This window comes from Coffea eugenioides, chromosome 5, assembly GCF_003713205.1.
Source record: "Coffea eugenioides isolate CCC68of chromosome 5, Ceug_1.0, whole genome shotgun sequence".
Taxonomy (NCBI): Eukaryota; Viridiplantae; Streptophyta; class Magnoliopsida; order Gentianales; family Rubiaceae; genus Coffea; species Coffea eugenioides.
In genome coordinates, this window is record NC_040039.1 from 42,891,830 (window position 1) to 42,962,864 (window position 71,035).

A 71,035-nucleotide genomic window follows, 5' to 3' on the forward strand; every position below is an offset into this window, starting at 1 on the left:
CTTTTGGGAAACCTCCTGCGACCTACTTGAATATTATCAATTACTCGTGAGGTCTAACCCATGTGGACAAAAAACACGTTTTATCATCTGAATAATTTATACATTTGAGCACGTTTCTAATTCCAAGTCTTTGTGGCTATCTACTGATATATATACTGATTACTGACATTTGCACAAGCTCACTTCACTTCCCTCATTAAAAGCAGATCAATAGTTTCTGAGAGTGGCTGAGAAAGATACAAGGCAGTAGAGAAGCAAAATGGTGAGAGCCCCATCAGTTGACAAAAATGGAATGAAGAAAGGGGCATGGAGTGAAGAAGAAGACAACAAGCTGAGAGCCTATGTTCTGAGATATGGCCATTGGAACTGGCGGCAGCTGCCTAAATTTGCCGGTAAGCAGCTCAGGATATTTTGTTCCTCAAAATTAATATGTATTTTATCAGTCTAACAAAGACAACAGATAACAGCTAGCTACTGTTCTTGTTTGCAAATTTTCTGGTCTGATTCTGGATTATATGCTTCTCTTACGAAATTAAGGTGTCTTTCAGGTCTATCTAGGTGTGGCAAAAGTTGCAGACTGAGATGGATGAATTACCTGAAGCCTGGTGTTAGAAGAGGCAAGTATACCATCGAAGAGGAGGGTCTAATAATCAAATTACATGAACAATATGGGAACAGGTATGAAGTTAAAGTCGTTTTTCTAGCAAGTCTTGCCATGATTTTAGGGCTAAAATTCGTCTCAACATCCAATGTATGGCTGTTGAGACTGAAATGATGTATAGGTAATCGAATTTAGTACTAACTCCATTGTATTTTCCCTATCACAGATGGTCAACCATTGCAGCAAAATTACCGGCAAGAACGGATAATGATATAAAAAATCACTGGCACACTCACCTCAAAAAGCGCTACAAAGAAAGTCCAATTTGTGAAGGATCCCAGCATATAGATGATGCAGATCAAAATGAGCAATCTTCTGCAATGTTTACATCTGGTTCCAGTACTGATCAAAAGACAGAAGTGGATCCAACAACTTCTGCTGCTGATTCTCTTGATGCTTATACGGATATCTCTTCCCTAAGCTGTGATTCCACACTTTTTGATGGTGCAGACTGGGCTGCAGATGATAGCAACAGTTCAGTGGAATCATTGACTGAACCCCTTGAGAGTTTTTGGACTGAACCCTTTGCCTTGGATACATCGTTTAACAACTGGTTACCATCTATGGAGGAGGAATTCATGCACCCTTTCTCCTCTTTTCTTGATGATAGTTTTGATTGGTTCCACGAATTCAATCAATAAAAGCGGGATAATTAGATATCTGAAGGATTACCAATGTGTAACTACTCCATAGATAGATCACAGTGGCCTTAAGATCAAGGACATTGAAGAAAAATAGCTTACTGTACATTACTATAAAGATTAGATCCTTATCTTTGGCAAAATTGCAAAAAGCCCCCTGAGATATAACTTATTTGTGATTTACCCTTTAAACTGTCATTCCTAGCAATTTACTGCCTTGGACTTCTGTTGTGCCACATTAATCAATTAATTGGGAGAAGTCATGGTGACAATAAAACTTGTACAAACATGTTATAAAGGTTCCCGAGCACCATTCCCCTCTCTTATCACTTTTTTTTGAATTTACTTGCAGAAAATCACCAATTATTTCTAATTTGTGTTGACCAATCTGCGTATGAGTTTGTAGAATAAAAACTCTTTTCCCCATATTTTGCACTTTAGTTATTGTTGTTCAATCAAGAAGGCTTTAATTTAGTAGTTAAGATTAACCCTTCATGATTTAGAGATTTTGGATTCTAATCCCTTTTCCCCTCCTCATTCATTAAATCCCATCTCTTTCCTACTAGATACAATTAAATAAAAAAAAAAAGTCATTGTTGTTGACAACGAGACATAGCTGTTTCATAAATATGGCATGAATTCAAAATTTATTGACACGAATTTAGGTAGATAAATATATTAACTATCGTGAGTTTAGAGTTGGAATTAAAATCTGATAGTTACATAAGGGTATATAGTTTAGGAGTACATGGTAATTTTAAGTAACTGGTAATGATAAAAGAGTTTGTCATTTATATATCACGAGTGAAAAACAGTTCTTTGCAGTTTGCATGAAAGTTAAAACAGATTCTATTGCACAAGAAAAGTTATGTCAAATTTTCCTAATTAAGCTATTTCTCCCAAATTGCTACTTATGTTTATAATTAATCATCACTAGAAGAGCAAAATATATCTACTTAATTGAGCACTGGCTTATATTTCCTTTCTCTTTCGGTGACTTATCCGGTTAACTTCAACCTGTTACATCCAAGCATCCTGGGAAGGACAATTGTCATAAGCAAAAGGAAACTTTGACGTCCAAGCTAGCTAAATAATGGTCAAATATTTTGGGGTCAGTCGTTCGCCTTTGTAGACCGGGTATATGATGTTTTGGATGAATAGCATGTATATGGGTTGCAATTTACGGGGTTATCTTTAGAATGGCCATCTGTGGCTATAATTTTGATATATTACCATCTATCGCTTTTCGTTGTTCAATTCATTTTGTTCGTTCTTATGACAGGGGCAAATGATAACTCATATAATATCTCATTTTCCTGTTGTTATACATCCATCACTCGTTTACAATAATGACTCATATAATAGCTAAATGATTGTCCGTTTTAAGTTAGGAGTACCAAGACTTGCATATATTGGCTGTGTAAACAGAGGAAGAAGTATTTATTTTGCCTAAATAAGTTTTGAGTAGAAACCTAGGTCTTTCTTTTCATGTACGATTTCATCCAACAATTTCCTCTTTTTTTTTTGGGTTTTTTCATACAAGAATCTTGAATGTATCACTATGAGATTTTAGGAACATTATGGGTGCTACAATAATCTCAACAGGTTAAAAAGCATCTTAAAGAACTTTTCTTTGAGGAGAAAAACTTATTGGAATTGAATCAGTAAGTTCTCCTTTTGCATAGGTTTTATCATCAGCTAGCACACCTTTTGTAACTATTCATCATGTTTCTTGAATTAGATCATTGATCAAGATTCCATTAGGAAACATGTAAACAATTTTAAAATTTCAATAATTAGTTGTATGAACTTGAATAATGCTCACATTCTTAAGAAATAATTTGCTACCGCAATTAGCGGACCACTGCAACAGATTCCTTGCATTGGACCATCTCAGATGTGTGGGAATCCAAAAAATTTATTGTCGGGAGCCATGAATTTTATAATTATCGATCTCCTCCTCTTTTGTTAGCCCTCTGCAACCTAATGAATGGTGTTCAGATTCACTGACTATTCAGACTCTTTGGCAATATGCTGATCTAAAATTGTTTAATACAGCCTCATATTCATTCATGCACTAGTTCATGTTGTACTTTCCTTCAGCCCAAAACCAACCATTTATATATACATTGACAGGGGGAAAATATGACAAAATAAAAAAAAATTCCAAAAGAAAAAATGAAAAATATTTTTCAAGTGAACATCTTCTGATGTGTGTCATTTTTAAAGATGTAAATGACTATTAAGACGAAGTGAAATGAGGGAGAGTTTTAAAGAAGTGATCTAGAAAACTCAGAGACCTTGATTCCTCAATTCTAATTTTACACTTGTTCAAATCAATAAATAAACTTGTAACGAGTTTAAATAGACTCACAAACTTAAAATCGTTTCTACCTATAGGCGTTTAAATATGGAGGTTCTGATGTCAAGTCTTCTTGGTGATCAGATCCCTATTTCGTACAACTCCAAGAGCTCGATCCTTCCCATTCTCATTTCCTCCTGGTGGAACTTAATTTTCAAGACGTTAAGATGGGTTTTTTCACATGAAGACTTTTAGCTAAATTATGCCCTTTTTAGTTTAAGGTAGAAGATGTTTTGAGATTGGCTTGATAGACTTTGGCTCTTTCTTTTAATTATTTTGAGCTGAAAAAACTTCCTGTGAGAAACAACCAGCAATATGCTTTTGAATATTGCTTTTACCATGTCAAAACATACTAAATCAAACTTTAAAAAAAATTCTAAAGGTATATGTATTAATCTCTCCTACATAGTGTAATAAACTTTTTACATTAATTGCAACTATGGATGTATGATATATAACTTCAATTAAGTTTGAATTTTACTTTTTACACATATACCATACATCTATAATGGTTACTATAAAAAAAACAAAAGAAAATATTTATGTAACTACAATGTAGGACATGTTAATCCAATACAAATATGATTTTCTTTTTTTCAATAGATTCTCAGTAATTAGCTCGTTCATAATCAACTTAACTAAAGTAAAACTTATTGTAAATAAGCAATTATCTCCCATTGCACGTGCAATTAAGGTAGGGTATATTTCACTTTTAACCCTTAAAATGTAAACATATACTCACTCTAGTTCTTAAATTTTAATTTTGGACACTTTATCCTCTAGAATATAAAATTCATCCAACTCTTTAAACTTCACTTTTAGATACTTTATCTCTTAAAATATAAAATCCATCTTACTTTAGTACTTAAATTTTAAACTTCACTTGCTCACTATTCGGTAGAATAGATTTCATTTTCATGCTTTAGAGAGTAAAGTATTGAAAATTAAAGTTCAAAAACCAAAGTAGGATGAATTTTATACTTCAACGAATAAAGCATCCAAAATTTAAATTTAAATACTAAAGTGAAAGTGTGGCTATAATTAAGGGTTCAAAGTGAAGTTTAGCCAATTAGGGTAAGAAATATCCTTCCACCTGAAGGGATCGCAACTTGTATTAAGGAATACACCATCGTGGACAAAAAAACACGTTTTATGGCCTTAACAAATTTTTTTAATTAACTTTGAACACGTTTTATTTCCCCATAGCTTCTGGTACAATATATATAGTGATATTTTGCACTAGTAATTTCTTTAAGAGTGGATGATGAGAAAGCCAGAGACTAAGACAGAATCAGCAACATGGTAAGATCCTCAAGAATTGACAAAAACGGATTAAAGGAAGGTGCATGGAATGAAGAAGAAGACAATAAGCTAAGGGCCTACGTTCTGAGATATGGCCATTGGAATTGGCGCCAGCTGCCTAAGTTCGCTGGTCAGGATTACTCAAGAACTGAGACTATAACTTCTTTCTAGTCCTCCCCCTCCTCCTCCTCCTCCTTTTCTGCCTGGCCGCTATCACCAACATCTCTTTCTCTTCCTAATTTTTTCAAGTGATATTTCTCCTTCTAACACTCCTAATTTTTTCAAGTGACTTGAAAAGCACACAAAAGAGAAACGTAGTAGTCAAATTTTTCTGGTACTTAAAAAAAATAGACTAATCCCAAAAAAGGAGTGATATACTACAAGTAATAGTCTATTTACGAGAGTAGATCACGTTGTGTCGACCCACGTTAAATCTTATAGAGGTGAATCACATTAAATTTTATGTGTCATTTATCTTTCATGCTTGTGACTTATTTGTCATTAAATTGTTGTGTTCTTTAATGTCTCAATAGTAATTTATTCCGCGCTTGGATCCAACAAACTGATATTAGAGCGGGGTTAGTAGTTAGATCCTGGTTAACTATTGAGATCAAGTGGATTGGTAACTATTACTAATTGAACAATTTAATGAGTAGTATCTTTATTTCAAGGGTTTGACAAGAAGCATTGAAAGTAAAGGATGAGAAGTTAGAAAGTATGGAGATACTTAACGGTAAATCTAGGTAAGTGATTCAAAAGTCAAAAAAAAAGTGAAATCCATTATCCATTTTGGACATGAACCGATGGAGACATTCTCACAACTTCAACGGTTGATATTTCATGTCGGATGGTTCTTAGATTCGAATTATATTTTTTAGGTGGCGTGGCATGTGTTCTAAAGAAATAAAGGGATCTAATTTCCAAACGAGAAGACTTTGATAGTTATGAGTTTTATATTATAGGTGGAGTCTTAGAAACCATACATGGCAAAACAGTCTTGAGAATGGGAAGAAGTATGGTAATTTTACCACTTGATTGATTCAATGATTAGAGTTAAAGCTCACAAAAAGGGATCTCGAGTTACAATTAGTAGTGAGAAGAAATCTTACGAAGGGAGATGGTGAATTAAAACACCTTCTTATGAGTCAACTGGATGTTGAATTTAGGGTAACTACACATGCTTATTTGCCGATTGAATCAATTGAATATCAGGAGGGTGTTGATTTAGATGTATAGTTTGGTAACATATTATTTGGTAGTTAAAAGCAAGTGGTTGCTAAAAGAAATATTTGTCAACGTGGAAATTTGTTGGGAAATTAATTTAATTTCTTTTATGCAAATTTCTTGTTTTATGTGCAAGTAATTGGTTTTCTAATTATTTAATTATTTGAAGTAGTTGCCAAGTTATTTTCTATTTTGTTTAGGATTTAGAAGTTATTTCTTATTCTGTAGAAATCTAGGAATTAGCATTGATTTCTTATTGTTATTTGTTTTTTGGCCAAATAATATTCTCTATAAATAGGTGAGTTGACATGCTTTAAAGTACCACACAAGGGTGACATGTAGTTTTATGTATGGGGTATGAGAAAGGATTCTTGGGAGATGAAAAATGGTATACAAGGGTTAGATTTCGATTCAAATTGTATTTTTATATAAGGTTTCCCTTTCATAATAAAAAACAGATTTTCTCTCTTTGGACGTAAGATCAATGATGGAGTCGAACCACGTTAAACCTTGTATGTCGTTTATCATTCATAGTTGTGGCTTGTTTGTCATTAAATTATTGTGTACTTGATTTCTTAATAGTAGTTTATTCCGAACTTGGATCCCAACAAGATCTAATCATCAAACTACATGAACAATTCGGGAATAGGTATGATTTTTTACTAACATTACTTTAGTAATTCTTGCCGTGCTTTAGGGCTAAAAAGATGTTTAGATCATACTAATTACTCACTGTAGTGATGTTTTTCCTACTACAGATGGTCAGCCATTGCTTGGAAGCTACCAGGAAGAACAGATAATGAAGTCAAAATTTATTGGCATGGTCGTCTTAGTAAACGCTTGAATCAAGCTCGTACATTAACTGAAATCATCATGGAAAAAACTAGTGAAAAATCACAGCATGTGGTGCAAGGTAATCATCAACTCAAGCAATCTCCGGCAATGTCTGCTTATGATTCCAACCAAAAGAGAGAAATGGGGCCTAATATTGCCGCTGCAGCTGCACCTCTTGCTTGCAGTGAATTGTGCTCCATTAGAAGCTCTGATTCCACACTTTCTGATAGCAACATTTCAGTGGACTATCCATTTACTGAACCCTTTGAGAGTTATTGGACGCAGCCCTTTGACTTGGATACTTCAAATAAAGATAATGTTCATTGGTTAATTACCGCCACTGGAGGAAGAATTTGCCTACTTTTTCTGGTCTTTTGTTCATGATGGTGTGGATTGGTTCCAAGAATAGATAATACTACATAGCAGTATCTCAAAGATTGCCACTTTTAGCTTGGTACGGCCATTCAAAAAACTTTTTTTGAGGGTAATTATTCCAAATTTTTGTAGTGTACTACAAATAAGATACAAATCTTCGAGTTTGATGAACGTTGTATTTGGAAATAAAAGGCAGTATGCATGTGTAATTTGTTGAGAGTGGGACGAGAATATATGGATTTCTAGAATCAACAAGCGTAACATTGTTAATGAGACAAAAATCCTATGATACCATGATGCTAGAAGTATTACTCTTTAGTGATAGACTACTACCTTTGTCACAGACTTATTTGATTTGATAAGAAACTTGAAGGACTAAATTTCTTTTTTGTTTTGGAAGGAATGAAGGACTAAAATTTAATGCAATGTTATAGTACTTTTTTTCGAAAACATGTGATGTTATAATACCAAGTACTGAATTCGAAAAGTCAAAGTCAACGTTCAATTGTGAAAGCAAGAGTTTGGGACTAGGCTTTTTACCATTACATTGGTGAGAACTTTTCTCTATTACACCTCAATAAAATTAATTTGGAAATTGTTCTAGAAAATTAACACTGTTCAAAATGTATTTCATCACGTGTGTTAGTTATACATAAAAATTTCATGGGAAATCAACTAAGTTTTGTTGTCTGATTAAACATATTTGTTTATTTCAGACCTATATGTACAATCCAGGATAGAATCAAGAAATGTAGCTTGAGGAGACGAAATACATATGCATATAAACTTTTGAATTAACTAAATTTTTTGAAATTTTTTGGAGGGACGGGAGGGACAAATAAATTAAAATACATAAGAATTTTTTAATTTTTAAAATTTTAAGAGGAAAAAATATGAATACCTAGAACTTAAAGGACAGTGAACGTGCTTGTGTACAATCTAGCAGGAATTCGCTACTCAAAGTCACAAAATCCCTAACTTAGGAAGCCTTTAAAAGAGACTATCTTTGGAGCTTCTAACAAAAACTTGATTATTTTTGTAGAAAGCCGTCAAAAAAATAGTGCAAAGTCATTTCCATTTTTTTATTTCCTTATCCAATGTAAACCTCACCGATGACGTTTGCCAGCTGACAACACAAACAACACGTCAATGTTCTTTTCCTTATTTCATCTTATTTTATAACAAGAATATACCTTCCTACGATACTTCTTAAATAATGTCATTAGATCATTAGATTTGGTTTAGGATTTTTTTTTCCAAGCAAAAGTTAATATTTCTGCTGAAAATGGATAAAGCCAGTTAGCCAAACCATAGTCAAAAATGAGCAGCTCATTGAATATAAAATTCTGGGCACTTATACTCTTTAATTACTTTAAGAAAGGACAATTATGTGATTATGATATTGCATCATTGCTAATCACTTTAGGCCATCAAGTTAAGTGAATGGTATTTCTCTCTGAAATATTATTAGTTGCAACACTCTTATCAGTTGATTCACAAGCAACCCTCAATTGGATGTTTTTGTGTTGTTGAAAGGTGGAGCAAAAGTTGGAGGCGTTAGCCAGTGATGATATGATCAGTGGATTTTGTTGGTGCCCTTGGGGTCGACAGGCATCTCATTTAATCTACGAGTAGGACAATTTCTTTCATTATAATCCAATTTCACCATGCAGAAAACGAAAAATAGTTTAATGGGTTAAGTGTGATTTTAGAATAGTTTGATGATCTCTAACACACTTTATCCAAGAAATTATCAAATTACAAGTCAAGATATCAGCAATCTCGTGATTGTGTTTTCTTTTTGCAGAACATTTAAGGAGAAAATTTAACTCTCAGAATTTAGAAGTGTTCTGTGTCTTTTTGAGGTACAAATTCACACAAAATTCTTGAACTGCTGGATAAAAATATACTGAAAACGTAATCAGAGGGCAGCATCAACAATTTCCTTCATCCCTCTTAAAGAAAGCAACCCCTTATGTGATCATGTGAACGGCTTAATTACTTCATCTTGTTATTTTATTTCCGGCAAAGACTTTGATCCATTCATCATTATGTTTCTTGCAGTCTTTATATTCGTGAATCACGATGGTTCCACTCATGTACATACCAAAAGGGGGGATGAATCCACTCAAAATCTCAAACAAATATGAAAAAAAAAATACAATATGATAACGATGTATACTGGAAGCACTCTCAAGAAACAATTTCCTTGTCCGGATTGCAACAAATTAAAATGTATGACGCCATACAAATTGCGCAAGCATTCAAAAGTGATAGCGTTAACAAAAAAAAATAGTCCATAATTATAGAGTATGACATTGCATAATTGTCTGTACCTGTAACTATTTTTATTTTGTCTCATCATGAGGAGTGGTCCTTTCCTTGCTCTATGAAATCAGGCTACACACTAGAATAAATACATAGGAGAGAAAAACATCATGTGCTTGTTTCCCTTTTTCTGTATAAATTATCTCTTGCTTTACGCGTATTGAACGTGTGATTATAATGTCTAATATGTTTAGTTGGATGCTTATAGTACACGCGGTGAATTAGAGAAGTTGAATCACACCATTTATTTGGCTAATTAAAAATGATTCTGAGTTCTGACAAAGTATACAGAGCATTGCACTGGGGGCTCTTTGTTCAACAAAAGTGTTATATGTAGACAACCACTCATCTTTGGCGAATGTAGGTACATGCAACAAAAAAGAACAAGGAAAGATTTAAGTTGTGCCTTTGTCAATTTTACTAGGTTTTGAATCTTCAATTGCGTTATCACATATGGTGCCAAATCATCCTAGACTCGAGCTCATAACAAAATAGGACTAACTCCACTCGCACCCTCAACCTTGTACCACTTTCTTATTTTATATCTTAAATTTCAATTTTGGATACTTTACAGCTTAAATTCTCGATTTTAAATGTTATACACTCTAAATTCTTAAGTTTGTCATAGTTAAATTTAATTAATATCAATGTTAGCTAAATTAACAAAATAGAGGATCATACAAATCAATACTAATGTGTTGGATGTGGTCAAGGGGAAAAAAGAATCACAACTAGAGAAAATTAGACAAAAGTGTGTTCTATTTAATAATTAATATTGTTAGCGAAAATTAATGAGATACAAGATCATGCAAATTAATGACGATATATATTTTATTCTACTTGCGATTTCTTTGTTCCTTTTGAACACTTTCAGTAAATTGTCATTGATTTATATGATTCTCTATTCCATTAATTTTGCTAGCATATTATTGATTAGAGTTAAAGAGATAAACTTGAGAATTTAGGTTAAAAGGTGTCCAAAATTGAGAGTTTATGGTGCAAAGTAAAAAAATGATATAAGTTCGAAGGTACAAAATGAAATTAGCCCTAACAAACTATATATAGGTTATTCATATATCGAGCACCAATGGTACTCGAAGCAGACCATGGCATCAAAGCTTGCTAGTTAGATTTTATTCCAAGTATAGTGCTGTAAGAGGTTAAAAAATTCAATCCTAATTCACACTCCAAGAGGAAATAAAATCCAACTAAAAGTAACCATTAAGTCACGGGAAATTGATAATGGTATTCCTACTACTATCTTTTTTATGATATAATTTCCATTTTTTAGATTATGCGATCAATAGATAGTGAAAGTGCCAATATAAGAAAGTCAAGTGACATTAACATTTCTCTCTCCTTTTTCTTTTTGCAAAATGAAAAGATTTTACAAAATACCATATGAACTAACATACAATTTCAAGAGGGATATAAATTTAAAATCCATTAATAGAATCGTAACTACAATAGAGTTTATCTTAATTAACAAATGTATCCATACCTTTAACATAATCGAGCAAGAATTGGAGGGGGGAAAAAACTCAAAGGTTTAAACTACACACGACAAATTTTGAAAATCTAAGCTAAAGTTGAAGGCGACTTATTAGCCACATGTTTCACTGCATGTACCATTAGAAATGTTAGGAACCTGCCTACGACCTACTGGATGCTAAACTTGTAAGGTCTAACCGATGTAGAAAAGACAAGACACGTTTTGTACTTTTCAACGATAAGTTACACTTTTGAACACGTTTGTATTTCCAAGTCTCTGCGCGTTTGTGCTTGTATATATAGTGACATTTGCACAAGTTGACTTCACTTCTCTCCTGAAGAGAAGATCAATAGTTTCTGAGAGTGGCTGAGAAAGATAGTAAGCAATAGAGAAGCAAAAAATGGTGAGAGCCCCATCAGTTGACAAAAATGGAGTGAAGAAAGGGGCATGGAGTGAAGAAGAAGACAATAAGCTAAGAGCCTATGTTCTAAGATATGGCCATTGGAACTGGCGGCAGCTGCCTAAATTTGCCGGTAAGCAGCTCAGGATATTTTGTTCCTCAAAATTGATATGCATTTCATCAGTCTAACAAAGACAACAGATTATAGCTAGCTACTGTTCGTGTTTGCAAATTTTTTTGGTCTGATTCTTGATTATATGCTTCTCTTACGAATTTAAGGTGTCTTTCAGGTCTATCTAGATGTGGCAAAAGTTGCAGACTGAGATGGATGAATTACCTGAAGCCTGGTGTTAGAAGAGGCAAGTATACCATCGAAGAGGAGGATCTAATAATCAAATTACATGAACAATATGGGAATAGGTATGAAGTTAAAGTCGTTTTTCTAGTAATTCTTGCCATGATTTTAGGGCTAAAATTCGCCTCAACATCCAATGTATGGCTGTTGAGACTGAAATGATGTTCAGGTAATAGAATTTAGTACTAACTCAGTGGTATTTTCCCTACAACAGATGGTCAGCCATTGCAGCAAAATTACCAGGAAGAACGGATAATGATATAAAAAATCATTGGCACACGCATCTCAAAAAGCGCAACAAACAAACTCAACTTAGTGAAAGACCCCAGAATATGGATGATGCAGATCAAAATGAGCAATCTTCTGCAATGTCTACATCTGGTTCCAGTACTGATCAAAAGAGAGAAATGGATCCAAACGCTTCTGCTGCTGATTCTCTCGATGCTTATACGGATATATCTTCCTTGAGCTGTGATTCCACACTTTTTGATTGTGTAGACTGGGTTGCAGATGATAGCAACAGTTCAGTAGAATCATTGACTGAACCCTTTGAGAGTTTTTGGACTGAACCCTTTGCGTTGGATACATCATTTAGCAATTACATTAGTGTCGACCCCTGGTTACCATCTACGGAGGAGGAATTCCTGTACCCTTTCTCCTCATTTCTTGATGATGGCATTGATTGTTTCCACGAATTAAACAATAGAAAGGGAGATGATTAATTGTCTAAGTGGTTACCAATGTGTAACAATGCTATAGATCCATCAAAATGGCCTTAAAACCAACGGCATTGAAGAAAAATAGCTCTACTGTTCATTATTATAAAGATTAGGTACTTATCTTCGGCTAAATTGTAAAAAGCCCCCCTGAGATATCACTTATTTGTGATTTTCCATTTAAACTATTATTCCCAGCAATCTACTGCCTTGAACTTCTGTTGTGCCACATTAATCAATCAAATGGGAGAAGCCATGATGACAATTTAACTTGTACAAACATATTAAAGACTCCCCACCTCCATTCCCCTCTCTTATCACCTTCTTTGATCTAGTCGGAAAAAATCACGACCTGGCCTTAGTGTTTGAGTATATATATGTATGCATTTGTAGAACAACAGAATTTTTTCCTAACTATTTTGCACCTTAGCGATTGTTTTTGACAGCATTAGAGGTGTTTCTTGAAGATGGGTGTGGCGGTGTGGGAACTTTAAGTGCCCTTTCAATTTTTTGAGGCAGTTGAAAATCGACTTACAGTATGCAATTTCAATACTTTATCAAGTCAAAAGTCCTCCTAGACGTCCTGGTTTCTCCTGTAATGATGGTGGTGTGGCACTTGCAGGTTTTTATTGCTCAGTACATATGAGAGAAAGAAATAAAACTTAACCACATTTTACTAGGTTAAGTGTAATACTATCTTCTTCTCTTGTACATGCTTCGATCTTGTCCTATGTATGCTGTCAAATAAAATAAATTCTTAAAAGTAACTGGTAAAGAGGAAGCGTTTATCATTTATACATGGTGCCAGAAAACAGTTCTATAAACAAAAGTTTAACTGATTTTGCACAAGAAAAGTTCTGTCAAACTTGTAAAATTAAGCTATTTCAATAGAATCATTTCGCTTTCTTAGAACCGTTACTTAAAAAAGCACAGGATGTGCACTTTTTTTTTTAAGTGATAGGATTTGAATCTAAAATGTTTACAAGATGTGCATTTAATTTGGGACAGATTTAAACTCTATAGGTCACAAGAAGTGGCCAAAAAAAAAAAGGAAAAACTTGGCATCCGGTTTGTGGTATAACAAATTTTCACTTCAATTTTCCTTTTCTCTCTTCGTCGCTAACGTGGTTCATTAATTCAATCTGTTACAACCATAAGCAATATCTTGGAAATGACAATATCCACAAGCAAAATGTATTGTTTGAAGTTGATGCTACATCAAGATCAAAGTGTTTTTGTTAAGCAGTTGGTCTCTGTAGACCAGGTAGATAGAATGATCTTTAGGATGTCTCGGACGCATGCAGGTTGAAATTTACTAGCTTATCTTTAGAGGAGCCATCTGGCTATAAGACGAAAAAGGAAGTTTCTTCCAAGTGAAGTAGATCTTTGTTGTGACTTGTGATGTAAGTTTTCATATAGGATTCTTTCAATTCAAATATGTAGAAAAACTTTTCTTTGAAATGAAATACTTAGCGGCAGTGAAGTATTATGTTCCTTTCTCATAGTTTAATCGCCAGCACAGCCATTGATATTAATCATCATGTTTCTTGAATCTTTAATTGTGATTTCCAATCATTCATCAAGACTCCACCAGGAAACATGTAAACAGATTTTAACAGCGGAGAGAATCCGGATCTCAAGTTCATTTGTTTGTACAGTGACAAGGGCAAAAAAGAGCAAAAATGATAAATGTTAAAAACAAAAGTAAAATACTTTTTAAAGTTAACGTCTTCTGATGCATGTCATCTTTGAGACATTAAAAGAGGGAGAAATCATGAAGTGGACCAGAAAACTTGCGTTGATTCACCAATTCCAGTTTTACACTTGTTTCAATCAGTTGACGAACTTACACCAATTTCAAATAGATATTAAAATTTCATTATCCATTATGCTGTCAGAGTCAGCTGACTCAAAATAATTTCCAATGGGAATCCAATTAAATAGTGTCATACCAAGTCTTCTAGGCCACATTTCTACTCCACAGCCAATGGCTCAAAAGTTCATTTCTTCCCATTAATTCTCAATTCATCGTTTTTTCCTAACAAATTATACTTGATTTGCAGTCTTAATTCCTCCAAATGGAATGTAATAGTATCTAAGTAAGAGTGAAGAATACGACAATTTAGAGTTCAAACTATTAGAAGCAAATCACCAGGACTTTAAGGTAGATTTTAAGTCCACTTAGGGTTTGTTCACATCTAGACTATGCCTTTTCTTCAAGCTAGAATATGTTTTGCCATTGGCTTGACTGACTTGGGCTCTTTCTTTTATTTATTTTAAGCTGAAAGAACTTATTGTGAGAACAACCAGCAAAATGCTTTTGAATACAGCTTTTACCTTTTCAAAACATACCAAATACACCTTTTAGAAAAAAAAATACTAAACAAAAATTTGTCTATTTTTCCTACACAATGTAATAAACTTTTTACGCTGCAAGTCTGAATGCATGACATATAATCACCATCCAGAATTAAATTTCAATTTTTTACACATATAATGTGCATGAAAAACTGTTATTGTTAAAACAATTTTTATAATCGACTACAATAGATTTTGAATAATTAGCTTGATCATAATCTACTTAACAAAAGGAGAACCTATTACAAACAAGCACGTATGTCTTTAAAGTAGGTGGTATTAGAATGATAAAGAACCTACTAACTGAAGGAATCTTGTAGTTGACTACGGACTACCCCATCTGGACAACAAACACGATTTCTGACCTGAATCTTTCATTTCCCTGGAATTTGTACCACAATAAATATGTTATGTTTGGACTGTTACTTTCTTTCAGAGGGGTTGATCAGAAAGCCAGGGAGAAAGAGAGAATCAGCAACATGGTAAGATCCCCTTATATTGACAAAAAGGGGCTGAAGAAAGGTGCATGGAGTGATGACGAAGACAAGAAGTTGAGAGCCTATGTTCTAAGATATGGCCACTGGAATTGGCGTCAGCTGCCGAAGTTCGCTGGTCAGGATTACTCAAGAACTAAGGATCTATAACTTCTTTTTAGTCCTCCTCCTTCTCAACCGCCCGGCCACTACCACCATCTTTTCCTTCTCTTCCTCCCCTTTCTACTTCTAAATTTTTTAGTTGACTTGAAAAGCATACACAAAAGAAATCTGGTAGCAATATTTTTCTGGTATCTATGATCATTAATGTTTTTTCTGTGTATTATTAGTCTATGGAAGAGAGGAGATCAAATAGAAAATTTTTTTTTTTTTCCTTAATTTGTTGTCTTAGAATTTTAGTGAAAATTATGTGAAGTAGGACCACAGATAAGAAAATTTCAATTTCTTTTCTTAACTTTTTCCCTAAAGTTTTTTTTTCTTATAATTTAGTCAGAATTAAGTGATTTAGGAGCTTAAAATGCAAGAATTTGTGTATCCTCCTCTAATAAGATGATGATCTTTGCCAGGGCTTTCCAGGTGCGGGAAAAGTTGCAGATTGAGATGGATGAATTACCTGAGACCTGGTCTGAAAAGGGGCAACTATACCGTTGAAGAGGAGGATCTAATCATCAAACTACATGAGCAATTAGGGAACAGGTATGATTTTGCCGTTATTAGTTACAGTAATTGTTGCCATGTTTTTAGGGCTCAAAAGATGTTTAGGTCATAAGTACTAACTGAAATGATGTTTTTCCTGCTACAGATGGTCGGCCATTGCTGGGAAATTACCTGGAAGATCAGACAATGAAGTAAAAAATTATTGGCACACTCGTCTGAGGAAACGCATTAATCAAGATCCTAGATCAACCAAAATTATCAAGCAAACCAGTGATCAAAAAACCGGGCATATGCATGATGCAAATCAAATCAAGCTATCTGCTGCGATCTCTGATTCTGATTCCAATGATAAGAGAGAAATGGAGCCTAACATTGCTGCTGCTGCACCTGTTGCTGATACTAAAATGTCGTCTTTAATTTGTGATTCCAGCCTTTCTGACAGCAATAGTTCAGTGGAATATTCATTTGCTGAATCCTTTGAGAGTTTCTGGACCCAGCCCTTTATATTGGATGCATCCTATAACAGTAATGTTCTTGCGTTACCACCAATGGAGGAAGAATTTACTTTTCTTTCACCTCCTATGTTCATATATGATGGTATGGATTGATTATAAGAATAGTACTATCACACTGTAGCCCAAAGATTGTCAGTTTTGGTATGGTAAAGAGTTAGAGAACTGTTTTGTTTATTCCAAAATTGTGTCATGTACTGCAAATAAGATGTAGACAACAACTGTGAAAATTGTTATTTGCAATTTTTTTTTTTATAATGATGGTGTAATTTTCGCTATAGCCTTGAAGTGATTGATTATCGATTTTGCGACTACATTATACATATATGGGTAAAAAACAAAAAAGTCTCTTATCATAAAATATACAGAAAAGCCCTCCGTGATTTTAAAACGTACAAAACAATACTTCATGTTTTGAACTAAATTATAAAGATGATGGAATCCGTTAACCCCAATTCTCTCTCTCTCTCTAGAGAATGAAACAAATGATTTTATTGAGTTGCCTTTTGTTTAGTTATATCAGAGCATTTTTGTCATTTCGTCCATCCCCGTTAATTATGCCGCGCCGAATTTTGTCACCTTTACAATCTAGTTCAAAACATGAAGTGTCGTGTTGTACGTTTTAAAACCATAAAAAGCTTTTCTATAAATTAGATTTACTACAGGGGTTTCTTGTTTTTTACCCTACACATATACATTACATTGGCATAAAACTTTTTGCAAGATGTATGATAGTTACGTTTTCATGAGTGATAGGGCTGCTATTGAGTCGAATCGATACTTGAATACAAATAATGAGTTTGAGTTCATCAAGTTCTTTAAAATTGAGTTCGAGCTCAAACTCGAGCTTAATTTACCTTATTCGAGTTAGAATTCGACCAAATTGAGCTCAATCGAGTTTTCAACCTCGATTTTTTAGTGAGTTTTCATAATTTTATAATAAATAATTAAAAACTTTATTATAAATATACTATTCGATAAGGTTCGATGAGTATGTGAATTTTGATTTTTTCTACTCTAATTTAACTCGATTACCTTATCAAGTTTCTCGAAATCGATTAACGCAGAGTTCGAGTCTAATCTTTAACCAAACTATTCACGAGTCCAAGTCAAGCAATTTGATTAATTTACACTCTAACTAGCACCAATATAAATCTAAGAGTGTCATTATGTAGCATTATCTTACTAAAACAAGAATCTCCTCTTTGCACGTATTCATGGTAAACCTACACCATGTCCCTCCTGTATGTGTTCACTGCAAGCATCTTCATCGGCGGACACAAGCGCTTGTTGAACTTTTTGTAAATACTTACCCATAAACATGTTCTCGCAATTTGTACCTGATCATTTGTTTCGGTTATTCGTTTCATGGCCTAATGGTCCACGTAACGTATAAATGAAATATGACCAAAGGCAAAAGGTGACCAATCACATCCTGTCGTATGGCTAAAGGGCAAACCACAAGGAGCATGTCGCCTCTCTTTCAAAAACTGTTACTAACTTTAAGAGTGATTCTGGAGCTATAGTCTGAATCCTCCCTTTGTTTCGTGCAGGTCCTGTTCTATCATTATGACCCGGCTAGTATTGACTTTGAACAATGTACATGACTAGCAAGTAGAAAGAAGCAATGCTGGAAAGTTTCCCAACCCGCCACCCCCAAACTTGAAAATGTTTTATAGCCTCACGAAATTATGAATGTTCAAATGGATACTTTGCAAAAATTTGTTTGGATTGCGGTTTTCCGTCGGAAAATTACGTCATTTTCCGTGATCACATTTCCCTATTATCTTTTTCCCTCACATACATCAAATCGCTACAGTAATTTTTCCATGAAAAATCATGGAAAATGCAATCCAAACACAACCTAAGATTTTTTTAACAAAAAAGTTCTTAATATGTGATCGTACAATTACAACCATCTATGTAGTTTAAGACATGCATTATTGATCAAGTAAGTATATCACTCCATCAAGCATTGAATTCGAAAAAGACAAAAAAAAAAGACAAAAAATAATTCAGAAAAAGAGGTGCAAATTATATGAACATCAATGTTAAAGTACTGGTTCCTACTTTTTTTTTTCAAAGAAAAAATACAAATTCCTACTTTTCCTATTGACTTTACATGTCTGATGGATTTTCATAGCCCCTATATGTGCTTCGATTGGGTTTAAAATAAATTTACATACTTGGACTTCTATTTCTTTTCAATAGTACATACATTGGAATTTATTCAAAAAGAAAAAATCTTTGAAAGATGCTATTTCATCAGAAGTTGGACATTGCTCGTATGTGTATTCTTTAGTTCCTGCGTTCTTTTTTTTTAACTGCACTTGATGCTTTACAATAAGTTCGTTCAATATTGTTTTGATAATACTCGATAGAGTTTTTTTATTTGAAATTTGAACAGTACAGTGAACATAGATAATTTTAGCCGATTTCTTTCTGATGCAATGGAGGTGATTGCTTTTTGTATTTGCTTACAAATACATCAATGAAAATTCACATTTACTCCAAAAAAAAATTTATTCAATGTTGTCAAGTGATAATGGTCATTTCTGTTTATTAATATTCGTATTAAATCTGATTGTACTTGTCTCAGGAAAGAATATTACAAAAGTTAATAAAACTACTTTCTAAGTCATCAGTGCTAGTAAATAAAAAGAAAAGTTTTTGAAAAGGAAACTACTCTGTAGCCTGCACCCAAACAACAACAAAAAAAAAAACCACTTTGTCAAAAGCCCCTAATAGCTTTTGATGTTTCAGATAGCGTTTCCAAATCAGTCTTTGAAATTCACGTTCAAAGTCTGAAATCTCCTGTCAGTTGTGAACGTTTTGAAACTCCTAAAATCTCAAATTTTCCTGCACTGTTTAAATTTCGGCTGATTAATTTATTCACGGTTTCACATTAAGTCTTCTTCATGGAGCCAACGTATTTATTAATTTTTCACTTGGGGTACTGATCACAGTCTAGCTCTTATGTCGCACGAAAGAATCAAAAGCGTGGCCCTGGATGTCGTATCTATAGAAGACGACTTTCAACATCACCTTTCCTTCTCAATTGACTATCCTCTTACTCGGACTTTAGACTTCCATGGGGTTGAAGTGTGATCACAACGTGATTGTGAAATATTTTGGGATAGTAATTGACTAATTGGCCTTTATTGACCTGGTAAACATGCATGAATTTCACGTAGTAGCCTGAATGAATTTAATATTTATTGACTATTGGCCTGTATTAATGGCCATTGTTTTGGGATAGTAATTGACTAATTGGCCTTTTATCGACGTGGTAACATGCATGAATTTCATATTTGTCGAAGAATTTGTAGGGACTACTGTTTCGGTTTGTCCATTGAGCTGCTCACCCTCAATTTGACTCATCGAGTCCACTTGAGGAACCTAGGGTAGAAAGTACATGCAATTGGAATACACAATAGACAAAATTCAATAAAATATATTTTTAGGTAATTAACACCCTAAAAGCATGAACAATAAGTAATATTAATTGTCAAATGCAGTACTAATTTATAGAGTTTTGCATAGCCAAATAAAAAAAAAAAAAAACTGTATGACATATGAAATACTCCCTCCGTCCCATAAAAATAGGTTCACTTGTTTTTTTGTGTCTGTCCCAAATTATAGGTCTATTTCCTTTTCTAAAGAGTAGTTAGTTTGTTATTTTACTAATATATCCATATTTAATGTATGTAGTTATTAACAAATGCACTACTCCATTAGTTAATTATCCTATTTAGAATATTAAACACAACCGTACTAATAACTAGATTTACTGTTTTTCTAAGATATAGTAACATGTGACTCCTATTTTGAATGAATGATTTGATATTAATAAGGGTATTTGAGGAAAGTAAAAACAAAAAATTAATTGTTGCAACTACATTAGCTAAATTTCTTAACCTGTGTGAAAAAAGAAATAGACCTATCTTTATGAGACGTAAGGAGTAGCTCTAATCAGTTACTTCAAAAATTTAGGGATCCATTTTCTTTCAATTGCTTAGTTTTTTCTCAAGCGCACAATATATTCCAATTGCTCTTGGAATAACTTTTTTATAAATAAGCATGCCGGGGTGAGAGACCTTTTCATTCTGCACACAATTAAAAGATTTTCCTATTCTAAAGTAAGTAGATATGAAATAATGGGGTGTTAGTTAGAAGGTTGTAATTACATATGTAATGCGAATTCTAAATGATAATGGAACCCATAAAACTCATTAGTTTCTCTTTTACTTTCTTTGATGTTAAACCTTCTTATTTTTCCTTAGCTTCTTCTCAGAAAGCGCCCATATATAGTCCAAAAACAAGAAGGTCTAATTGAGATTTTCTAACATTAATTATATGGTTGCCTAGGAAGCTGCTTCGTTTAAATGTCAAAAGGGTTCAATTCCTTTAATCTGTGCAGTTAAATTATGTTATTGAAATTGCGGCCTGTTCTTTCCCCACTTGAGCAGAGACTTGAATAATTAGACAAGACTTTTAGTCAAACGCGTTTTGGTTGAAATTTTTTCCCTTTTTCTTTCTTTTTTTCATCGTGAATTCCCTGTCTATATCCCACGCATGATGTCCTGGAGTCCCTACGCAAATGAGCAGCAAAGAATTATTTCCATTACCTATTCTATCCCTAACAACACCATGACGTTTACATGCTGACGAATGTCCAACTTTTTTGTTTTAAAAAAAAAAATATTTTGAGGTTTTTTTCCTCCCTGAAAATGTAACTTATAAATCAATTCAATTATTCTATTTGAGAATAATTTATCTCTTAGCAATTTTTTTAAGGAGATAAGAAAATGCTTCAAAAAGTAGAAGCGCTTATGCAGATTTTTTTGTTTTTTGGGAGGTGACAAATAGATATTGAAAACTTGACCTTAAAAAAACTCTGTGGAGCTAATGCGTTTGTTATTGGTAAATAAATAAATAAAAAGCCAGGGAAAGAAAAATTATTCCGCTGCCGGGGTTCGAACCCGGATTCCAACATCATTAGGAATTGCCAAATGCTACAGCGGAATTTTATTGGTAGATTACAAAAAACTATACTTAAATACTTGTTTTGCTTTGGTTTCAAAAATCGAGGCCTAGTGCTTCTTACAACATTGTGCATCACGAAATTCTGTAGAATGGTTGGTGATCCTTCAAGTATGAATTATTCTCGAATATGTGTTTGGTTAGAAGGTTATTTGAAAAAAAAAAATTTGAACAAGTACTGTGACACTTTTTGTAATATAATATATCGGAAAGATTAAAAAAAATAATTGAAAAAAGCTTTTATGATGTAATAAAAGGATCTCATAATTACCTAATCCACATTCTTATCAATTAAATTGGGTTTTGGAGAGCTATAGCAGATGTTTCATGTAAAGCAAATAGGAAGAAGAATGTAGCAGATCTTTCATGTTAAGAGAATATAACTTTTCTCCTTTGGGCTTAATTATGAGGCCTCAAGGCCCAGTGCTTCTTGGAAAGTTATGGATAAAGCATACACATTTTACTGATTTTCTCTCAGCAGTGCAATCAAAGTTGGATTGAAAATAACAATTTCAACAAAATTGATTTTACCTTTTATTCTTGCACATGAAATATATAAGTCTGACAAGAATTTCATCTTGTTATTCTTATAAAATGCATAAACAGGAACATGTTAATGGCACTCCCTTATTTATTAATCACATTCCCTTTGATCTTTTGGTCATGTGAATTAGACAAAAATACTCCTATCTTTTATTAAATTTATAATAATCCCTTTTTTATGAAGGCCTAATTAAAACGAAGAGTAGGAATAATTTGATACTTTCACGCGTGTACAAAAGTCAAGAGAAGTACCATTAAAATAGATGAGTACTATCAATATTTCCCACTTAAATATAGAGAAAATTCAATATGGCTAATCTTTAACATCAAAGATTAGAACTTTCACTTTAGTCCTTAAACTCCTATTTTGACACTTTATCCCTTAAAATGCAAAAATCATCCCACTTTAAATCTTAAAGTTCGAGTATCACTTGCCCTCTGTTTTATTGGTTTTCACAATGCCCTGGGATGGATTGCATAATTTAGTGAATAAAATGTCCAAAATTGAAATTTAAGGACTAAAGTGGATGAATTTCATACTTTAGGGGGATAAAGAGTCCAAAAATAAAATTTAAGGACTAATATGGAAATGTATCTGCAGTTTAAAAGTCCAAAGTGGAATTTAGCCTAAGATTGATGGTTCTTTTCCCTCCCCACTACTACTTATTTCTTGTTCATTTTGTTTGCAGTTAACTCTTTACTTTGAAAGCTATGGCATCTCTTCTCAATTTTCCAAAATTATCGTTTTAGAATGTCACCATAGTCCAAAAACAAGTACAAGTTGATATTTTCTAGCATTCCATGTTGCCTAGGAAAATGTTAATCCCTTTGTTTTTATGCTGTCAAATTGTGTCATAAAACTTGCGGCCTGTCCTTCACCCACACGATCAAAGATTAGAATGATTAGACAAGAGTTTTAGTCAGCACCTTGTGGTTGAATCTTTTTATATTCCTAAGCATTATGTGTTAGGGTAATGATACTATGAAAATAAACAACAACGAATTATTTCCATTATACCTAATCCATTTTCTAACAACACCATGACGTTTACAGGCTGACGACACAAAGAACAAAGTCCAACATTTTGTCAATTAAGTATTTTTAAGGTCTTTTTATGATAAAAAAAATAGAAAAAAATGCAATTTTGATACCCAAATTTTGATACACAAGCGGTTTTAATCCTCAAATTTTGGACAAAAACAAATCTAGTACCTAATTTTTTAACTATTGACCACATTTAGTACTCTTGACGAATGTTTTCCAAATTACTACCAAAAAAAGTTATGTGATAGTCATTTGTCCAGCAACTATTGTATAAAAAAATGACAAAAAAATGTAAAATTTTCTTCTGACATTAAATGTCACGTAAAATATCCTTTTGACATTAAGTAATAAGTTTAAGGACTAATAATTTTATCAAGTAAAATATCCTTCTGACACTAAGTACTAAATTTAATAACTAATAATTTTATCAAAAGGATGTTTTACATTTTTTGGCAATTTTTTATTAATAATTGCTAGATATATGACTATCACGTGACTTTTTCAAGTAACAATTTGAAGAAAAAAAAAAAACCGTCAAGTGTACTAAATGTGTTCAAAAGTTGAAAGTTTGGGTACCAAATTTATTTTCGTCCAAAATTTGGAGACTAAAACTGTTCATCTGGCAAAGTTTGGATACAAAAACTTACATTTTTCTCTAAAAAATAACTCACGAATTATAAATGCTCCAGCATGCAGACACGCTTGTGCTTCTTCATTTAATTAGTGACAAATAGACATTAAAAACGTGTCAATGGGGTCAGTAATTCTTTTACCTGCTCAAAAAGACACGCTTGTGCTTCTTCATTTAATTAGTGACAAATACACATGAAAAACGTGTCAATGGAGTCAGAAATTCTTCTAGCTGCTCAAAAAAACAGCACGACCTAGAAAAAGAATTTCCGCTGCCGGGGTTCGAGCCCGGATTCCAACATGATTCGGGAATTGCCAGCGCTACAGCGGACTTTTATTGGCAAATGAATCAGAATATTTATAATTATACTAAAATTAAGCTCGTTTGGGTTCATGAACAGATTCCAAGGCCCAGCGCTAGATTTCAAGGCCCAGCTGTTTTTTTCCGACACTGTGGGTATTGGGGCTTATACCCAACTAATTTCATTGCGTCGAGGCAGAGCAGGCTCGACCAATAATCAGGATAGTAACAATTGAGACTCGAACTAGAGGCCTTGGAGTAAAAACTTGGAGCGGAAACCAGTCGAACTACCCAGCGCAGTCTGTTAGAAAATCATGTATTACAATTTTTGTGATTACATATTTTACGGACTCTCTCTAAAAAGTCAAAAGTACCCCAGAGTTTTGACCAAAAAATACGGGCTCAATAAAGTTACCAAAATGTTATTTTAAACTTTTAGATGAAACACTAGTTGGACAAAATTCATGTGGACAAATAGTGAACAATACAGCTAATTTTGACGGAATTTATGATCACACATTTCAATGGAATTGCCATTCAAATGAAGAGGACAGGTATTTTTATACTTTCGCTTGAGTAAAAAAGTGAAAAGAACTGCCATTAATAAATAAGAGAATGCTATTAACATTTTTCTGTACAATTATGGAGAATTTTGGCGAATTTCTAGAAATAATGCTAAATTTAGAAAATATCTTATTTATGGTGTTCCATGAAATTATTTTCTCTACTTAGAGATTATTTCTCATTGAGAAATAAAAATATTTTCTCCACTTAGGTTTCTTATTTCTTAGCAATTTTTTCAAGGAGATAAGAAAATTCTTCAACAAGTAGAAGCGCTTATGGAGATTTTTATTGAAAATGTGACCTTAAAAACTCTGTGGAGCCTAGGGGTGCTGTCGAGCTCGAGTAGTGCACTACTCGAGCTCGACTCGAGGCAAAATAACTAAGCTCGAACTCGAGCTCGAACTCGTCAAACTTTTAAAATTCGAGCTCGAGCTCGAGCTCGACATCAATTTATGGAACTCGAGTTCGAGTTTAATTAAATGTAATTAATTCAAATCAAGCTCAATCGAGCTTATTCGAGCTCAATCAAGCCTAATCAAACTCAAGTAATAAAAATTAATATTTTATATATAATTTTAAATAAAGGATATTATTGACATTTCACAATAATAAAAATTAATATATATTATAAAAAGCTCGATAGAGCTCGTCGAGCTCTCGAGTATCATATTTTCAAGATCGAGCTCGACTCGATAGCTCTAACGAGCAGCTCGAGCTTGGTCAACCGAGCTCGAGCTCGAGCTCGGGCTGCTGACCAAGTAGCTCACGAGCTCAAGCCGAGTTACTTGATTCAGCTCCAACCCTAGTAGAGCCGGTGCTTGTTGATGTTAGTAGAAAAAAAGGCAGGAAATGAAAAATTATTCCGCTGCCGGGGTTCGATCCCGGATTCCAAACATGTTTAGCAATTGCCAAGAGCTACAGCGGATTTTTGTTGGTAGGTTACAAAAAACTATACTTAAATACTTGTTTTGCGTTGGTTTGACGAATCGACGCTCAGTGCTTCTAACAACATTATGCATCACATAACATTGATTCTATTTGGCAAAGTGAGTTTGTCTCCTACTAATTTTTTAACAATTTTAGTTACAATAATCACAAAAAAATTTTAAAAATTTTTAAATTACACGTTTCAAAATACCCAAAATACTGAAAATGAATTCCCTTCTTCCTTTCTTCTTCCACCTCAACCCACCACCACCTCCTCTTCCGCCAACCAGTTATATTATTTTGACAAGAATCTCATCGTCTTGTTCTTTTGGATGCATGAATATGGAGAAATTTTAATATGGATAGTTGTCATTTTATTCATAACTCGTAAGATAAATCATTTGATCCCAATAAAGTTTGATCATTTTGTCCCAAGTAAAGCTGTTGGTGGATTTTTATTTCATTTTCTCTCTTTATTTTTGATCATGTAGTTCATTTTTTGTCTGATACACATAATGCCTTAGACGATCTTTCCTCTGCAGATAACCAGCAAACGATCTTTACTCTGATACACTTACATATGTTTTTTTTTTGGTCAAAAAGTAGTTTAAGGTCTCTTCATGTAAATTAAAATGTACTTTAAGAGAAAATCATATCTTTTTAGCAATGTTTCTTAAGGAGAGAACAAAAAATTTCAGTAAGCAGACTCGTGGGTGATTTTTAATTCATTAGCAGCAAATAGATAGTGAACACGTGCCCAGAAGAAGAAATCGGGCGATGGAGCTAGCGCTTCTTACAGTTCGTTTATAAATCCAAGATTAAAAGATTTCCGCTGCCGGGGTTCGAACCCGGATTCCAAGACCATCAGGAATTACCAAATGCTACAGCGGATTGTTGATGCAAAGTGCTTAAAATTCTCTTATACAGTCATCCTCGTTTTGGGCTGACAAGTGACCTCAGCGTACAGAGTTTCTTAGAAAAATCATACCGGTTAGTAATAAAATGAAAGCCCTGCTTGCCAAGTGAATATTTTGAATGTTTTATATGAGTTTTTTTGAATATTTGTATAAAATTTTACTATTTATTATAATTAATGTAACAATTTTTTTAAATTATGTAAAAACTTTCCTTTTTTTTTCTTTTTCTTTCCTATCCTCTTCTTCCACCCCATCTCACTATTCTTCCTTCTCTCTCCCACCTCATCACCACCCGCCATCGCTAGCACCTCCAATAGCAACCGACACCAATAGTCCTCTTCTCTCTCTCTCCCTCCCCTCTATCACTTCCTTTCTCCCCTCTCTTTCCCCCTGCATGATCCCCTCTTCTCCTTCCCCCTTTCTTCGCCACCCTCTCCCTCCCCCCATGCAATCTAGTTATGCTACTAGATTGTGTGGGGGAGAGAAAAAGTAGCAGAGGAGGAGGTAATGAGGGAGAAGAGATGAGTGCAGGAGAGAGAGAGAGCGAGGGAGGGAAAAAAAAGATGAGTCGTTGGCACTGTTGGCCAACGGCAGAGGTGGTAGTGGATTGAGGTAAGGGGAGAAGGAAGAAGAATGAAAAGAAGGGAATCTTTTTTGTGTGTTTTTTGTTATTTTGAGTTGTGTATTTTAAAATTTTTGAGGAGTTTTTTTAGGTTATTGTAACTAAAATTATTTTTAAAAAACTTGACAAAAACTCAATAAGTTTTTTTAGCGGTGTTTCTTAAGGAGAGAACAAAAAGTTTCAATAAGCAGACTCGCGGGTGATTTTTAATTCATTAGCAGCAAATAGATAGTGAACACGTGCCCATAAGAAGAAATCGGGTGATGGAGCTAGCGCTGCTTACAGTTCGTTTATAAACCCAAGAGGAAAAAGATTTCCGCTGCCGGGGTTCGAACCCGGATTCCAATACCATCAGGAATTACCAAGTGCTACAGGGAATTGTCGATGCGAAGGGCATATATTTTCTTATATAGTCATCGTTGTTTTGGGCTGACAAGTGACCTAAAGGTCCAGAGTTTCTTAGAAAAATCATGCCGGTTAATAATAAAAGGATTAAAAATAAAAAAGTCCCTGTGGTATATCTAATATACAGATAAACCCCTCATGGTTTCAAAACATACAAAATGACACCTTATGTTTTAAACTAAATTATAAACTAACAGAATTCATTAAATTTAACGGAATCCGGTAAACTTAACGGAAAATTTAATAGAATCCGGTAAAGTTACTTAACGGAAAAAACTCTCCTATTGCTTCTCTTTCAATCTTTTCCTTACTTTTTCTTATGTGCTAGAAACTAGTGTGTCGAGTCTGTCCTGTGTGCCTGAATTGTGTGTGTGTTTGATGTGTGCTTTTCCATGTGAGTTTGTGAAGTGAGTGACTTTGAGAGAAGGGGCCAAATTCATACACATTGACATGTTTAGAGGCTTAAATACTACATAAAATAGATAAGGGGTTGAAAACATACAAAAATCAATAGTTTGAGAGCCGACTGGATGATTGAGTCTTCATTTTTTTTGGTATGTCATATACGCTGACTTGTTTAAGGGTCTAATTATTACATAAAATATATGAGGGGCAAAATACGTATAAAAGCAATAGTTTGATGACTGATTGGTGATTTACTCAATTTTCTTATATAGTCATTCTCATTTTGGCCTAACAAGTTAGCCCAAGGTCCAAAGTTACTTAGAAAAATCATACGGGTTAATAATAAACGAAATGTTATACATGTACCCTAATGAAAATTTTAAGTAAATTTTTTCTATTGTCAATGTAAAATTTTTTTATAGTAACAGGTTTAAATATGTCACATAACATAAATTCAAATTTAAAATTTAAATCATACAAATATGACATACATCCATAACTACTAGTGTAAAAAAAATCACTGTCAGTAAATAAAAAGTTAATCCAAAAATTTTACTCTAATGAGCTTCTTGAGTCTACACAGATAACATGTAACATACATTTTACCCTAATGAAGAATTTTAGTATCATTCCCAAGGGAGGTAGTATAATACGAGAAAATTTTATAATGTATCTTATACATTTGATGAAAAAGGTAGGAATATTTTCCACGGTATTTTCAAAATGACATACCACTGAAGTTCCCCCTTCCCATGGTCCATAGAGCCTTTCATGTACTGGCTTCCCATAGCAAAGGTATTTCCATTTGTATTCAAAAGGGTCATTGGTCCAAAGTAAACCAGATTTTCCTCCCTTGTTGAGAATATATTAAAGAAGAAGAAAGAACAGGATGGATACAATTACATGATTAAACAATAGCGCATGGAAACTGTTGATGGATTGCCAATGCTGTTATGCAATTTTACATATTGCACATCTATTTCTTATCATTGACGTGTGACCTTTAATAAACTCTACAACAGATTATGATCTATTTGAAGAGAAATGAGCAATAACAAAGCAAGGCAAAACGCTGAGAAGCTGAGGAAAATTCAAGCCCACCAGGGGTCTTCACCGGTTCTGAAATCTGTTTCAACCCATGGAACAAATACTACCTTCCCCTCGTCGATATCAGCATGAGCCAAGGCCAAGGACTGCTCAAACAAGTCAGATACAGTCAATCATTAACTGAACCATATAAACTCAAGCTGTAAAGGAGAAAGGTGGAGAACAGGGAGGGAGAGGAGAAAAGGGGTATAGGGGTCCGTAAAAGACTCAGATGGATAAAGGAATATAAGTTTGCAGTTCATCCTTGATGTAGAAGAAAAGGGATAAGACAATAGCCTTGTGAATACTAAAGCAGTATACTGGTAAACTATACTTCCAACAACAGATTGCATCCAGATATGATTAATGATTATTATCAACTTGACAAGTGTGAGGTAATTTGTCTACTGAGATTCATTTCAACTGACCAGAGGAGCAGGCCCTCTAACAACCATTCCTTGATTGTTGTATTGAGATCCATGGCATGGACAGATGAACTTGTTTTCAGCAGGATTCCATGGAACCACACAACCAAGGTGGGTACAGACAGCATTGATACCATAAGTCGCCAGTGTCCTGTCTTTCTCCACAACCAGGTAAGTAGGATCACCCTGAGTTCCAGCGAAGAATATACTATGAAAAAATGCTTTTTCACATTATCTGTTCCATCTGGTTTACTTGAGAGGAAAACAGAAAATGGATGTAATTATACAGTTACTATATAGATGGTGAGAACAATTTATACATCAAGCAGAATACTATTTACATTCATGCTTGGAAAGAAGCATCTATTCTTCCATCTTGTTTGGCATCCTTCTCCATTATGTCCTCTGAAGTGAAGGACCATGTTTTGCACACCAAATGATAAAAGAAAAACTGTGCTTAAGATTTTAATTTATCAAGTATTTTTGTCTGTTTATTAATCTGAATGGAATTTAGTTACAGATAGGTAGGTATTTGATATGAAAAACAATGACAATGGAATTAGGATCGATTCTAAGTTTATCAATTTAAACTCCATTTCTCTAACGAAAAATTGGACATCTCCGCACTTTCTCATACTGTAACCTTGTTTACGATTGAAAGGAATAGATCGGTGTAGCAATTACTTGCTCTGGACAACCCCTTGCTTTGTATTATCATATTATGGTCACTCTATAAAACTTGAAAATGACTTTGCATCAGTCCTTAAGTCTAAAAGGAATTAAAATAGTTGTACCTTCAACCCTTGTGTAAGGGTTCTGTCACCAGGCCCATGGTTTTTGAGCCAAACATCTGCGAGGACATCATTTCCTAAAGCATCTTTTGCCACAGTACCACCAGTACCCCCTCCTAACCTGTTCTCAGAGCCGAAGCAAATGATAGCATTATAAGGCATTCGATACACAATTAAAATCATGCAGATGGGAAGTTTAAGAGCAACAAAAACAAAGTTTAGAGTGTTGATTCTTCTCTGGATTTAAGTAGAATAATAAGTTGTAAAGTTAGTTTTCTACAAACAACAACCGAGTTGCACCAAACTACAATCAGTTTGACAATACAAATGCTCCTATCATTTTCCTTGTGCTGAAACACAATTGAATGAAAATTATATCAATTTGGCTCTCACCTTGCCCTTGAAAGTTTATAGGGGAGTAGGCAGGGGAGGATGGTACAAAGGAGTAAGGTTCTGATTTCAATTCATGCTGGCTATACAAGATAAACTCTGGAGCTGGCAGACGCATTGCTTTATTAGATTCGGGAAAGACCTATCCCTCCAAAATTTAGATTTTTGTTCCAGGTAAATTTCTCAAACGAAAAATATAAGCTTCCAAATTTTACAGGAACAAAAATCTTACTCGCTAGAAGAAGCAAAATACAAACATATGTAGCTTAAGATTGCAAGAACTAAAACTTAGCACATGATGTCATGTGGGGAACTCTTCAGCTTTACTCCACTGCAAATCTTTTATCTTTCATTGGACAAGACATAACAAGGTCTCATATTTCTCAAACCTTTCCTAAAGAACAGTTTCCTGGTCTGATGATTGATTGCTGTTCCTTCTACATGTTTCAAGAAGCCAACCCCTAGTGTTCTACATTTCATGACAGGTAAGATCTGCATACCCAATTTTGCTCTATATTCAAGATAGATCTGTGATCTAGATGACCATATTCTTAACGAATGCGGTGAAAGGTCACGACAAAGCATTGGAAATTCAGAATATCTAGCTATTTCATCTATTCTGATAGTCATCACCAAACAAATAAAAACTCACTTAACTTATTTGACAACGTTGAAATGTGCATACACAATAGCATACTTGCCTAAAACAGAATGGATTAACTATTAATTCACTGTTCATATACTCCGGCCAACCACCACATGTTACTTTGAAAACAAACCTTGTAGCATTGACAAGCACAGGGCTTACAGAGAAACAAACAGAGAGCACAACCTGCAAAATGGTGCTATGGCAAAACTAGGACAGGGTACTAATATCCAGCCATCAATTTATCAAAGGTAGTTCCTATAAATTGGGCATTCTATTGAGGGAACTGAGAATTGGTCCAGTAATGTAAAGGTGAAGAAAGTGGTATAATAGTTTTCAGGAGAAAAGTGAAGCTTTCCTACTTAACAGACCTAGCTCTTAAGGCTTTACACACTGAACTAGCAAGCAGCTTATCAGTAACAAGAAAAGTAACAGTCAGACCAGTTTGCAATCAACTCCAGTTAAGAAGGATATACACCATTCAATCACAACAAGAAGAGGCTTGTTGCCCTCAATTACTCACGTAAAATTCACTGACCAAAAGGATGTTCCAAAAACTAAAAATTTTCTTTTCGCAATCTCAAAGTCTCAATCAAGAAGTTGAACTCTATCTTTGAGCTGCACAACTAGTAAATGAATCATTCCTACTGTCTCAAGGATTCAATCTCATTTACTTTTTGTAAGTAGAAAAAAATTTAAATCAACACCGCACACGAATTCTTCAAGTCACGGTTTTGTACAAGGTACCATCATTAATCTAAACAACTCCAAAAAGAACAAAGTTGAGGCAGCCAATCAGGTCATGATTTAAGAGCTCAATTTTAGATTGTCATTCAATTGGACACATCACATTCCAAAAATATCTACACCAGAGTGATAAGAGTAAAAGATGGAATCAAATTTCTCTTAACAATACTCAATAACTAATTATTTCATTAATCCAAAAAATGCAATAAATCGAGTCCATAACAGTTACAAAACCAGGACAAGGATCAAACTAGATAGGGATCAAGAAAACAAAAAAAATTACCCGGGTGGAACAAAGAAAGCTGCGTAAGGTACAACCATGATAGCAGTGGGAAGTGAAACTGCACCCAAAAGAAGCAAGTTCATGAGCTCCCTCTTTCCCATATCGGGCACTCTATCATCAGCAGGCACACTTGTGGCCATGCAAGAAACTTTCATCCTCTGATCCTTCCCCCATCCTAACTTGCCACTTCTCATCATCATTGGCTTCAGAAACAATGATTGTGATGGACAGTACATGCCACTCTTGCTTGAACATAGCTACAAATAGAAGAAAATCAGACACGTTATCCAATCACCTTTTTATTATCCAAACAAACGTGTTACAGAAAACTCTTTTCTGGAGCGACAATTGTGAAGTATAGAATAAAGGGTTGATGAGGGAATTACCTGAGAAGGTGTGACGGGTGAGAGAGTGGAGGAAGCCATTGCAGAGATTAGGCTTCTAGGAAGAAAGGTGTACGGAGATGTAGACGTTGAGGACTCTGGTGGGATTTTGATTTCTTTGTAAGGTGACTAAAAAATATGACAACAAAAGGATAAAGGAAGAGCGCGTGACAGCCACAATTTTTGCTAGGAATAGGAAGATAAGGCAGTGGTTTGGATAGCCACATACCAAGAATTGGGATATCATGGACCGAAATCATGGGCTGTTCTTTTTTAGTTATGATTTATTTTCTTTTGCCCTTTTTTGCTTTTTTGACCTTTAAAATCAAGCAACAATTGAATCTTCTTTTAAGTAATTAGATTTTTTTTTTATTTTTTAGGCATCATCATTTGGTGCTTTAACTCTTAAAAGCGCCACAAAAGAAACCCTGTTTGGATTGTTAATGTTTTTGGAAAAATATTTCAGCTTGTCTTAATATTTCTTTTACACAATTTTCGATCATATTTTTTACTTTAAGCACATCACATCTTCAAAAAAGCGTTAAAGTAATTTTTTCAAAAAACCTTCAATAGTCCTAAAAATTTTCTTCTGCATAAGTGTTGAAATAATAGGGTGGATGGTAATTTTAAAGCCTTAGTAATGAGTTAACATTTTCTTTCTTGTATGATTAATTCATGAAGTGGATGGTAATTATAAAGTTTCTTGTATGCTTAATTCATGAAGTGGATGGTAATTATAAAGTTTTAATAATGAGACCCCATTTTCTTTCTTGTATACTTATTGAGTGTCCTAAGTCCATCAAATAGGGAGAAAAAATTTGTTTTGCAATGAAAAAGGGGGAGATGAGCCTGGTGCCTGGTGGAACAATTCTTGCAAATAATATCTCCGTGTGGTGAAATTAGACATTTTGAAAGACTAAAGATTCTAGTATCACCGTTACTAACTAGGGATTTGGTAATCTAATGTAGAATTAAGGGAAAATTGTGATAATGATATCCTGGTTTTAGCCCAAATACATGGGGCAGTTTGGAATCAATTAACCCTAATTGCAAGTTTAAACTGGTTTTAAACAAAAATGGCTCACTATATAACCACAATCATGATTTATAGCTTTTCAGGCTAAGAACTTTCATTCATGTTGGTTCATGGCTTCATTCAATAAGGCATCATTTGGATTGAATGAAAGGAAGGGAAATGAAAGAAAAGGACATTGAAAAAAAAAAGGTAAGTAGAGAACAGCAAGACAATTTCCATCCATCTTGTTGGATTAGATATACAAGGAGCAAAAAAGAAAAAACTGAAGTTTTATTTGAATTGAAGAAGGAAAAGAGCAAGTGTTAGTTAACTGAAAGAATTTATAAAAAATAATCTTTTAAAAAAAACTTAATTATAGCATTAAATTTAGTTCATTTTTCCTCCATTTCTACCCACTTTTAGAAAGAAACATAACTAGGCAAACCTATTAGATCCTATCCCTTCCGTTCCCTCCCTATCCTTTCCTTTGATCCAAAAAAAAAAAAAAAAGAACAAAAATCCCTCCAACGTCTCTCCTTTTCTCCCCCTTGCAGCACCGCAATCCAAACGGTGCCTAAAATCTTTACGTCATGTTTTTTAATGGTTTAGGCCCACAGACAGCGTCCGGCCCGTGCGTTTAAAGCGATGTGTTTGGCGTTCTTGTAGTCACCAATTTATGGGCTCCGACGCTGGATTCGAACGAGACAAACCGTAGATGGGTCTTTTCCTAGTACCAATTAGTAGCCCATCTTGATTTATTTCTGATTTTTTAAATTTACACTGCAGAAATATAAACTTCTATATAACTACTGAAAACCTGATTTACTGTCGATGTATCGTTTTTCTCAAAACAAGCGTTCATACTTTTCAATTTCAAAAGATTGTATGAAAGTTTGACTAATTAATCATGTGATACAGTTGCCGTACTTAGATATTTTTCCTGACTAACTTAGTCAAAATATTAGTATTCAGTTTAATATGTATAACTATTTAGGCAATCAATCATTTCATTTTCATGCCAGTCCAGTTGATGAAACTTCTTAAATTATGTCTTTAGTACATTGCCATTGACATCATCGACATTGTAAGTCAAACATAAAATAGTTTGTAATGATTTTTCTGTACTTGACAAAGTAGGAAAAAACATTATTAAAATATTTCTATGACAATAATATACTATTATGTAATGATTTTAGGATTTTGAGTCTGACATGACAGTTGAGGATGAAAAGAGTGAGAGGGTAAAAAAAATATATAATGATTTTAGGATTCATGAAAACGAAAATGTTCGCCTGATATAGTGAAAATGTTCAATCAAGATGTGAAGTTATGACTTGATATTAGGTTTATAAGTTGGCTTTGGGGAAGAAAGAATGTGTAATGTCTAGATAAGGAGTTTAGGCCTTGTTTGGATTGCGATTTTCCGTCGAAAATTACGTCGTTTTTCGTGATCATTTTTTCTATACCTTTTTCTCTCACATACAAAATCGCTACAGTAATTTTTTCATGAAAAATCATGAAAAATGCAATCCAAACATTCAGGCCATGAGTTGGATTCTGGTTTATTTGGAAAAAATGAAAAATAAAAATACAATTTAAAGCCCTTATAGTTTCTTTTAATGATAAATTTAGAATTTTTCCCAAACAAAGGAAGGATGGAACTTTTTTTTTTTTTCCTGTCAGTGAGAAGTTTTGAATTCAGTAACTTCTATTTACAATCCCTTCCACTTTACCATTCAATCCAACCCTCGTCAAGATAGAACCTTAATGATATAACATTCGAAAAGTATACTTTAACTAATATTGTAAAATCCACACATTTATCGGAGTTAAAAATGGGGAATTGACCTTGAAAATTAAGATGTTCAATGTGTCCTCCTGCAAATGCACTGGCAATGTATTCCAAAAGTACATAAATAATGGAATGTAGGTTTATGATTTTGTCCCAAGCAGAAGATGAAGGCCCACTCCAGTTGTAGTATATGTAACTCTTGACTCTACTGGATATATAGCTATCAAATTTAACAGAAATACAATGATTATGTTTTCTGCATGGGGGAATGGCGTGATATTTCCACTCATCATGTGATTGCATGTGTCTATCTCTCCCTCTGTGTGTGCCACTCCATTCACTTCCCGCTCATTTTTCCTGCTTGCTGCCCTTCACACAATCACATAGTTCACAGCCTGCAATTTTGTATATGCACCTTTTAGCAATATCTGACCAAATTCAGCAGCACATTAATTAGGATATTTCGAAGTATACAATAGTTTCAAAATCTGTTGTACAAAAATTATGCAACAAACGGCCTTAAGGGTCTATTCTAAGCATTGTCTTTTGAGTTCACCGTTTGGATTGAAGGAAAGGGAGGGAAAGGAAGTGAAAGGAGTTCCGAAGAAAATAAAGGAAATGCGAGTACACAAAAACAAATTTCATCCATTTTATTGGATTAGAAATGAAAGGAGAAGGGGAAAAAAAAGACTCAGTTTATCATTTGGCTTGGAAAAGGAAAAGAAAGGAACGGAAAAGTTCATGTTAGTGAGTTTAAGTGGAGAGGGGAGATAAAGGATGTTCTTCCATGCCAAATCTCAATACTTTTAGTTTTTCTTTTAGTTTTCTTCTTCCACATTAAAAGATGCACTTTGTCAAAGTGTAAATTGTAAGATAGTAGTGTGACTTGAATTATATGTACATTATGTAAACTAATATGCACAATTGTCTAGAATGGCTTTAAACCTTCTATCTTCCCAAATGAAATGACTTTGAAAAGTTGTAAAGTTGTTTTAGTACATAAATTTTAACCTCTAAAATTGTTGCCTATGTGGAGAGTTTTGGAGCGAGGTCTCCTAGGAATGGACGTGGATTAGCTCCAAGTACATTAAGAAAAGCTAAATGTACATTCCTCTATTTTAAATTTACTTACACCTTTCTTGCATTATTATCTTGTTTTTGAAATATTAAAACTTTCTAATAACCTTCACATCCAAATAACAAATAACCAAGATTGACCTTATTCTAAAATGGGGTAGGGATTTTTTTTTGTATTTTATAAATAAAAGGGTTCAAATTCGAGATTTCTCATTTACACTTCTTTTTCCAAATCATCCGTCCCATTCCTCTCCCAAGACGAGATATGTAAAATGACGAGATGATTTCTCTCTTTGAATAGGCTTTCTCTAGTACCAATGCATGGAGTGAGAATCTACTTGCAATGTTAGGGAAAAGAAAGTAAGACACTACCACCAAGTAAAGATTCTAAAGAAAGTAAGAGTAGTAAAAGATGGAAACCAATTAAAGCTTCCAGAAATGAATAGATAAAGGCAAAACGTACGAGATGGGCAATCTCAGAACAAATGTAAAAAGAAACGCAAGGGAACGTTCTTCAAAGGCATTTCGAAGTTATGAAACACTTTTAAAAGCTGTTTGCCTTCTTCTCATTTCCCCATTCTTTTTTGTGTCTCTCGTCATGTCTCCAACCATATTTTACTCTTATTGGAGTAAAACTTGATTTCTACTGTTTAATTATTTATTTGTTTTTGCTAGTACAATTTGTGCCCAGAAAGTGATCTTATACTTAGTAATTATATACACTTAGAATCCCATAACATTATTGGAATCCGAAGAAAGACATTGACCTTAACTTGTCTGACCGCAGAATGTGAATTGCGTCAGATAATCATACAGAAATAATCGAAATAGTCATTTTCAATATGGTTGTTCCACTATAATGGTGGTTTATTCTGTCTGACACATTTTGCATCACTATTTAAGTCTTACTTTTCCAGCTGAGACTACAACTATCTATGTTACCTTTGTCTTTCCTAGCGACGGTCACCTAATAGCTTGAAATTCAATGGGAAAGGAAAATAATACTTGTATAGGTATCGAGTAAGTTTTTTTTTTTATACATTATCAGTGTATAATATTTTACAATTTTATAAAAAAAAAATGATATGCATCAGAATGAATTGTCACAATTTTGTGGGAAACAAATCATAATAACTCAACGTCTTATTGTTAATTGTAAGATCGCCTTTTCTTTGTTTGACAAATGATTTTCAAGGTATTAGGTGCATTCTTTGTGTTTAAGCGGTAAATATGAAATTATGCAATGGATTAGGCATGATTTATGCAATGTAATTCATTTGGTGTATATAATATACATGATATAATTCATTTGACTAGGTCAAGAACCAAAAGTCAATATTTGACCCGCATTTCTCCATCTTCGGTTGTCAAATAGGAGACTGTGCCTGTTCTAACAAGTAATCTATCTTTTCTTCTTTTTTTTTTCTTAATGGTGCTCTATAATTAAAGTAAGAAGTGATTTTTATGTTCCATATGTTCTCTTTTCGCCTTGTGAGAGCTTTTTGGAATGGCCATGCTCTTATTTTTGTCACTTCTTTGTTAGAAAAGGTTTGAATGAATTCAATTCCGATCATCACCGTAGATTAGAATATGTTTTTAGAATTGTAAGTTACTTGCAGAAAATCTTATAGATCACTTATCAATACAATCCTCGCATTGACAGCGAAACTCGAACATTCGACCTTTTTTTTTTTCCGGTTAAAGAAGTGATCCAACCTGACCTTACCGACAAAACCAAATTATATTAGCATAGCCATGTTCTTATGGATCTCATACAAAAGAACTCTAGGTCAAAGAGTTCCATGGATTGGTGAACTATTTCAAAAGGTAGGTTCGGAATTTTTGCCTTGTGGGGGCCTGAAAGCTGAAAAGAACTTAAAAAATTAATGACCAAGCATGAGACCCTTCTATTCACTGGAAGACTTGTTGCAGCAATGGTACTGTTCCAATTAGCTTTATACCTTCACTGATTGAGGGACCATGGTTAGGTTTCTTGTCCAAGCGTAGGCATTATGTACTAACCAAAAGCTTTTATGAGGATTCTATAAAAGGGTTTCTAATAAGTCCGTCCCTAAAAATTATAGCAGTACTTGAATCGCCTACCTATCTCAGTTCGAGGGACATCAACCATTGTTGCTTCACATCATCACATGGAATTCCAGCATGAATCATTTCATTTATACCTTTAGTTCTTGGAAGATAGGAAAATACCAAATTATTACTCGTATTTATTGGTTGCAACTCGTAATATTTACGAGCCTATCTTAAATATAAGTTCGACACATAATATAAGTTCTACAGTGCTTATAATGATTGCTTTTTGGTCCTTAACCATCCCTGAGTAATCATCAAGCTAGACTACTTTTGGTGAATATTTATATGTTATGGCATAATCAATAACAGTATGAATGAACTTTAATTTTGAGGCTAGAGTTAAAATTTTTCAATGTAAATAATGGATAAAACATGACAAAGTTTATACATAATTAAGCTAAAAAGAAATCTACCCGTAACAATTTAGGCAAGTATATAGCTTTGTCATGTGAAAAATAATTTATTTGACTATTTTAACATTAGGGTTTACATTAGATAAAAGATTAATGTCTACATAGAGCATAGAAATCTAAATTCTGTTTTATTTTTATGGCAATATGTTCATTTGCATGTAGGATTAATTCTCCAAAGGACTTGGGTCAAACGAGGTCAATGAAGTAATAGAAACGAACTTGTTTATATTCCCTAGTTACTTCCATTCTTTCCCCAGTTTTCGATCCGAGTCTCTACTAGAGAAGAGGATTTTTACGTAAAAGGTCACAAGCAATAATTGTTTCTGAAGACAGATTCAGCATATCCTGTCAACTCTGAGACAATACGAAAGGGAAAGAAAACCTGCCCTTGAATGGTCCCAAATTTACGAAATAAATCAAAAATTGAAATTTCACCTATTAATAGGAATACTAGGCAATTTCTATCATGTACTGGTTAAATGGTTTTCGGTTGTTCTGGTCTTGTCCCAAAGTTTTACCATTGCAAATTCATAGCCAAACATTATATACTTACGGATCACATGGATTTGAGATATACATTTAGGAGATTTTTTTTCATTTTTTTTTATTCAAAGGGTGACTTTCAAGCCTTAATTACAAGAAGAAAGAAGGAAACGAAAGATTTGAGAGTTGAATTAGAGATCTCACGGTCACCTGATGAATATCTCTACTAACTGAATTGGGTCTTGAGGACACGTTTAGGAGATTTGATGACTAATAAAAGTACAAATTTCTTTAAGCACAAGATCCATATTTCATACAGAATTCGTTCAACATGACAGTATGTGTTTTGCACGATTTGTGACTGCATATAAATAGCTTGAAAATAGAAAGAAAAAGAATGTCCCATTAAATATTTCCACCACTTGAAACTCCTAACATAAATATATGATGATGTTTTGAATTTACTTACAAAAAGCAATTCTAAAAACACAATATGACTTGTCGAAAAATAAAAACACAATATGATTAAACGATAGATGCAAATATAAGAACCTCCAAATATCAAGAGATGAGTCATCTTTTAACTTATACTTATGTATGCTGTATAATCAGTATGTGGTTCAGTGTATGATTTTCCTTATGTTTTTAGCTCTTGTAGTCTTGTTCCAGTAATCCATTGTCTGAAAGTCTGCCTTTATGGGAAAACCAATACTAGTAGTGAAGACAAATTTGGTTTATTTAAACCTAGAGATTTGACTTATATCAAAAGCAAAGGGATCTTCCACATTGACTTTAGTTTCCTCTAAAACCCATGAAAAGAGTTTTAGTTAGCTGCACTTCAAACTAGAGTGACATAGCCGTATTGCTTCCATTGAAGTTCCAATTATGTTTGTCTTATTGATAATCTTCTTGTACTGAGTCAGAAAAGGCCATACATTTGAGGACACAAAGCCTAAGCTGTCAATCTGCCACGGAGTTGAAAACACACTATTGGTTTGTACTGAGATTTGGAGGTTAATATTTGTATGAATTTAGGGAGTGGATTTTCAACACTTCTTCCACTTGGAGTAGTTATTTGGTTTGATGCAAAGAGGCAAGATTTCAAAACTGTCTTAATTTGTCGTTCTCCATGTCTAGTGATGCATCAACCCGTGGGAGGAACGTAGGTATAGACCCACTTATTTTTGTCAATTTTTCCAGGACATAAGAAATCAATGCACCAATCATTCATTCATTTGTGCAAACTATTCTTTGTCATGGATGCAGTTATTTTGTTAGTATAAATTCTGCCCATAATATTCACAAGTTTATATGAATTTGGACTTGTTCTAGAGAGGGATGGCAACGGGCGGGGTTGCCGCGCTGCCCACTAATTGCCCTTGCCCCTGGCCCTGCCCCGTCCCCCGCCTCGCCAGGACTAAAAAAAAATTGTCAGATAATTTTTTTTATAGTCAAATTTTATCAAATAATCAAGTATTAAAATATCAACACATCACCAAGTTATTATCGATTGTAATTTCACAACTCATAAAAACAATCAAACAAAAGTTATTTGAATACAATCTAACATGATACCCGCCTCAATTGTCATCCATAGTTCTACAAATAGGATTATAACCCACTTTTTGATACAAAATAATCTAGGATATATGTTGTGTATTAATGCGGTTTACGTGGGATATATTCAAGTTTATTTTACATAATCAAATTTCATAATGCATGCTCAAAATCAAAGTGATACGTTTATCTTATGAATGCGCATACTCATATTTATTGTCCTCTTATACCTTTATGTTTAGGCATTTTTTTAATTTTAATTTCACTTTTTAAACACACTAACACTATAAATTATACTTAATCGGTATTACCTATCCTATTGAATCATCCAAAATCGTTCTTGAAAGTAGTTCTTAAATTTTGCAATATTTGATGCAAATGGTAGAAAGCATTTTTTTTTTTTTGTTTTTGTACTTCTTATTCATCTTAGGAGAAAACAAATCAGTCGTTGATCCAAATTTTAAAGCGCCAGCTAAGTTAAGAGCTATTCTATATAAAGTAAATCACAATCCTTAAAATTGTAGAGATATGGACAAATTTGATGGTTGGTAAGTGAATTGTCAAGATCTCATATTTTGTTATTCACCTTTAATCTTTAACCACCATGGCACCATTACAAACTTCTGTTTTTTATAACTTCAAATGAACTAAACGTGCTAATTATTATAGTTGTCATCCATATTCCAAAAGATTATGTTCACATCATAAAACTGCTTTTATGTGCTTTACCACATAACATATTCTTTTTTTTCCTGCTGGTTATGTAAATTTTATCAATTAATTATTTCAAATCAGAATAAGCAAGCATGAAAGTCAAGACCCTAAAATTTCTTAACCAGGAGAGCTTGGAGTGACAATTTGAACAATCCTCAGCCTCGTACTACAAACTGCCAAATGTATAAAATGTTACCATTTTCAGCATTAATGCACTTAACCTTGCCTGTTGATATAGTAGTTACTATCAAAAGACCTGTTTTTTTTATCCCTTTTTCTGTTTTAGGAAAAATACCTGTATTAATACTATTTTTAGAAAGTCAAAAGAAAAAATCCTTGCATTTAACATCAAAAATAAATTTGATATAGCCAAGAAAATAGATGCATATCTATATCCCTTTCTCCTTTGATATAATGAATTAAAAGTCCTAGATTTAAAATTCTTTTTCGCTCGCCACTTTTTAAATCTCATTCGTTCCCTACTTAATATATATATACATACATACATACATATCAATATATGCCTGCATGTACACACTACATACATAACAAACATACGTACATACATATATAGATATACATACACGTATACAGACATATACACATATATGTGTGTGTGGGGTGGGGGAGGGGTTTATATGCACACATATAAATTTAATGGAGAAAGCTTAATGCACCTAAACATATTTAATTTTTACAACTATTATATTCTCCACCACCACCTCCCTTCCCTATTTTCCTTCCCGATGATAAAAGAGTAAAATAACCAACAAAATAAAGGCACAAAGAAGTGAAATTGAAGTCTCTCCACGGCTTCTTTCTTTAAGAAGAGACAGCGAACTCTCAAGTCTCAGTGTCTCGCCTTTTCTTCTTCTTATCATTAACTCTCCTCTGTCTCTTCTCTCTTTCTCTCTTGCCTCTCTTCATTCAACAATGTAGTAGTTGCTGCAGTAGACAACTAGTACTAGTACCATTCTCTCTGCCCTTTTTTCATTCCATAAATAACAGTGAAAAAACCAGCAAGAAAAAAAAAGGTTCCTTCAAGCCATCGTCAATGGAATTCGAGTTCAATCTTGAAAACCCTTTACCAATTTCTCAAGAACTGCTCAAAGAAGACTCAACTGTGACTTCCCTATTTAACATTGAAGCTGATCACATGCCTTCAGAAACTTACAGTCAGAGTCTAAAACATTTAAGCCTTCAGTATAATGTTAGAGAGAAAATTGTCTCTTTAATCTTCAACTTTTCTCAGAACTTTGATCCGTTATTATCTTATCTTGCCATCAATTATCTTGATCGGTTCCTCTCTAGCCAACCATTATCGGTAACTGGATTCTTCACTCAAAATTGTTCATATTTTTGGCTTAAGTGAAATGTTTGTTTTAGTAGATGTTTTTTAATGCAGGAAGAGAAGCCATGGATCTTGGGACTTGTCGCAGTTTCTTGTGTTTCATTAGCTATGAAGATGAGAAAAACAGAGTCCTCTGTCTCCGATATTCAGGTAAGTATGCTATGTTTTACGTTGAATTATTTGGTAAAAACAAAATTTTGCTGAACTTTAAAGAAAATGGCTTTTCATTTTATCGTTGCAGCATGATGGTGGGTTTATATTTGATGCACAAACAATTGAAAGAATGGAGTTGTTCATTCTTGGAGCTCTTAAATGGCGAATGAGGTCCATCACACCATTCTGTTTCATCAACTGCTTCATCTCTTTGTTCAAATTCAAAGACCTTCCATCAACTCAAGCCCTCAAATCTAGAGCTACTAAAATCATCCTCAAAGCTCAAAATGGTAAATAATATCCACATCATGTTTAAGGCTTTGAGCCCTCATATCCTTTGTGTTGCTTAACAACATTATCATTTGAAACAGAAGGGTTGATAAAGTTTTGTTTTGCATTTTCAGAAATCAAGTTGTGGGAATTCAAGCCATCAGTAATATCAGCCTCAGCACTTCTCTCTGCTTCTCATGAATTATTCCCTCTGCAGTTTCCCTGTTTTAGGAATGCAATCTCAAGCTGTTCATATGTAAATAAGGTAATACCCCCTGTCTTCCTTTTCTTCCCTTGTGCCTGCATTGCTTTTCCCACCCTTCCCATGTCTTCTTTTAGAACGAGGGTTTGATTCTCTCCAGGCGATTGTTTTACTGATAAAAACATTCTTGTTATGTGGGCAATCTTGATACAGGAAAATCTTTTAAACTGTTATAAAATGATGCAAGAAATGGCAATGGAAGATTATGAGTCAGTTTTGGACATGGTATCCAGCTCAAACACACCAGCCAATGTGCTGGATTTGCACTGCTCGAGCTCATCAAGCTCAGACATCGAGCAGACCAACCCTAGTGAGGCCACATTTAGGCTTGAGAAAGTCCCGAAACGTCGAAAGATTGGTGGGTTCAAAAGCCAAAATGAATATAATGAGAAGCTTTCCCAGAGGCAAAAGTGCTAGCAAGAATTAATATTTCAAGCTCTATTATCAGCTACTTCTACAATATAAGATTTGATGCGAGATTTGGAAGACTAAAAGCCCTATAAATTTATGACCCTGAAAACATAGCAGAAGGGCAGCACTGGTCCATTGGAGAGTGACTGTATCTTTTGCATCAAAGAACTAAACATGAAAAAAGTTGAGGCAGAGTCCACTTGAGCTAGCAAGCATTGACTACTACCGGTTTGATAGTGATGGAAATGAATTGGAATTCTTTTAAATGGATGAGGAGTTGAAAAATTGGTTAAGAGTGAGTAGACCGATGACTGATGAGATGATAAATCATTGTATTGATTTGGTCTTCTTGGTTGGTTTGGTTGGTGACTTTTACTGCTGCTGCTATCACTATTGGGGTGGGGTGGGGGGTTAAAAACAAAGGAAAGAAAAGATTAGGAGAGAGATAACAAAAAGAATTTTTATTCCTTTCTGTTTACGGAGATGAGGAACAAAGACAAAATGTGGCTTTGAGTGCATGTAGGGTTGAATCTTGCATGCCTTTGTCTTTTTCTTTCTCTTTGTTTGCTGCCTGTTGATGGTTCTATGTCTTTTTTATCATGTCTTGAAGGAAGAATAATAATCACATATAGGTACAATAAAGATCTTTATTCTGGCATGGAAGATAGGCTATTTATATGAGTTCCTTTACCCTTTTAGATCTTATAGTATATGTAAAATTTGATTTTTTTTTTTATGACTTGTAATTTTGCAGTTCAGTTATGGAAGGATAACCCTTTTTATTTTTTTGGTGAAACTTGATCCCAACCTCTACAATTTTACGTTCTAATGCATATATTTGTCAATTCTTTCTTTTTAAATTAAGAGGATCCACAGTGATTACCTTTTAATAACTCAAACCAGCAAACTCTCGATTATAAGTCAAGTGTCTTACCAACAGAGGTGTGTATATTTGTCACCCTTCAGCAATTATAACTCCTTAGTATTCCCTTGTCTAACTCTTGTACACGATCTAGCACTTGATGTATTCTCGATTTTCCATTTTGTTTAAACTTTTCCAAAGTTACTTACCATAATCAACATTATCTAACAAAGCTGTTTGAGATATTGCACGAGCATTTAGTTTAAAGAAGCACACAAATAAAGGAAAGTTTTCAAAATACTTTCAAGTTTTAAAAGACTTATATGAGGTTTTCATCCACTCTGGATTTGATCCATGTTGGGCCAAAAAGAGTCATCAAGGGAGACATCAAAAAAGTTGTCTGTTATGGTTTTTGGGCTACAATAGCCTACAATGTAGGATCCCATCGATCTAATCGAAGGCATATTAAGAGCTCGTTACTCATGAGACACCAATTGAAACTCCTGTTGATTTGATGCTAAACACTATAAACTTTCCATTAAATGGATTTGATGGTCCCCCGTAAATTACATCTGTGAGACCTCGCCATCTCAGAAATTTGACCCTACAATTGATATCCCCTGTAGGCAGTCGATGAAAGTCACCACACAATCACACAATCGAATTTGGACCACCTTGGTGGATATGACAGAATGTCTGGTGGCGTTTGTATAATATGAAGCTCTACATAGAGATGTTGATTTCAGAATCAATTGCATGTTTGTGTGAGTAAAACTATTTGACTGTTTTCCCATAAAATTACGAGTTAAGCTTTTAGGGTTAAAAACATTTTTAACAAAAGTTCAAATTTGATACTTTTAGAATAACTTTTTATGTTTTAAAGAATAAAATATTAAATTCAATCATTTTATCCTCTATTATGAACTAAATAAAGATATGAATACATTTTAAAAAGTTCACATTACACGTTATTCAATACAAAAAGTACTTGTTGAACTATATATCGAAACAATACAGTTAAAAGCAATTTAAGAGTAAAATACTTTACAATAAACAACCGTAGCTGTAAACTAGCCCGAATCTTGTCGGGTTACCAAAGCCCAAAATATGAGAGCTCATGAAGGTCAGATATAACATCGTCTACATATATTGTTGGGGTTAGGTGAAGGCCCAATTGCACGGCAATCGTGGTGTAGGAAATGTAGACTTTAACAAACCCTCTTTCACTCCTGACGGACAGGGTTACGTGGCATCGTTGTTAAATCCAACCCAAACATCAGCCCAGCAAGGCCACAAGTTCATTGGGTTAGCTATTGGTCATTGAATTTGTGGTTGAACGGCTAATATTGTAAGTTTAATCGGTCGAACCAATAAATCGTTGACTAGTGAACGAATTCCTTCCTTAATCGGTTCAACTTCTAACTGAATCTAGTCACAAATTTGCCCGGCTGAAGTGCTGTCCGTATTGTGTTAAACTATACACATTTAATTACCATAAGCACTCTTCAGCAGTGGATGTGATTGAATTAAAAAAAAAAAAACCTACCTTTTACGAGGAAGGTCAGATATTGTGGCCCAAAGTGGGTACTAATGCAGGATTTAAGCACGAGAGATTTTGATGTGTTCGAGATTTGCTTACAAACTTAATAAGAGAAAAATGTAAAGAACAAATATTGCAGAGTTTCTAGACTACTTTGACAAGAATTCGGGATGGTAATGGGGACAGGATGAATGGGGTGGAAGTGAGGGGAATTTTTCTCCCTCCGCATTAAATGGGGCCCCTGCCAACAAGAGGGGCCAACGCTGTTGAGGTTCGGTACAGTTCGGTTCAATTATTATATATTTTTATTATTTGATGTATAATTATATTACATTATTTTACTCAGGGTAAAAGTAGTATATATGAATAAAATATTTTACATAAATTTAGTACAATATTATGATGTATTTTTACATAAAAAGTTTAAACATGTACTAACGACTGGACGGAATTGCACAACATGCAATAGTATTGGGCCCTTCCCACCCCCACCTAAATTTTAATATTGTGTGTATGTGTGCTATTGTTATTATATAATTATATTGTATCAAATAAATAATGTGTTATGTTATTATGATGATAAAATTATGTAATTTTTTGCCACAATTTCAAAAGGATGATTAATAAAACTATTATTAGATTTATATAAATTGAAAAAGTTAAATTAAACAAATAATAATAATGATAGTGGGGTGGGGCCAGTGCACTCGCGGGGTAGTGAGGCGGGGGCGGGAGTTGGGGAAGTGGGGGATGGGGTGGGGGAAACTTTCTAAAACAGGCGATCCCTAACAAGAATGCATGCACAAGAGCCTTGTTTTAGCAGGCTCCAGTTCATAAGTCTAGCTTTTATTCATTGAACCCTAGGATATAAGCAAAATGAGGCAAGTCTCTTCTGTACATAGACTTATTTACTTATTTGCCCATTTACGTATATCAATGTCATTAAAACCAGAAAAGAAAAAAGAAATGTCCGACGTAACTATTGGTTTTGTCTCGATGAGCAGATGCTTGTATTGAGAAATTAGATCATTCACCATCAGATCTATACGTCATTTTTGGATGGTTCAATAATCTTGAGCATCTTGATAAGAACAAAAATTGCTAAATCAAATAGTTGAACTTTAGTTTTCGAGCAATTTTGGCATGTCACTTAATTCAATCATTGATTTTATAACACACCACCTTATTAAACAGAACAATCCGCTATATATAAAAAACAAGCATTCCTATATATATTTTTGTTGCATGGAGACCTAATAAGGCCAACCAAGATAACTATGCATCCAAAATTTTTTGTTCCACCAATAGACTTTATCCCACTTAACTATTTTACTCATAAAAAATTGTGCAGCTCCTTTAGAGTACTTTTTTTTTTTTGGGCAAAGGAACCTGCAACCGTCATTTGAGAGTGCGTACTGAATAAACACTGCCCCGTGCAATAATCCTTTAGAGTATTTTATCATTGATTTGATATAGAGCCATCCATTATGCTTGTTTACTATATCTATCTGAAATCTTGTATCCAACAAATGTCGTTCTACCCTAATGGGAACATGTGACAAGAATATCGAAGAAAAAGACACGAATGGGGGTTTGGAGATTGGTTAGAAGTTAGAACTGATGTTTTGTAGTAACACTTTTCTTATAGTGCTATCATTTAGGTAGAAGGCAGTTGGAAGAAGCATGGCTTTGATCCATAAGCGTAAATGCAACGGGTGGGTCGTTGACAGCCATAGCCGCAATTGCACAAAAGAAGAGATGAAAGCGGTGAGATCATATCAAATTGTCCCTTCTTTTGCGCTCCCATCGGTCTAAACGCAGCCACTGGATGAAGCAAGCCATGACACCAGACAAAAGCTAGAAAAGAGAATTCTCACAAGTCAACATGTAGGTGGTTTTTTGGTAAGGTTGACCTGCGTAAAATGGACCAATTTCGCATGGGGAAACTTGGTCACTCGTGACATAGTCATCAAGATTGTTCTATATAGGGAGATTCTAGTTGCGGTGAGCTCTCTCTCTCTCTCTCTATATATATAACATAGGCCCCGTTTGGCAAGTGAGTTTTTTGGGTGTTTGTCTAAAATTTTACTATAACTTACTGTAGAAATTTTTAAAAAAAATTTTGAATTATTTTTTTTGAATATTTTGAAGTATATAGTTTAAAAATTTTGAAAAATTTTTTGAGGTTGCTGTAGCTAAAGTTTTTAAAAAATTTGTAGCAGACAAACTTGGCAAAAAACTCAAGTGCCAAACAAGGTCATAGTTTGACTATTGAAGTATTGATATGAGTTATATGTTTGTTGTCCGAAACTGGGGTAACTTTCTTATTTGGACCATGGAAAATGTTCCTTTGGGCACTTTGTTAAAATTCTTATATATGCATGATGTGGTTACCTCGTGCCACATTGGTTACTCAAGTCCAACTAAATTAATTAGGTATTTTCTATTTTGGTGCACCATAAGTATGTGAAATATAAGGAGTAGATTCACTTTAAATTTTAAACATTATTGTTTAGGAAATTTTAGTAAAGAGATATTAAACTTTTCCGAACAACTAGCATCTAGATTCACCTCGCGCATTCAGGATACACAATTAATAGAAGAACCCAATTAATTAATAAGATTTGGATCATTGCACTCACTTTCAATTGATTTTGTGTATACGTGACTGAACTGGATCGTTGCCCGGATACACATAACTCGGACTCTACACCATCGGGCTTGGCTTCGTAGAGTTGAGAAGACCAACTAAATTAAATAATAAGATTTTTGGCTGCCAATTGTAATTTTCTTGACCTTATAATTTTTATGTCATAAAAAAAAAAGCATGGGATTACTAAAAGAATGGATAAGTTGTACATTCAAGCGTGTCTTTAAACCGTGAATAAATCATGATGCAAAAATATTTAGAAAGCTACAAACGTTATGGCATTAAAATAAGAAACGTCACAGAAAGCACTAAGAGGGAAGCCCCCAATTGCTTGACGAATTGGCCAGGAAAAGAACAAGAATTGCTTTGTCATTGCCTTCTTTAAGACTCGGAAGTCAAGAGCATCATGTTAGTGGATTTCAGTGTCCATTTGTGACAAAGAGGAACTTTAATTGTCGAAGCGGTGCAAAATTGATTACTGAATTCATGTATGTATATCTGCCCATAGAGAATAAGCTTCAAAAATGGTTCTTCATTCAATAGCATTCATGCATGCGTCCTAAATTTCACAAGCCATAAAATGCAGGCAAGCTCTTACGTAGCAAAAATATAATACAAAATCTTGTACGTTTGGAAGTTTAGATACTCCCTCCGTCCCACTTTGATAGTCCTGTTTTCCTTTTTCATCTGTTCCAAATTGTAGTTCAGTTTCCAATTGAAGAATGTAGTTGTATTTTAATTTTTCTAAAATACCCTTATTCAATATAAGTTGTTGTTACTATAAACCTATCCCATTTAATGAGAGTTGATTCTTTTTTTACCATCAATTCAAGTTCCCATAAAGTTGTACTCTAATTAATGTGAGGGTATTTTAGAAAAATAGCTACCTAAATTGATTGTTCCAACAAAATTAACTATTTTTTCTTAAACTGTGTAAACAAAAAAATATTAGGACTATCAAAGTGGGACGGAGGGAGTACCATTTGTGTCTGTGCTTACGCGCTTAAAACTTCAAACCAATTCTTGCACCATATGGTCAACTATACAAAAATAGATTGGTTAAGTTCCCATGCAATTGCTACAAACCTAAAGTTAGGAAAATTCTTGCTATTATTTACAATTTTTTCGTAGAAAAATCATGTTCCTACAACATATGCTGTTTATTTGTTAAAACATTTGGTTTCTGATGACTCAACATTATTGTTTTCGTACAAGAGTTAGTGTACATGAACAAATTAATATTCCATACACTTAGTACACAACAATATAGCATAACCGTAACTCATACCATATAATAAACACATCAATAGCAGACAAACGGGCTATCGGTAATTGTACTTGTCCAAATTCACGGTGAATTTAGTCTCATAATTTTCATGTAAATGTACGTTCATAGTGATGAGCCATTCTTTTATCATTGCGCGTAAGCTTATTTATGTAGGTTTTATGGTTCATTCTTGTGTGGAATAACGCTTCAATTCTACAAGTAATCGAATCATGACTACCCTTTTCTTACGTGACACATGTAAACAAAAAAAAAAGTCCAAAACATAGTCAATCTAAAAGCTTCATCTTCCTTGCAGAAATGTAGAAAAGGCCAACTTTATTTATTATAGTCATAGGGCAAATACATGTAGCAGTAGTAGTAGTAGTATTTATACTTTCAAGATTGCTTTTGACTTAACCTGAAAACTATAAAACCATCCAACATTTTTGTCGGATACTAGGCAGCAAATTAACAATAGCAGCCTTATCAAACACTTCAAACAATGTTGTGATAACTCCGCTTGAGCAAAGCCTCCGCTGACTCTTTTATTAACTTCCAAGCGGCACACACGTGGCGTTCTTCTGTGAGTGTGGCTCCCACTGCAAATCTCAGCATGTACACTTCACCAGCTACAGAGTGAGTCATGTAGAGTCGACCCGTTGAGTTAACTGAGTCCAGGAGTTTCTTGTTGAGAAGTTTGACGTAAAACGGGTCGGATTCTTTGAACGGGTTCAACCTAAAACACACCAGTGAAAAGGTTCTTGGCACGGCTATCTCGAACCATGGGTCCGACTTGACAAACCCTTCAAACATCTTGGCCATTCGGACATCTGATCGAATGTGACTCTGAAGATTTGCGACACCATAGCTCCGCATAATGAGCCACAATCGGAGTGCTTTGAATCGTTTGCCGGTTCCGATTTGCCAATCCTTATAATCCACCACCGAACCCAACTCGCTGCGTTTGTTTTTCAAATACTCCGGATTTGTGTTGAGCGCCTTAACTAGCAAGTCGGGTTTCTTGACCCACAAGCAACTACAGTCCAAGTAACTGAGTAGCCACTTATGCGGGCTTAGACTCAGTGAATCAACTCGCTCGACTCCATCTAAATAGTGTCGGAACTCGGGACAAATGCATGCGCTGCCTCCGTAGGCTGCATCCACGTGAATCCAGACCTCGTGCTCATTTGCCACCTCAGCGAGCTGACTCACTGGGTCGACGGCTGTGGTTGAAGTGGTCCCCACAGAAGCACAAAGAAAAAGTGGGACCAAGCCTGATGCCACGTCAGCTTCGATCACTCCACGTAGGACAACAGGGGATAAGGCAAAGTTGCTATCAGCGGACGCGGGAATTATTCTAATGTTGCATGGAAAAATACCAGCCAACTTGCAAGCTTTAGAATACGTAGAATGAGTCTGATCGGAGCAATAAGCTACAAGCTTGCTGATTCCGGTGGCGCCGAGGCTCTTGAGAGCCCGGTCACGGGCGGCAACAAGGGCACAGAGGATGGCTTCACTGGTGGTTCCTTGAATGACACCACCGCCAGAGCCGGAAAACATGAAAGACTTGGGAAGTTTAAGCAGCTGAGCCAACCAATCCATCACAACCATCTCAAGCTCGGTGGCGGCCGGGGAGGCGAGCCAGTTGAACCCGACAGCGTTGAAGCAAGTGCAAAGCATCTCCCCGACGAACGCAGCTGAGCTCACGGTTGCGGGGAAGAATGCAAAGAAGTTAGGGCTTAACCAATGAGTCATTCCAGGGATTATGTCGTTTTGAATATCCCTGAGAATGTTGTCGAATGGTTCAGGCTTATACGGCGGTGTTTCGGGGAGACGGTTTCGGAGATATCCTGGCTCAACTTGGCTAAGAACTGGGTAGTTTTCAATGTTTTTGTAGTAATCAGCTATGAAGTCGACCATTTGGTGGGCTTGTCTTCTGAATTCCTCAGGGTCAAGTGGTTTAAATTCACCAACTACTTTTGATGAGGAAAAATAGACATTGTTTTCATGAAGACTGCCCATTGTTAGTTTTACTATGAGCAATGAATGAGAGGAATGGAGAAATACACATGTAGCCAGTTGTCTTAAATAGTAATACTCCATGGGATGTGATGAAGTTGATCTGCTGCGTTTGTACTGAAAGGTGGTTGGGGAAACTTTAAATGAATTAATGAGTTAGAGAAGTGTGTGTGTGTGTGTGTGTGTGTGTTTTATTTCTTTTTCCCTGTATGTGAGACAGATGTAATGCAGTTTTTTTTCTTTGGCAGGTTTGAGAGAGTTCTTATGAGGTGGTGCGGAAGAGGTTTAATTCATAGTCAAATATGTAATTGGCTTTTCACACCACATATTTAAGCTAGTTTGATCTTGAAGATGACGAGAGTATTAGCTACCATAAATGAGGGTATCAACTACTAACAACATAAATTATTATACTTCCCCCTTTGCATTTTGTAACTAGGAGTAAGGCTCTTTCATCTCATATCTTACATGTAGGGTTTTGGAATAAGGGGCACAAGGGTGAGAGGGATAAATTGATCATTTATCTAATACTTGTTGTTTATTGGGAAATGGTTTTAATTTGTATTGGAAAATCCAATCTGCTCTATTGCACAAACATGCACGGCAACAAATGGAGAAATCTCTTGAGTTATGGAAAAGACTCCAAAATTCGTTAAGAGATAATGAAATGACAAAGCTTGAGAGGAAAGAAGAAGCAAGGAATGGTCTTCAAGTAATTTTTTGTTTTTGGGGTAAAGGCCAAGTAAAACTTACTTGTTTGGAAGGGGACTGGGAAAGAAGAAAAAAAATAGATAGGAGGGCAGGGTGGTTAAACTTACCTGTTAGCAATTTTAGGGAAAATTTTATGTCCCAATAAGATAAAAAAAATTACCTTATTTTGTTCTTAAAGGGTTATAATGCATTTAGGTGTAGATCCATCTCCCAAGATATATCCTTCTAATTTTCGTCATGAAGCTTGAGTTTTACCTGATATGAAACAGTTGAAGTAAGAATGAGTAAACGTCATATATGGACATGTGCTATTGTTGGAAATAATTGAGTTTGGGCTAGGATTGACTCAGCTGATAAGGTTTGTTCATTCCAATTTAAGAGAAGCTCGATTTCAAAACCTGCTACCCTGCTACCACCTTCTATAACTCTATTATAGAAATATCCTTTCTTTCCATATTAAGCATGGTTTTTAAGTTTACATTGGGTTTAAATTTGGCAGTAAAAGTAATTCTTGAATTCACATCCATATTTTCTTGAGTAGATTTAACGTTGTAAAGGTAATCAATATGAAAATTTTTAATTACTCTAGGACCCAATATAGATAAGGAAACAGAATTTTATGAATTAGAGTGGTTCAATGAGGAGTAAGTTTAAAATTTTCTAAACTATCTAAGCTTAATATGTTTTTTTTTTCTTTTTGAAGATTGAACACCCTCTCAATTATACGTGGCTCTGACGCTGACAAGAACTACCCTAAAAAAAATGGTCTTGAACAACCCGGCCTTAGCTTAAAAATGGCCTTGAATTTTTTATTTTTTTTAGCGTTACGTTATCTTTCATAATAAATGAAAGAATCAAACTCTTTTTAACTTCCAGTCATTGGTTGATACATTTATTGGAAACTCACAAGTCATAGTTAGTGCTGTTATAGCGAGAACTCAAATAGTATATAGATATCATGAATAATTATAATCCATTTATAAGTGGAGTAAGTTTTTTATACACTATCAGGGTACAATTTTTTTTTTTTTTACAATAATAGGTTTAGATTATGTCACATAATATAAATTCGAATTTGAAATTCGTAAAAAGTTAATCCTTATAAGCGAGCACAAAATTGAACTTTCCTAAATATTTTTAAACTAGGGAGATCAACACAAATGAGACAGGATCTTGTAACTACAAATGGACTAGTATTGCAACCCGTGCTATGCACAGATTTACATTTAACATAATAATAATAACCTATATCTATATAAATTTGAGAAGGAGTTTTCAACAACAAATCTCCACATATTCCGACTCCCAATTCCATTTTTCTAGGATTTCCACATTTAATTTAGTCCATAAAATACATTCCTCTCAACTCTTACCGATTGTACTACTGATATTTAGTTACTTTTCGAAATCATTTCATCATGTAAACATTATCCCTTACAATTGAAATAACTCATTAACATATGCATGTTCAGCACCATTTTAAGTCATTATGTGCATGTCTTTCAAATAGTATATAGATATCATGAATAATTATAATCCGTTTATAAGTGGAGTAAATTTTTTATACACTATCAGGATACAATTTTTTTTTATAATAATAGGTTTAAATTATGTCACATAACATAAATTTAAATTTAAAATTCATAAAAAGTTAATCCTTATAAGCGAGCACAAAATCGAACTTTCCTAAATATTTTTACACAGGGAGATCAACACAAATGAGACAGGATCTTGTAAATACAAATAGATTAGTAGTATTTCTTTTTCTAGTGCAAAGGTAGAGTCCGAGGTCCAAACCTCGGAGGAAAATGGAAAGGGAGGGCTTAAGTTTTCATGAACGTGATTTATGAAACAAAAAAATGTTCATATGTTGATTGCAATTTGCAATTTGAAACATAAATTGAGAGACCATGGGTTATTATGAAATTGGGCTTGCACTTGTATTGGGCCAATTGAAATTAAATTCAAAGGCCGACGGGTTATGAATTTACGATTGTAGTTTTTGAGACCCATTTAGGTTGTTATGAATAACCTATTTAAAAGTTTATCAAAATAATTCCTGGTTGTCCTTGTACATTAGGTCAAAATAAAATTTTCATTTTGTGATCAAGCTCACCATCCAAAGACTAATTTATCCAATTTTTATGAGTTTAATGTACTAAAAAATATATATACATCACATTCTAAAAAATATTATAATATTATTTTTAAAAATTTCCAAATAATCTTCAATCCAAACAGACTCGCATGCATTTAAAAATAGGCACTTTCATTGATCCTTTAAAAATGACAGAACTAATGAATGATTATTTTTTTTTTTTGTCTAAGCTTTCGATTCTTTTTGAGTTTTTTTTCCCCTTCCCCTCGAGGACAAGCCAAATCTGATCTACGTGATTTGTGCTTTTTTCTACAATCAAAGTGTGAGATTTGAATCTGGTGCCCTGTGGTTATTTAGTTCAATCTCCTTATTAAATCAATTGAAAATATTGTATTATGTCGACTTTCACTATCTAATACTCTAATATCACAAATTATCTATAAAGAAATAAAAATGGGAAAAAAAAAGTTTACATAGAGCACGTGTACGAATTAACAAGTAAACGCACGTGTTCTAATGGGTCAAAAACTTATCCAAGTGGAAATGTGGGATTGGAAAGGTCAATAGAGGGCTGTAGACTTTTCTGTTCCAGATAGAAATTCTTGTATGGGATTTCTAATGAACGCATATTAATAACCTTAAATTTCATCCAACCTACTTATCATTATATATATACTAAAAATTATTATCTTTTCTTACATTTATATATACTAGTCTAAACACCCGTGCTACGCACGGTAGATCATATTTTTGGAAGAAATTATAATCGAGAGAGGAATTTAAATAGAGTATGAAATGTATGTAATTATTCTTATAATTTAGGGCAAGTGAAAGTGTAATTAAAAAGTGAGATTTTGTAGCAATAGTTCAATATATGATAAAAACATCCCAATTATTTATAAACTACCACATTAATGGAAGTTGGATCCTGAAAAAAAAAAAGTTGAAATCTATAGCATAAATTGAGTGACATATGGGTTCAATTAAATGTAACTGAATATTTAATTTGATAAGTAAATGAAATACTTACAAATATTTTGTATTCGATTTGATAATCTTCTATGAATGTGGAAACATTCTTCATACCAATCAACTCTCTAAGTATGAATGCCAGTATTGGGGGTTTAATTAATTATGCTGAATTTTGTGGAGTCCGTACTATAAATGAAAATGCACGATTTTTACATGAATTAATGCGTTCGTCGAACAATGTACCTCAATTTTCCTAACAATTAAGAGCATATGGAATTCAAAATTATCATTTGTTTGAGAAAGTTTGTAAATAATATTGTATAAAAATATATATGTATAAATAATTTATACTTTCCCTTTTAAATCTTTAAGATAAGAATCATCGCACCGAAATATGAATCATGTGTGTTTGTCTTGAAGAACGAGGTATAGATTACCACTAGAATCTCTAACTTGTATGTTAACATTGTATCTGTTAAGAAGAAAGTGTGATATACAATAAAAAAATGTAATTAAAATTAAAGATATATGAAAATAATTACCTGACAATAGTGTCAACTAGTCATTACAATAAATACATACCATTTTTGAAAAATGAGATTGATACAATTGTCCACAATTTTTGCATAACTCATGAAACATATTGTCTATGTTAACGCTTTGAAGGTAAGAAAGTATCCTAAAATATTTAACCTAAAACCATTCAAAAAACGTATAGATTACAATCATTAATTCAGAATAATATGTAGATAATTGTTCATCATATATCATATATATATATATATATACTAAAGTCGTATTCTCATTCTTATCGCTTCATATTTTCTCTTTCCTGCGTGGCTTAACGAGACAGCAAATAGTTTCCTACGTGGCTTGCTCCTTTTTTGTCTAGATGTATATCAATTCTTATTTCCTATAAGACGTGTTAAATTTCAAAAGAATTGTTATCACTACAAGAAGTAGAAAAGTAACTAATTTCAAAAGAAACCATTAATAACAGAAGTCAATATCTGATGTTGGAAATAGGATTCTTAATAGGATTCTCATTCTGAATGCATTAATTAATTTTATTTCATTTAAAATAAATATTGCTATAGCCTATAGACATTGAGATAAATACATTAAGTTGCTTAGACTTCCTTTTTGTGAAATATCCAATTTATTTTAGTGCTAAAAGATCGAAATGCATAGTATAATTGTGTTTAGATGCATTTTACAACTATTAAAAAAATAGATATTTATTATGTTACAATTATTAGGTGTGTTTAAGAATTATATATGAATATTTTGATCATAAAATATATAACTTCATCTTAATACCGGCAAAAAATTGACTACTAGAGGTATAAAAGTGTCACAAGGACTTACATTCGAGGGTGCAAGTGTAATTAATCCAAAAAGATAATGCTTATTACCATTGGCCGAGGTAAAAGGTCACTACATAAGATGCTAATATACTGCTTTACTCAAGACATAGTGCATAGCATGAAATTTATGTAAAATCTGTCATGATAACGCACTTTTATTTCCTATAAGAATTCTTAATATTATAAGATTCTTATTTCCTACCCAAAGTTACGTATTTCAAGATAAACTTACTTTTAATGTTCTTAGCAATATCTCTTTATATCCTTATCAATTCTTATTTCTTATGTCTACATTACATATAGCCTCTAATATATTGATTTCAAGCATCAAATTCATGGTTAGGTATTTCCAGTGCAAGCGGTTGGCACATTAAAGCATCGAGTTTGGGTTTTCCACTTTTCTTGATTATCAGGTACATTTTCTTTCAATACATATTTTTTTTAAAAAGGCATGTTGATCTTTAATTGTAAAAGTTTAGTAACATATCTTGAATTTTGTTTTTATTTTCTATTTGTTTTGTATGAAGACATAGGATTAGTAACATATCTTGAATTTTGTTTTTTTTTTGTTTTTATTTTTTGTTTGTTTTGTATGAAGACATAGGATTTAAACAAGTACTTTCAGCATTATTTTTGTACGATTTTTGTTAACATGTTTGTTAATTGAATTTGGTGATCAAATGCGTATTAAGTAATTCAAACAATTAGAGTTATTTGAATGGATTTTAAATCCTTCATCAGATTCCTCAATCCAAGCATAAGAGTTGATATTGAAATGCTAGAAATTTAATCTTGGGCGGTCACCTTAGGCTTAGATAAACAGGTATACTCTAAATACCGGTGACGTACTTGCGTTTAGAATAATCACAAAGAATTCCAGCGCCAATCTCCTTAACCTGAATTCCACTGTTTCTTTTCCTTTTTGTTCCCTTAGACTGATTTACAGTTCGATAGCTTAATCTCTTTGCATAATTTACTGATTATATCCCACGATGTTGAGATGTTGAAACTCCGTATTAAGTGTGGGGATAATCTGGCTGCAAAGAAAGAATCTAATACGTTATTAAACAAAGCCCAGTCGGCAAACTTGACAGGTTTTCATGATAAATTTGTGTGATGTGATTAGATCAACAATGAAACCGGTTTTTGTAAGTATTCTCAAAAAACAAATAGTAATAATGCTACTAATCACGTAGTGAAGTTACCGGATGAACAGCTAATACGCTAATGTTCGAAATCATGAATTTTTTTTCCCAAAAGAAAAGCTAAATTTAGGCATTATTATTTCTGAATACTAAGTAAAGTATGTCATTGGAGTACTCTTGCTTTGGTTCAAGTTCATTGTTGTGCAGCTAAATTGCCTTGAACTAAATAAAATAGCCATCGTATTTGTATAGAGAAAATGATTTGTAACCTTTGATTTGTACTCGTGGTGTATGATTGAAATTGCAATCTTTGGAAGCTACGAGTCTTGCTTCCAATTATATGGGATCGTGTATTGTTACACGGCCAGCAATCTTGCCAGCTATACATATGCGTATGCTGTATTGGCTTTGGGTTATCTTGGCGTGTAGATTTCACCCAAGGAAGAAGTTTAATTCTATCTAAGTCAAATCGATTTACGTAATTTTTATTGCACTTGGGATTTGGCATAAATCTAGATAATTTTGGTATAAACCATCAAATTAGGCGTAAGAAATTTTTTATTATTTTTTTCGACTGGGGGTATCCTGGTCAATTGATCAGACTAATCCCCCAGGCTGGAAGAACCCGCCCCAAGAATTCCAGCGCGGTACGGGGAGAGAGTCGAACACGGGACCTTGCTCCTGAAGAGGAGGTTACTGGACCGGTCGCACTAACCCTGGGGCTCGTAAGAATTGATAAATTCAAATTTATATCTAACTACACGAATTTATATCAAAAGTTGTAAAAATTATACGATACGAACCTATTTGAATCGGACAGAACAGAATCTAGGAGATCCCCGATCTTTTCTTTTCTTTTCCTTCTACAGTCAGAAAAATGAATGTATGGTGAATTCAGGTACATCTTCTTTCCACTGCGTCTGCATTCCTTCCAGTTTGTACAGGCAGGCTCTTCTAGAATTGGACATCTAAATTCATTCATATGCAACAAAGTTTTTTTATCTTGTCTTAAAAATCAAAAGTACGTTATGCTTACTTTTTCCATCAAATAATTTATTATTATATGCTAAATTATTTTAATTATTTATTAAAATTTTTTATTATATGCTAAATTATTGGGTAAATTACATTTTACCCTCTTGTGGTTTTCGCAAAAACCACATAACCCCCTCATGATTTTAAAAGCTATACATAAATCCTCTGTGGTTTGGGTTGAAGTGTCAAATAGACGGAAACTACCTATCGTAACGATTTGTGGGCGAAATGTCCAAATTACCCTAATATAAATACAAAAAAGGCAACAACGAACACGGCCGGGGCTTCCCTTTCCTTTCATTACTTCTTTCTTCACAACGAGAGGAACCGCGTCCGCAACCGTCAAAGTGGTGGAAGGCCCACCAGAGTCAAAGGGAGAGCTTTCTGCACCTCTCTTCAAGAGATAGGATTCCGGTTTCTGCATCTTTCTTTCTCCCATGCTTTTCCGTTGGTCAACTACCAAAAAAAGCCATTTCTGAAACAAGAGCTCTAGTCATGGTTTCATGCTGTATGGGAGCTGCTGATTGTCCCTGTCTAGGCCCCCACCAGTGATTCCATACTGCCCTTCTCCATTGTTACCTTCGCTGCCATGACCAGTACTACTGCTGCCATATCTTAAGCCAGGGCCCCTGCACCAGCCCCTGCCGTAGCCATAGCTGCTGTCCCAACTCCCTTGCCTGCTGCTTGCACCAGGACCATAGCTACCACCATTCCATCCATCACCATTACCGCCGCCATTTTGACCATATTTACTGCCTGGACCACCACCTCCACCCGATCCGACCCACCACCATTACCACCTACAGAGCCAAATCCACTGCCGTCATTGCTGCCTCCGCTTCCAGCCCCATAACCACCACCATTACCATCAACAGAGCCATATCCATTGCCGTCATTGAAAGAGATAAGGAGCACAGATCTAGGCTTTATTGGATCCGTTAAAGTGGTCAAGGGTAATATGGGAACGTTTCTTACTGTTACCAGTAGTACAAGCGCGTGTAAGACACAATCGTCACGATGTATGTTTTCCGTTTATTTGACACTTTAACCCAAATTACAGAGGGTTTATGTATAGTTTTTACAATCATAGGGGGGTTATGTGGTTTTTGCCAAAACCACAAGGGGGTAAAATGTAATTTGCCCTAAATTATTTTACTTATACAAATTAGGACATGTACAATGAATATAACTTCTAAATTTAGATTCTTATTTTTGTTGATGTAATTATATGTTTACAAAAATTAAGTTTCTACCATATATTAAAATGCAATCAAATATAAAATATATGTATATCTATATATATGTGTGTGCATATATATGTGTGTGCATGAATGTGTGCGCATCAAATTCATGGTTAGGTATTTCCAGTGCAAGCGGTTGGCACATTAAAGCATCGATTTTGGGTTTCCACTCCTCTTAATTATCAAGTACATCTTCTTTCAATACATATTTTTTTTTTAAAAAGGCATGTTGATCTTCAATTGTAAGAGGTTAGTAACATATCTGAAATTTTTTTGTTTTATTTTTTGTTTGTTTTGTATGAAGACGTAGGAATTGATTTAACATGCACGTTTTCAGTCCCAAAATGTAATTGATTGAATGTTATATATTTTAATTGGTTCAATGACCACTTTGGGTAAAATAAATTTTTTACTGTCCCAAGTAGATAACTCTAAATAATTGAGTGATAAAATTATGCCACCTGCTCTTTGTAAGCAGACCATGACAAAACGAGCAAGTTCCATTGAAAAATTGTCAAATGAAATTTCCATCGAATTTCTTTAATTGGTCACATGCATCGAATCAGAAATAAGTTTTAAGGGAATTACACATGCAGTCATGCACGCGTCAGTATATTGAAATGGGTGCACCCATTCTGTGGATAGCCTTGGAGTCTTTCTTTTGACTCATTAATGCATGATAATTTATTACGACTTTATTATACCGAAATAAAGTAATGATGTGCTATATACAGTTGTCAATAGTCTTACAAAACAAGGATTGGCTACGTATATAGTCTATTTGCATTTCCCTACAACGAGTCAATCATATTTATCCTTCATAGTTTTGAAAATTTATTTTGGTTCCTTTTGCGAAACTTATGTATGTTGGTGTTCAAGGGTCAACGCAACAAGATTTTCATGGGCATAATATTTAGTCAACTAACTCTACAAATATAATTTACTATAAAATTATTACCCACTTTAATACATCAAATATCATAAAAAGTGTGGCTAATTAAATGTACAATATTTTATTTTAGCTCAAATTAACATTATTGTATCATTGCACATTTATAGTTACACTTAATTTATTTAATGGTATTTATGTAGGAATCATGAATCAATCACGAGTTTTTAAAATTTCATTCAAGACACTATTGAATAAAATATTGGATTCATACAATATACCATTACCAGAGTGGACCTACGAGAATAATGGCAACAAGGCATGGAAAGCACTGATATCTTTATTAAATGTTTGTTTAATATTTTCATATAAATTGTTTATAAGTAATTAAGATAAGATTGTTATTAGGATTGATAGCACTGCTCCTCAAACTATTGAGGTTTTACATCCTTAAAAAACGTGAGAAGCCATACAGCAACTAATGTTCAAGAATCGAAAATTATTATCAGAAATATATCAAATAATGGCCGGTGTTCAAACAAAGGTACAATTAAAGTTACAAGTTACAATTATAGCACATTAGTTTTCACAATTAAAAATATTTATTATTTAAATTGACTGCTTAGATCTTTTCATTTCTCTAGGAATTGGTTTACCCTTCCAAAGTGACGATTCTAAAGGTTGATTTCAATAGTCAACTGTACTACAAAATATGTCCCAAATGTTAGAGAAAAGTGACATTAGAAGGATCTAATTTTGTGTGCAATGCTTGCAATCAAAATGTGGAGTATCCTAAATTGAGGTATGTCGTAGGTGTTAACCTTTTTATCATTTTAATTGTTACAATATCTACATAAACATAACTTTTAGAATGTGTATTTATACATATATATGTTAAAAGTCTTGGCAAGTGATGCAACCGGTAGTGCTTGGTTTATTATATTTGATCAAGAAGCTGAAAGAATAATGGAACACAAACTTTCTTTTGTTCTTGAAGAATTTAACAAGGTAAACTTATATCTAATGTTTAAAAATATTTTTAATAATAGTAGACAATTCGACACTTATCTAAGCCGTTGAATATTCTAACAAAAAAAAAATCTATTATGCATTTCATTTTCAGGAAGGATTTAGCAATGAAATCGTGTCATCAATTATAAATAAGATCACGTGGAAATCTTTTGTGTTCCAAATCAAGTTGAACAATTATAATCTGGAACAAGGTAGTAATAAATTTATAGTGACTAGATGGTTCCACTGTGATTTCGAGCGGGAAACGCATTTCATGCTTTCACGGTAATGTGCAATAAATTTCTCTTATATTTCACATATTATAGCTCACATAATATTTTTGTCTTTAATTTTGATAAATCATTATCAGATTGGTGGAACCGACAACCAATACCAACCTGAAGCATCTTCTTCCCAGATCCCAATTAGTATAACAGATGATTCTAATCAATAGCATTTCAATACACTTCATATGAATCATTCATCAGAGGGTTCAACAAAAATCACAGAGGAAGGGAATCCTCATAAAAAGATTTGCATGAGAAGGTAGATTTAATATACTATTTTACTTTCTTAAATTATAATCTTTACATATTGTTATACACAATCTTGAATGCGATAAGTCATTTTTTTCCAGTACTTAGTTATCCTACTTTGCTATCATGCAGCGATAATGGAAAATCAATAAATGCTGATTTGCATGAACAGATCGAGGAGAATGTTCAAACAAAAGAAAAACAAAAAAAAGTTTCTGAAGAAATAGATTATTATTTGATACTATTTACTGTACTTTTTATTTATTTTCAAGTTTTTGAATGTTATGATATTGTTGAATGCCATTTTTTCTATTTTTGAATTATTATTCACTGAATTAGATGTTCAAATTTATATTATAAGAATACTTTATATTACAATGCGCACATAGTAATATACTTAAGACAAGTTATAATAGATTATATATTAAATTTGTATTTTATATCGATATTTTTATAAAATTAACTAAATAGTTTATTATTTTTCGATGATTCCCGTTCAACGAACGGGTACAAAACTAGTTAATTAATTAATTAAGAGAATTTTTAACATAGATGTGATACCAAATTAAGTTGAGGGTTAAGATCGATATCAGAAAAAGGTTGAAAGAGATGGTAAATTGCGATTTTTGGTGAAATTATTTTTTGTTATCTCTTATTACTAGGTTGGAGGAGTTTTAATCGAAGTGTAATTGCTAATTGGAGGAGTATTAATTGGAGTGGTAAGGTATGTGAAGAGAGGAGTGTTAGTTGGAGTAGAATTCTTGTTTGATGGAAACATGATTGTGTGTTTCAAACGTGGACATGATATATTTTATGAAATAAATTAAACGTGAAATGCTAGAAAAATGGAATTGAGAGTGGAAAGGTATGTGGAGGCTTATTGCTAAAAATCCTTTCTCAAATTTATATAGATATAGATTTTTAATTAATCATACCTTTTCCAAAATCTAATATCTAAAGTAAATTTTAACGAGCATTCATTGTGCACCCATTAATTAGACATACTGTACTAAAAAAGGAGAAGTAACAAAACCAAGCTAATCTCTCCTTATCGAATCGTACTAATTATGTGCTTAAATGAGCTTATTTTATACCATATTTTACGTCAATTCATGACAATTGTAACTATGTATTGTAGTCGGTACATAAGGAGCATTGGACTTACAAAATTTGATATTTCCAATTAATTAGAGTTTTTTGTGCCGAGTGATGTGATAACATGGGCTAAATCCACACCTTTCATTCCAAATCCACACCCACTCATTGACGACCTGTCATATGATAAAAGAAAAAATAAAAGAATTCAGTGATAACTTGTACAATTAATATAAAAACTTGTACACAGTGTAGATTGGATGAACGAGTATATACCTAGCCTTTCTCTTTCAATTATCTGATAATTCAAGATTTGGTCTCGTAAGTTGAATTCTGTCTAGTTTAAATTGATTGATGTAACTTTTATAATTTTTCGTGTAAACTCAAATAATTTGAGTATAAATTTAAATTTGTCAACTCGTACAATTAAGTTGGTGTAAATTTCACAATTATATCAAAACTATATGAATTTACGCCAAATGTGGTAAGAATTATTCGACTCAATCGATTTGAATTGGACATAACTCAACTTATTCTGAAATCCATAATTTGGAAACAATATGACCCTAACATGAATAACATAATTCGTCTTCACACCATGGCCATCAGTATCCTCCCAAAAACTGGAAACTAAGGAATCCTTAAGACATGCACCACTTCTAGTTCTAGCCCAAGATTCCTCGAAGTATGACTTCTGTGGTTTCTTCCCATAGTATCAACGATTCCACACAAGAATCTCGCGGCTCATGTATATAAACGGTCCTGCGAATCCTGCAATAGTCCAACACGTCTCTCCATTCATTCATATCACACAAGGTTTGCTCAATTCCCCCTCAATTTCTCCTCTCCCTTATTTCCCCTGCTGCGCCAAAGGGTACCGTCGGACTGATCTTTTAGTTTCTTTTACTCTCTCAATTTTGGGTTTTGAGTGTATATGATAACTCTTCTTGTTGAACGATGAGATAGCATGAAATTCTTGCGTCAAAGTTTTATTTTGGTTTGTTGCTTTTCTTATCCTAATTCCATGCTGGATTGAATAAAAACAGAATAAGGGTAGCTATTTTCTTCACCATTGCTCCAAAATAACTGAAGAGTTCAATTGTTTTTCCATCTTTTTGTCTGTATCAGAACATTCTAATGTTACTGTCATCACAGCATGAACTGCTTTTAGGGGTTTTGCAGAATTCATGTCGTTTTTCTGTTATGAATTGCTTCTTTAGGTTTACGTAGCATATAACTTTCAAGGAGCTTTCTGAGGGTGCTCAGCAGAAATGGATACAGATAATGGAAGTGGAGGTGGTCCAGTTAGGCTTGAGGTCTGTTGGTAATACTCTTGATTTTCAATGTCCTATTAATATTTTATTTCACATGTTAATTTCTTTTTCTCCCTTTGGCAGGGAAAATTTGCTGCAATGGCAGTCTGTTGGCTTCTTGGAAATGGCTGCTTGTTTTCTTGGAATAGTATGCTGACAATAGAGGATTATTATGTCTACTTATTTCCGGTAATCGCATATGTCATTGAAGAATCTGTTGGTTGTCAATGTTGATTTCTAGCCCGACTTGAAGCTTTTCCTTAATTGATACTTATTTTTGTAGATGTTTCTATCTTTTAGAATTACATGTATAAAGGGCATTCTCCTGATCGCAATATTAGCTTCTTCCTCAATCAGAGTACCCTATAGCCAGATCATTCCTGGAAAAAAACATTGACATTTTGCCTACTTCATTATAGTGCAAAAGTTTTTGTTCTTTAAGGAAGGTTTTTCACTAATTGAATCCCTGCAATTGATCCAATCATATGTATCTTTGGATGTTTAATGGAAGCACCTTGTCTTGGATTTTGCCATGTTCTGTTACAACAATAAACACCTCATGAAACTGCTAATTTTACTGCCTTGTCGGCTTAAAAGTTTGTCAATCATAATCCATGAGTTTTGCTTTAATTTCTCGGTGTTGTATGGTTAATTTTCATTCATTGTTTGGCATAGTGACAGCACCAACTAAACTTCTTTACTCTTTCCAATCCTCGACTGAAAGTAAGATAATGGCTTTGTGTTCTACTCTGCTTTTCTTCAGTTATTAAATCTGATATCTTTTGATTTTCCTCAAAAGCTAGTTCATGTCGTAATGTTTTTCAACCAACATTTTAAGAGAAACATTTCATAAAGAAAGGTATCTCTATTAAGAATGCAGAAGTAGCATACCATGTGGACTAAACATTATGCAGACCTAAACTGTAATATCAGTTGTTAGCACAAACAAATGCAAGACAATATTACCTTGTGAATGATGGACAATACCTAAAGCAGCAAACCCCAACTTATTCACTCAAAGGTCTTCAGAGAAACAAGTTATTCCTAGTCTTTTAATGTTTTCATGCCGTTCTTGGAATAATCCATATTAATAAGACAGCAATCAGATTCCAACTTCAATTAGGAAAATCAAACATGGGTCTCATAACCCCAGTTGTCAGATGGCACGGTTTGTGGTTGTACTCATTGGAGGTATGAGCATTTGTAGTTGACCAAGTGAATGTTTTCTTCTCTGCAGAGTTACCATCCCTCAAGGGTTCTTACTCTTGTATATCAGCCATTTGCACTAGGAACCCTGGCAGTGCTAGCATACAATGAGGCAAAGATCAATACAAGAAAGAGAAATCTTTTTGGATACAGTCTTTTCTTTGTTAGCACGCTTTTAGTACTCGTTGTAAGTATTATTCTCTTTCTATTCGTTCCGTTGGATTTAATGTTAAGCTTTACATTATACGTGAAAGAATGTAATTTTTAGGCAAGTGCACTTGTATCATATACATAATTTCACCATAGCTCTTGGAAAAAAAAATGTGTCTTTTAGTAGAAGACATTTACTGGTTTCAGTTATTTCCAGTTCCCCCATTATCCATTATACAGCATATCAACAGTATTTGAGATTAATTTGATTTTTACGTTCAATTGCTCCAATAGCTGGATTTAGCCACATCTGGAAGGGGTGGAATTGGAACATTTATTGGAATTTGTGTTGTCAGCGGTGCTTTTGGAATCGCTGATGCTCATGTTCAGGGTGGAATGGTTGGAGATCTCTCATTCATGCTACCAGAGTTCATTCAGGTTAGTTCTCTTTTCTCGTGTTCTGCTGTATCTGAATAGTTCTTTCTTCTGGAATCTTTGTATGACATTCTTTAATTTGATTGCTTTAGTCTTTTCTGGCAGGGTTAGCTGCATCAGGCGCACTAACATCCGCTTTGAGGTTGATTACCAAAGCGGCATTTGAAAATTCCAAGGATGGCCTGCGAAAGGGAGCCAGTAAGTTATGATTTCCCTTTTCTGCGGTTAGTCTTTTCTGATTGTGTTATTTTGTTCATATAATCAAGCCTACAGTTGACAAATAACTGCAGTTCTATTCTTTGCTGTTTCAACATTCTTTGAGCTTCTCTGTGTCCTTCTTTACGCATTTGTCTTCCCCAAGCTACCAATCGTGAAGTACTATCGTTCTAAGGCAGCCTCAGAGGGATCAAAAACTGTTTCTGCTGACCTTGCTGCAGGCGGAATTCATAGGCAGCCTGAACAAGTATAGCTCTTTTAATGTATTAGTGAATTCAAGATCTCGGTAGTGACTTTATCAATCTTCTTTATCACCATTTCAGGTTGGTCAAGATCCTAAACAGCCCGAAAGATTGAGCAACAAACAACTACTAGTTCAGAACATTGATTATGCATTAGATATGTTTCTGATATACGTTCTAACACTCTCTATATTCCCTGGATTTTTATCCGAGGATACTGGATCGCACAGCTTGGGAAGCTGGTAAGTCTGCTTGACCACAGCTGCTTGGTTTTTTTTTTTTTTTTTTTTTTGGTGCTTTCTCACTCATGAACGTGGAACAGAGCTGTTGCAACTGTCTTGTATTTTTCGTCTGTGAACTTCTGTTGTTATCTAGACCAAACTGAGGACTTTGTGAAATATGTCATTCCAGGTATGCCCTTGTCTTGATTGCAATGTATAATGTCTGGGATCTCATAGGTAGATGTATACCTCTTTGGAAACGCATAAAGCTGGAATCGCGCCGGGGACTTACAACAGCAATTCTCTCTAGATTCTTGCTCATTCCTGCCTTCTATTTCACAGCTAAGTATGGTGATCAGGGCTGGATGATAACGCTTACCTCTTTTCTGGGGTTAAGTAATGGCTACCTTACAGTGTGTGTCCTTACTTCTGCCCCAAAGGGATACAAGGCATGTTTGGATTTAACATATTTATTTTAACTAATCTTCCTAGCATCCGCACAGTATTCTTATAGAACTTTTGGCAATCTGATTTTTGCAGGGACCAGAACAGAATGCCTTGGGAAATATACTGGTATTGTTTCTCCTAGGAGGTATATCTGCAGGGGTTACTCTTGATTGGTTATGGCTCATAGGCAAAGGCTGGTGAGCATTGTCACTAATAGTTTTTCAGTTTTTCCTACAATCTGCTCCTCAAGTTAGGTATAATAGGGTGAGCCATTCCTAGTATTGTTTCTCCTTTGATGTTAGGTGAATTTTATTGCCATAGCAATCAATTTATACATAAGCTCCTTAGATAGTTGGGGAAAAATATGACTACAAGAAATCTTAAGGCTTACAGAGCAGGGTCTTTTGCTTTCACACCCTGTTCGCACTTTTATGTTCTTGGTTGTTTTTTTGATCAGCTGTTCAGTCAAAACTTTGCATTAGACAATTGATATCCTTGTGTTTCTCAAGAATGGCTGAAAGATATTTGAACTGCTTGCTGAAATTTTTGCCACTGATTCTATGTTGTATATCTTCCTGACCTGAATAATCATGGGATATAAATAACTTAATGTGACAACAGGAGTTACAAAAATTAACCTCCTCAATTACGTAGTCATATTCATGATATGTTTGCTTTACTGCAGGCCAAAGAGATCAAAAACTTCCACCGTCTCTTAATGAAGTTAACATCACTTTTTAGGCCAATTAGTGTAATGAATTTAAAGTAGACATACTTTGGCATATTTTGCTTCTGGTATGGAGGTTCTCATGCAAACGGGATCCTCTGTCCAATATTTGTGTCCACTTTTCTGTCCAATACAAAACTACGTAGTTTCACTTATTATATCTGCTGAGTCATGACAACTGAAAATCTAAGTAGTTTGTTAAAAAAATAAAAATAAAAAAGATAAGCAAAAGAATAAATTGCCACATCTAGTTTTAGAGGCAGCTTATTAAGCTACATCAAGGCTGCACAATACACATATTTAGATACTTAATCACGTTTAATTAAATACATGCACCGACAGTAATTATGTGTTATAGAAAATCCCAAAGTTTAAAAACTGGATTTAGGTACCAAGTGTACATTTTATTTGTCTTAATGGAATTGACTAATTGTTAATATCCCAAGAAAGCTCTCCTCCCTCCCTCTCACCATTGTTTATGCTTCTTGCATCAAACTCATAAAGGAAATGTTAGGTTAAAAAAAAATGCCATTCTATACCCTAATATCTTTTTCCTTGCAAGGTGCAGTATTTTAATTATACTTATTGGATTTGCCTTTCTTTGATGGGAATAAAACTATAGGGATGGTATGTGCTTTTCTTGAATTTCTCAGAGACAGAATAACTGTTTTTTTTTTTTTGGTCTAAAAGGAGAAATACATCATGTCCAAAACCAAATAATAACAGGACATTTACAGTCTAACATCATTAGATTTTTGTAATTTGGGTTCCAAAATTGTTTCTGGTATGTGAAAGAAATACCAAATTTATGCAAAGAAATTTGTAATATAATACTCGAAGAACTTATTCATGAATGAAAGTGAAATGTTACCAACATTTGGGTCTTTAATTTAAGACTCCAAATTTTGCTGGTAAAGAGATGCAAAGTTTTTAGTCTTTTGATGGGAATTAATTTTGTAACGAAAATTGACAAAGAGCAATGTATTTAGGGCTGTCAACGGGTCGGGTCCGGGCCGGAATTCATTATTCCGGACCCGGACCCGAATTACTATACCGGACCCGGATCCAACCCGTTTACCCGACGGGTCCTTTATACTATGTAGGAGTGCCGGCTATCCGGATCCGGCGGGTCTCGGATCCGGGTCGGTATCTAGTCTACCCGAACTGATAATTTGGGTCGCGGG

At 34.0% G+C, this 71,035-nt stretch overlaps 8 protein-coding genes across 8 annotated transcripts; 6 read left to right on the forward strand and 2 right to left on the reverse strand.

Moving 5' to 3' along the window:
* Positions 1-217: 217 nt before the first annotated feature.
* On the forward strand, positions 218-1,453 carry LOC113772225 (transcription factor MYB15-like). The gene is made up of 3 exons (XM_027316816.1): positions 218-392; positions 549-678; positions 828-1,453. Exons 1-3 carry the CDS (start codon positions 260-262, stop codon positions 1,300-1,302), a joined length of 738 nt encoding a protein of 245 aa, XP_027172617.1. The 5' UTR covers positions 218-259; the 3' UTR covers positions 1,303-1,453.
* Positions 1,454-5,683: 4,230 nt separating this feature from the next.
* Positions 5,684-7,408, forward strand: LOC113771728 (transcription factor MYB14-like). Its single transcript, XM_027316295.1, has 2 exons — positions 5,684-5,709; positions 6,949-7,408. Exons 1-2 carry the CDS (start codon positions 5,684-5,686, stop codon positions 7,406-7,408), a joined length of 486 nt encoding a protein of 161 aa, XP_027172096.1.
* Positions 7,409-11,563: 4,155 nt separating this feature from the next.
* LOC113770044 (transcription factor MYB13-like) lies at positions 11,564-12,924 on the forward strand. The gene is made up of 3 exons (XM_027314393.1): positions 11,564-11,752; positions 11,910-12,039; positions 12,189-12,924. The coding sequence occupies exons 1-3, from the start codon at positions 11,620-11,622 to the stop codon at positions 12,694-12,696; spliced, it is 771 nt and encodes a 256-aa protein (XP_027170194.1). The 5' UTR covers positions 11,564-11,619; the 3' UTR covers positions 12,697-12,924.
* Positions 12,925-15,520: 2,596 nt separating this feature from the next.
* Positions 15,521-16,891, forward strand: LOC113770045 (transcription factor MYB4-like). Its single transcript, XM_027314394.1, has 3 exons — positions 15,521-15,660; positions 16,109-16,238; positions 16,345-16,891. The coding sequence occupies exons 1-3, from the start codon at positions 15,528-15,530 to the stop codon at positions 16,805-16,807; spliced, it is 726 nt and encodes a 241-aa protein (XP_027170195.1). The 5' UTR covers positions 15,521-15,527; the 3' UTR covers positions 16,808-16,891.
* A 12,045-nt stretch (positions 16,892-28,936) lies between these two features.
* Positions 28,937-32,992, reverse strand: LOC113769876 (cytochrome b6-f complex iron-sulfur subunit 1, chloroplastic). The gene is made up of 5 exons (XM_027314189.1): positions 32,868-32,992; positions 32,482-32,738; positions 30,419-30,536; positions 29,628-29,810; positions 28,937-29,306 (listed from the first exon to the last, which is right to left on the reverse strand). Exons 1-5 carry the CDS (start codon positions 32,904-32,906, stop codon positions 29,205-29,207), a joined length of 699 nt encoding a protein of 232 aa, XP_027169990.1. The 5' UTR covers positions 32,907-32,992; the 3' UTR covers positions 28,937-29,204.
* Positions 32,993-42,899: 9,907 nt separating this feature from the next.
* LOC113770923 (putative cyclin-D6-1) lies at positions 42,900-45,222 on the forward strand. The gene is made up of 5 exons (XM_027315548.1): positions 42,900-43,333; positions 43,415-43,510; positions 43,602-43,803; positions 43,918-44,048; positions 44,199-45,222. Exons 1-5 carry the CDS (start codon positions 43,064-43,066, stop codon positions 44,460-44,462), a joined length of 963 nt encoding a protein of 320 aa, XP_027171349.1. The 5' UTR covers positions 42,900-43,063; the 3' UTR covers positions 44,463-45,222.
* A 5,898-nt stretch (positions 45,223-51,120) lies between these two features.
* LOC113772361 (tryptophan decarboxylase TDC2-like) lies at positions 51,121-52,797 on the reverse strand. Its single transcript, XM_027316951.1, has one exon. It carries the CDS (start codon positions 52,795-52,797, stop codon positions 51,271-51,273), a length of 1,527 nt encoding a protein of 508 aa, XP_027172752.1. The 3' UTR covers positions 51,121-51,270.
* A 12,708-nt stretch (positions 52,798-65,505) lies between these two features.
* LOC113770852 (equilibrative nucleotide transporter 3-like) lies at positions 65,506-69,665 on the forward strand. The gene is made up of 10 exons (XM_027315460.1): positions 65,506-65,710; positions 66,115-66,210; positions 66,292-66,396; positions 67,445-67,600; positions 67,858-68,001; positions 68,091-68,196; positions 68,289-68,461; positions 68,538-68,698; positions 68,868-69,126; positions 69,218-69,665. Exons 2-10 carry the CDS (start codon positions 66,166-66,168, stop codon positions 69,323-69,325), a joined length of 1,257 nt encoding a protein of 418 aa, XP_027171261.1. The 5' UTR covers positions 65,506-65,710; positions 66,115-66,165; the 3' UTR covers positions 69,326-69,665.
* Positions 69,666-71,035: the final 1,370 nt, after the last annotated feature.

Excerpts from the sequence above, each read along its gene's own strand:
- LOC113772225 (XM_027316816.1), top strand. The coding sequence starts at position 260 with ATGGTGAGAGCCCCATCAGTTGACAAAAATGGAATGAAGAAAGGGGCA. Across the intron at positions 393-548 it reads GCAGCTGCCTAAATTTGCCG|GTCTATCTAGGTGTGGCAAA; the intron begins GTAAGCAGCTCA and ends GGTGTCTTTCAG. Across the intron at positions 679-827 it reads CATGAACAATATGGGAACAG|ATGGTCAACCATTGCAGCAA; the intron begins GTATGAAGTTAA and ends TCCCTATCACAG.
- LOC113771728 (XM_027316295.1), top strand. The coding sequence starts at position 5,684 with ATGGAGATACTTAACGGTAAATCTAG. Across the intron at positions 5,710-6,948 it reads ATACTTAACGGTAAATCTAG|ATGGTCAGCCATTGCTTGGA; the intron begins GTAAGTGATTCA and ends TTCCTACTACAG.
- LOC113770044 (XM_027314393.1), top strand. The coding sequence starts at position 11,620 with ATGGTGAGAGCCCCATCAGTTGACAAAAATGGAGTGAAGAAAGGGGCA. Across the intron at positions 11,753-11,909 it reads GCAGCTGCCTAAATTTGCCG|GTCTATCTAGATGTGGCAAA; the intron begins GTAAGCAGCTCA and ends GGTGTCTTTCAG. Across the intron at positions 12,040-12,188 it reads CATGAACAATATGGGAATAG|ATGGTCAGCCATTGCAGCAA; the intron begins GTATGAAGTTAA and ends TCCCTACAACAG.
- LOC113770045 (XM_027314394.1), top strand. The coding sequence starts at position 15,528 with ATGGTAAGATCCCCTTATATTGACAAAAAGGGGCTGAAGAAAGGTGCA. Across the intron at positions 15,661-16,108 it reads TCAGCTGCCGAAGTTCGCTG|GGCTTTCCAGGTGCGGGAAA; the intron begins GTCAGGATTACT and ends GATCTTTGCCAG. Across the intron at positions 16,239-16,344 it reads CATGAGCAATTAGGGAACAG|ATGGTCGGCCATTGCTGGGA; the intron begins GTATGATTTTGC and ends TTCCTGCTACAG.
- LOC113769876 (XM_027314189.1), bottom strand. The coding sequence starts at position 32,906 with ATGGCTTCCTCCACTCTCTCACCCGTCACACCTTCTCAG. Across the intron at positions 30,537-32,481 it reads GCTTTCTTTGTTCCACCCGG|GTTAGGAGGGGGTACTGGTG; the intron begins GTAATTTTTTTT and ends CTCTGAGAACAG. Across the intron at positions 29,307-29,627 it reads TTAGAGGGCCTGCTCCTCTG|TCCTTGGCCTTGGCTCATGC; the intron begins GTCAGTTGAAAT and ends TTGTTTGAGCAG.
- LOC113770923 (XM_027315548.1), top strand. The coding sequence starts at position 43,064 with ATGGAATTCGAGTTCAATCTTGAAAACCCTTTACCAATTTCTCAAGAA. Across the intron at positions 43,511-43,601 it reads CCTCTGTCTCCGATATTCAG|CATGATGGTGGGTTTATATT; the intron begins GTAAGTATGCTA and ends TTATCGTTGCAG. Across the intron at positions 44,049-44,198 it reads GCTGTTCATATGTAAATAAG|GAAAATCTTTTAAACTGTTA; the intron begins GTAATACCCCCT and ends ATCTTGATACAG.
- LOC113772361 (XM_027316951.1), bottom strand. The coding sequence starts at position 52,797 with ATGGGCAGTCTTCATGAAAACAATGTCTATTTTTCCTCATCAAAAGTA.
- LOC113770852 (XM_027315460.1), top strand. The coding sequence starts at position 66,166 with ATGGATACAGATAATGGAAGTGGAGGTGGTCCAGTTAGGCTTGAG. Across the intron at positions 68,002-68,090 it reads TGCTACCAGAGTTCATTCAG|TCTTTTCTGGCAGGGTTAGC; the intron begins GTTAGTTCTCTT and ends TGATTGCTTTAG. Across the intron at positions 68,699-68,867 it reads TCGCACAGCTTGGGAAGCTG|GTATGCCCTTGTCTTGATTG; the intron begins GTAAGTCTGCTT and ends ATGTCATTCCAG.